A 72,089-nucleotide genomic window follows, 5' to 3' on the forward strand; every position below is an offset into this window, starting at 1 on the left:
AGATCCGGTAGTTCTATACCCTGCTGTGGTATGAATGCAGCTGGTCAGAATGCATCACCTGTTTGGCTCTGCGGATTTACAAAGTCACTGGTTGGAAATATTGATTGGGTCTGCAGGTGGAAATGTTGCCTGCTAAGATTTGAGTGTTGGTTGTTGGAAGCCCCTCTCCCCTTCTCCATCATAATGAGATTCCCACGATCCCCATGGAGAGAGATCAGAGTAGGTGCTTCTACCAAAAAACCCACTATCCTCCGGTGGTTGGGTGTCTCCCCTGGTACCTCTTTTTCCAGTGGAGGAACTATAGGTTTAGGGGGGACCTTTTGGCACAGTACTGCACTGGGTTGGGGGAGAAGCAATGCCATCAGTGTGTAGCTACTTCTCATACTCTTCCAGTCCATTTTGTCTTGGTCTTTGTGGCATGAGGGGCACTTCAGTCTCACCCCCATTTTCTAGGACTTTCTTAGTGGTGCCCTGTCCAAGCATAGTTGTTAGTCATTCTTGGGGGTGGGGGGAGCAAAGTCAGGAACAACTTATGTCACCATCTAGCATCACTCTCTATTGCTACATTCTCAGATTGTCCTCAGTGGTAGCAAACTCATGTTCTCTCAAGGTAAATCTGAGTTTTAAATATAAAGTCACTTGGAGTCAAATCTAAGAAGTTATGGGTCATATAGTGTAACTATAAAGCTGTGGGTCATAACCCTTTTGGCCACATTCCTTTTGAGAATCTGATTAAACTTATGAAACCTAGAAAACAAAAGGCAGATGAAAGAAATACTGCATTTGAGAGCACAGGCCCATTTCTGAGATGGGAACTTTTCAACAGTTTTGTCAAAAACTGGGGTTTCTATTCAGCACAGGAATTCTCAGTGCTATAAACACATGGAGGCTTGTGTTGAAGGGCAGGGACAGTCCATTGTCCAGTCCCTCCACCATTTTCCATTTTTCTTAAGGATTATTTTTTAGAGAGAGAGAGTGAGCAGTTGGGAGGGGAAAGTGGAGAGGGCTTGAGAAACCTAAGCAGAATCCACACTCCGCTCAGCACAGAGCCCAATTCAGGGTTCCATCCCATGATCCTGAGATCATGACCTGAGCTGAAACCAAGAGCTGGGCACTTAACCAACTATACCACCCAGGTGTCCCATACTGTTTTCATTGATGTTCCTAGAACAGGGCCTGGTACTTGCTAAGCCCTATGTATTTATAGAAAAATGAGCGAATGAATAACTTAATATTGGGTTTATAGGTAATACTTCAGTTATCTAAAGAACTGTTGTGCTAGAAACATTATTAAAGAACCCCTGGCACAGGTCATTCAAGTGGAGGTATTTCTGGAAGCATAAATAAGTGGAAGGTTAGCATTTCCTTGAGATTTAACAAATCTCAGGATTGGCAATATATTAATTCCATTTGAAGATGAGTTCAGATAAAATCTCAGCACAAGGCACAGTGAGGGTTCGGTGTGCAGTGTGGCAGCACGACAGTCCGTCTCTGAAACAGGAACGTGGGTCAGGCAGCCCAGCATAACTTTAGGCAAGAGCTCCTCTGCTGATGGATGAGGTTGTCAAAGTGGTCATACATTTGATTCTTTATAAAAGAAAGAAAGAGCAAGAATAAAATGTGTAATCTTACTCTTTTGGTATATACCTATGGGTGGCCAGAGAAACAATGATTGATTACTGGTCCTGAGCTCACTGGCTAAAATAAAGTGCCTCAGCTTCTGGATGAAAATGAGGATGGCCAATGCAAAACAACAGAAGAGAGAATGCACACTCGATGCTACTACAGAGACATCTTCCAATTCTGCTGAAAAAGGCAAAAAAAATTTAAAAAGACACATTTCATCTAGCAAGGGCAATACAAAGGGGTTATATAAATTTATTTTTCATATAACACTTGATTAGTTTAGAAAAATTCCCATTTTCAATGCTTAATTCCATCTCTCATTTAAAAAAAAAATCACTAGAAGGACAAAAAAACCCCCACAAAAATACAACCTGTATCTGTTCTCTATTTACAGATAACCGGTCACTATTAAGGCACAGACTGATTAAAAGCTAACATTTATTCAAATAATCCAAACATTTTGTGCATCATATAACACTGACAACACCATATACTGTAGTGTCATATTCCCTTCATTGCATCTAGAGAAAGTGAGAAAAGTAATTTCCAGTGTTTTTTTTTGTTTTTTTTTTTTTAATTTTTAGCCACCCTATTTAATCTAGTTTAACTGGGACAGTTTTCTCTTTGGCATAGTATCAAAGCACTGTTCATAAAACCTGTTATCAACTTAATACTGTGAATTCATCCCATCTTCCTCCTATTACAACTGCATGGTAGAGCTGGGGAAAGGGCTCTAAATGATGTTATTGTTTTTTCTAATTTAGGAAGGTCTTATCAAAGAAATGAAATTTACAGCACTGGGTGGAACAGGAAACGAATCCAAATTCATACCCTGTGCTGAATGTGTAGCATGATGTGTCCAAATAGCCATGTAAAGCAGGGAACTCCATCATACATGTGACTTGTGCACAGGATGATTCTGTTGTACTTGCAAAAGAAGCAATTTAGTTCTCACACCTAAGCATGCAAGATTTAGTTTAGGAATGGGCATCCCCTTCATGCTGTCATTACAGATACAATTTTATGACAGGGCCATTACTTATGCCTTCCAGGTTACCAATATTATTTTTTAAGATGAAATTTTTTTCTGTGTGCAAAATTTCAATTCTTTTTCTTACTTTAATGGAAAGACTTAGTCAAGGAAAAATGTCTGGTGACTCTTTCTGATCTCACATTTGTATGAAAGTCCCCAATTGTTATGTAGGCTTATGTAATACCTTCTGATAAGAATGTGTGACAGTGGTTTATGTCCATGTAGAAAGTCTTGAATACTGAACATAAATAAGTCATTACAGTACAGGTAATTCACAACATTTCCTATGGGAAAGTTTTCCAACAAATCAATACACTTGGAAATAATATTGCCTTGAAGAAAGAGAGGCACTTAGTGATTTTCTTCATGGATTGAAAACCCTTCATAAATCCATAGTAAGATGTCCGAAAAGACCTAGGAAACAATGTTGCCTGATTTCTTGGACTTTCACAGTATAAGATAGTAACAATGAGTCTAGCCACTTAGAAAACAGTCTTTTTTGGGGGGGCGGGGGTCTTCCTTTGGAACTCAGCTGTTTTTATAAACTGTCACCCTGGAAACTTAAATAAAGCCTTTCTGTTCTCAACAAACACAAGTCTACTTCAAGCAGACAGATATGGTTTCTGAAAGTCCTGTGACCATATGGAGCACAGCTAGAGTGTACATGATAAGGATAGTAATCTATTTCAACCCTTAATGGCAACAGTGCTGTCTTGTCAGATGATTATTTGTCTTTTTTTTAAATAAAGTGACAATCTAGGGCTCCAGTTATTGAATGTCATCCATTCTCTACCATAAATCTCTAGTAGATATCAATTTAATCAGTTATGTACTGTATGCTTATAATATCTAAAAATAAAAGTTTGATATAAATAAGTGTCCTTTAGTGGCAGTATACTAAAGAATAGCCCTTTGCCTCCAGACAACCATTAAAATCATTTTAGCAATACAGGCAGCGGCTAAATATGATGACTGCAAAGGGTTAATATTGCAAAGTCCATCTGGTCTTTCTTTGTACCTGTTATGTGAAATAGGTTAACTGCTAATTATTTCTAGGATGTTGACATAAATGAACAGAACTGGTCCAGAACCAAGGTGAGTCATTTACATTTCCCAAAGTCAGAATATTTGGCACAAAACTAATAATCCAGTACCATTTCAAATAAAAATATGATTGTCAGAAAAGTATGCCTAAATCTGATTTGTACCAATACATCAGGTGACATGAAAGTTGAGAGAAAGAGGCACGATTTCCACAGGACAAGAAATCAGAAAGTGTAAAGTGCTGAAAGACCTCAATAATTATTTTAAAGCAGTACCAGAAAATTCTATTTTGATTATTTTTTAAAAAATCCCCAAATCCCTAAACAAAACAAGCAAACAAAAAGAACCTCTAAGTTTTCTGGCATCCCAGATGTCAATTAATCCTTCATTTTAAGTAAAAAATCAGTGCATACATCACTTAGGTAAATAAAAACAGGAAATAAAGCCCTACCCTCAAATTGCAAGTTCTGTCGGATTGCCGTTTAAAAAAAGTCATCCAAATGTGGCATTTCTGTGTGATGACATAAGTTCACCTTCTCTCTTTTCTTCCTTTTTGGCACAAAGTTCACGTTTGAGTAAGATGCGTTGGTCCTGATACCAGACGCCCAGAGTACTGAGGACGGTGTGCAGTGAAGGCTGTTCACAGATCTCCTGTGTCCAACTTGACAGATTTGGCGGGTGCATGCCTTGAGGATATTGCTACCAGCGGCCACTGACACTAGCAATGTCTGAGTGATACTGACGGGGTAGCCTTCCACTCGCTCCGCCTTCCAGAAAAGAGGTGCGTGCACTTGGTGGTTCAAAAAGCTTTCTTCGATTTTTATTTAGTTCTAGAGAGAAAAAAGAGAGAATTGTTAGAAGCTCAATGGAAAAGTTCTATAATCTACGGGACAGGGCAGTAGAGCCCAGAAAATGGTGACATAGAAGGGTTTTGGAGGGAAAGTCAATCTGGTAGCAAAAGGAAAAGTTTTAGTTGCCGGTCAAGACATTTCTGAAATGCTAGAAAGTCTGATATTAAATGGAGCATGTTGGTAGTGAGAGAACCAAGGACAGTAAGTCATTTTTATTGCAGTTTGTAGACTATCCAGCAGATAGGTCATGTTCTCAGAACCCTCTATATTCCTGATAGACAAATTAACCAGTTTGAACTATCCCAAATGTCACTGCAGAGGCAAGGAAAGGGGATCCATCAGAGGTGGTGAAAGGCCTATGAGAGGATGTATTACCAAGGACACAGAAAATTATTACAGCTACTGAACTCATCCATGTCAAACACAGCATTCATTAAATTACTGAAGTCAGACATGAAAAGAAGACTCCACACAGAAATGCGAGAATAACGGAGGAGCACGATGAAGTGTTAAGCCACAGCCCAATGGCTCCACTGACTCATGATGCCTCTGCTCCTTGAGTCAGAAAGAGTTATGTGAGGAACTGTATCAGCAGGAGTTTCCTTTGAATAAAAAAATCAACTTAGTAAAAATACCAACGGTTTATGAAATTATTATAACTGAAAACAACTAATACTTGAACTCAAGTTCTCAGGGAAAAACTAAGATGTTTTAATTTCATTTTAAAGAAACTAGAGTCCTGAGAAAAACACAGTTTACTTTTGCCTTTCATCAACTAGAAATTATTAACCAGAAAGGAAAAAATTAATTGAAGCAGTCCACCTTGTTTATCACTATGCAACAATCCCCTTTCCCCCAACACATGTATTTACAAATCCTCAAACCAAATGATGTAACTCTTGCTAATGAACTCATACCAGTAAAGAGAATTGTCATACTCTGGAAATTAGAGTTCCGATAGCCATCAAACTGAAGTATCAAATAATGGGATTATATAGTTGATGTGATTAAGGTTGTGTTGTCTTTTCCTTTCTTTTTCTTTCCTCCCTCCCTCCTTCTCTCCCTCCCTCCCTCCCTCCCTCCCTCCTTCCCTTCCTTCTTTTTTGACAGGAGTAGAGCCAGTGATCCAGGACGTGCATTTGCACGGTACTCAAAACATTCTCACCACCACACAGGTACAGTCCCCTTTCCAATTCTGAAGTCGCACTGCAAGCTATGGCTATACCAGTGCTAGGGTTCAGAACAAGAGACTCAGGTTGCAGTGGGTTGGTCACAGGTGGCTAGGGACAGCCATACGGCTGGATGTGCACTTATCTCCCAAGTTCTGGAAGATGAACCAGCACCCTTAACATTTCACTCCACTACCTTCCAAAATGTAAATGTCTGCCCCACAGGGGTGATGCAAGAGTGGAGACATCTCTCTTTTGGTCACAGTGAGGTCTTAGGGCAGAACAAAAATAACGGAAATCTAGTAGTGCTTATTATAAGATAAGTGCTTTATGATTTGGTTTGTCCTATTTAAGTCCTTCTTAAGGAGTAAGTGATATTACTATTCTCCATTTTATTTATTTATATATTTTTTAAAGATTTTATTTATTTGAGAGAGAGAGAGAGAGAGTGAGTGAGAGAGAGAGAGAAACTATGAGCCAGGGGAGGGGCAGAGAAGCAGATCCTCGCTGAGCAAGGAGCTGGACATGGGACTCGATCCCAGGACGCCAGGATCATGACCTGAGCTGAAGGCAGATGCTCAACCGACTTGAGCTACCAGGTACCCACTATTCTCCATTTTAGATAAGAAAATTGAGTTTTAAACGTAACTTTTAAGTGATAGGCTGAAACTCTATCTGCCTACATAGAGGTCCATGTCCTGGGCTCTGGGCTCCAGTGGTCCATCCAAGTAGAGAAGACCAACTGAGGCATTGGAATACAAATTTAAAAAATCAGTAGTTTCAGGTATGCCAGATAATACAGCTATACTTCAGATTTCATAATACCAAATTTATTTTTTAAACAGAAAAACACATCTTTAAAACTCTGGAGAAACAAGCAAGATATATGCAGGCTCCTTTATAGATGGCTACCTTCAAACTCCTGCAGAAACACTGTAACAATGACATTCCTACTAAAAGTTGAACACATGTATCTTGTTTAAAAAACAGAGATTCAGACATCAAGACTGAATTTCATGTATTTAAAGGCAACTGTAAGAGAGTTAAGAATGAATCCCCTTAAAAGTACATGGCTTGGGAAAGTTTTATCACCTTCTAGTTAGAGGACTGTCTTTGGTCTCCATTTTCTCATGAGAGAATAACCCATGAATCAGGACAACATTGTCATACTATCGAGAAGGAAGAGGGATGGACAGGTGAAACACCAGTCTCCCCTAGCACACGTAACGTGTACAATTGAGCTCATGAAGAAATTGGGCCACTGAAGACAAACACATTTTTAAAAGAGACATTGAAAACTTTATTCTGGAAAGTCACATCAACTAGATTTTTGAGAACATAAAATGATCATGAAGGAATTCATCCATTCCCTAAAGAAATAATTTCTAAATAATTTCTAAGGTATATATTTCTAAATGTGAAACAGATAAATCTTCCAGAGATTATTAAAGATCAAGTACTACTGAAGAGACTTTAATTTTTCCTGTCCTTTTTTATATTAAAAAGCAAACTCCCTCCTGATTTTTTTCAAGTAAACCTAAGAGATAGTTTGGGAAAATACCAACCTTTTTCTTTGAAATTCCAAGGTTCACACAATCCTGGCAGCTCTCAGGATCTTGTTGCGGGTCTGAACAGAGTCACAAACTAAAAGAATAGGTCAGGAAATGTTAGATCTACCTGAGGCCGATGTGGGAAGCCCGTCAACAGGATGTTAAAGTTCCTTTTACCTTGTTCCTGTACATTTAGTCAATCACTCACTAAAATATTCTGAGAGAAATCAAAGAATTTTCAAAAAATCATAGATTTGAAAAAAGACCATTTTCCCCCCCTCTGATCTGTCTCTACTAGAGATACATCTCCTCTCCTTCTATGACATTAAAAGAAATGTCCTCGGGCCCAAGATTAAAAACAAAATAAAACCTTACACTGAAAGAACGACCCTGATTACAAATTAAAAATCTATAAAATTTTAGAAAGGAATTTTGAGCAAACTCTGTATCTAACCAAACTATATAACCACAAGACAAACATGAGTAAAAGCTACCCAGCTATCCTGCATTCTATCCCTGGAAATGGAATGTTCTGAGACTAGGAATGGATGTCTTTGTTATCAGATGAGCTGAATTGGAAAAAGAAGTTTTTTGACAAAGGGTTTCTCAATAAAAACTTATTACTTGCAGAGAAAACAATTTACCAGGTTCAAACAAATACACTCAACAAAGTAAGGCAAAATCATACTTAAAATAATCGAATACTTCATACTGTGCCGAACATTCATAAGGCATCTATTCAAAGCCTCTAATTTCCTTTAAAAGCAAGAAGACCTGTGAGCCCCATTGAGAGAGGTGGTTTACAGAAGTAGTATATAACCACAACAGAACCACACTGAGGATGAATGAAGAAAAAAAAATTTTAAAGAAGCTTAAAAACCCCTCCTGTTTCCACTCTACTCCCCCAAACCCATCTGGAATACATCACAAATGTCTTCCAGAATAAAGGTCCCAATGATTTAGAGATATCTGCTTGTTGCTGGAAGCTTTACACAGTTTGGATGCACGAAGAAAGAACTTAACTTTCATTATACGGTCCCTGACATTCCATGATTTTCTAGTGAATAATTATCAAATTCCAGGACATAAACTTCTCTGGTATAAAGGTGCCTGCCCACAAGTATATATTTACACTACAGGCTCAGTTATTATGTGAGTTAATCAAATTTCAAGTAGTATATTAATTTCTTTTTTAAATTAATAAAAGAATATGAACATATATAAGGTTAATTTGAGTCTAGAAATAGCATTTAGGGCTAAGCTTCAGAGTAAGCAAATTGCAAATTATCCTCTTGCCACAGGTAGTAAAAAGAGAAAGAACAAAAGAGCGTACTGCTAATCACATACACTGCTAAAACTGTCGGTTATTTTCACTACCCTTGATGACAAAGCGCATGGAAGGACAGACCTTAGAAAAGGAAGGTGATCTTACACAATCATCTATTCCAACCCACCTTCATGGTTAAGAAACAAACCAAATGAGGTTTGGAAACTCACCCAAGGACTAATGCTTCGGCAGAGGCAAAGCCCAGATCTCCTTATGTGAAAACAGTGCTCTTTCTACTATACAAAGCTGATCTTACGAATGAAACAAGAAAAAGCATCTGCCCTGTGGAGTTTCATTAATGTAACTACGTGGGTGCGCAGGAGGGAAAAAGACTTCTCCAACAGACGCCTGCAGAACCCTATCCACGGAGAACCCTAACAGGCTGCTCAGTGGTTGAATTTCCACCCTTCTTTCAGAGCTGCTCTGCTTATACGTGCTTCAGGTATTAGGTCTATATATAAAATTTCCTGATGGGGTTGGGAGAGGGATGTAATCTCAGGCTAAAATTAAATGGAAAATGACTGAGGTTTTTATTTTATTTGCTGATCTGATAAGTGAATGCTGTTTGGAAAGGACTTGCGCTGGTTGGATGGCACCGCTGGCCTCATAAAGGCAGAGTCTGCAAAAATCAATGTTTTGAAAAGGCAAAGTCATTTTCCCACCACACCTGACACTTGGCTTCTGCCCTTGGTGTCTCTTTCTGAGAAACTGGCACACATATAATATTGATATTAATGAACTTCATCAGAACTTCAAAAAGTAACCTCATTTTTTTTGCCCTTTATGTTTCTTTTTGCTGTTACATTTCTCCAAACAACTTTTTGAGGTACATGGTTATATATCTGCAGATTCCTGACTCACCACCCAGCTTAATTCCTCTTAAATGGCAGGTACTCAGGAAATACACATAAGAATGTTTTCTAATACATAGAATATGCAACAGGTGCACAAAAAAGATGGTCTGGGAGACAGACAACATTATCTTCCTTCATCCTGTAACTACATTCAGGATACTACACCCTTCTTTGACTCACGAATTCTATTAAGAGTTTGGGGAATGGGCGCCTGGGTGGCTCAGTGGGTTAAAGCCTCTGCCTTCAGCTCGGGTCATGATCCCAGGGTCCTGGGATCGAGCCCCGCATCGGGCTCTCTGCTCGGCAGGGAGCCTGCTTCCCTTCCTCTCTGTCTGCCTGCCTCTCTGCCTACCTGTGATCTCTGTCTGTCAAGTAAATAAATGGAATCTTTAAAAAAAAAAAAAAAAGAGTTTGGGGAAAATTTTAAAGCAGGACAATATTGCCAGATTCCAGTTACAGCAAGGATCATTCTCTTCTTCTCTAGTACAGTTATCTCAGCTGGCAGACAAGGATACATGCAGTTGGAACATGACAGCCAAACCAGAGTAATTATTCCCAATGATTATTGCTTAACACAACCATGAAAAGGAGAATTCCACCTCTCCCCCATTCTTAAGTTCTGCAAAGGGCAATTTTGGTTAGATCTTGCTGAAGAGATCTGTTTTAAAGAACAACATTGTCAAGGCAGGTCTTCAGGCCAACGCCTTGATGAAGGAGTAGTAGGGATGTTCTCAGCATTTGTCACACTGTTATTGGGAAAACACTCTAGAACCACAACCACAAGGTGTCAGCGTGTAAGCAAGTGGTTGATGGACAGAACCAGCCCCACTGGCTGGGGCCACGGGCAGAAGTTATTCAGATTTTAAAATGTGAGTATGAGGATTTATATTCACCTGAGATAGCAAGCAGCATTTTCCTTCTGGCACCAAAAGTCGTAATTCCCAGCTCCTTCAGATCCTGATCTGTGAGAGTGAGGAATGTTTGAAGATCGATCTGTAGGTGAAAAAGTAATATAAATAACCAATACATTAAGCACTTATTTTCCTGCTTACTAAAAGTTCAACTCATTATTGCACATACTGCATTTACTAATATGCCTACTTCCAAAAAGGAACAGTGGTGTCACAAACTGAGAGGACAAGGGCTAAGTAATAAAGGTGGTGAAATGGAAGTGATGATTCTAGCATAAAACTTAGGCTAAGCCAGTAATTTAATGCAATTGAGATTAAATATTTAGGTCTTAGCATTCTGGCAGCCAGAGCAAAAAGGGAAGTGCAAATCCTATAGTTTTGGGGAACTCATAAGAAGGATACATACCTATCTAGAAGGGAGAAACTATTTCTTAGTTTTGGATTCTGAATTGGTTAAGCATAGCACTATAAAAAGAAACTGAATAATACCATCTCTGGTATCTTCCACTGTGTTCTACATAAGAATGAGAGAAGAATTCCTAAACTACATCAGACACATGGTTCACTTGGCTCAGCCTGGCAAATTATCTCCAATAGTGGCATACAAGAGTTATTTCCAGGGACCATGTAATTGCCCTCTCTGGCATTAGCAACAAAGTAGCTCAAGAATATGACCCCTCAAGACACTGTGGAGTAACAGAAAGGTAATGGGCTCTGAAGCCAGAGAGAGCTGGCTTTCTATTCTGCCTCTTCAATTACCAGTTGTGGGCACCTAGGGTTGACAATACTGTACCCTATGGGGCTCCAGTGGGCATTAAGTATGATTGGAGATATAAAGCAATGGGCTCCCCAAAAGTGTAAAATAACTGACAGCTATGGCTAGTAATTATGTATTTAGACATATCAACTGTGAAAGTGGCTAAATGAATATTCAACTTGCTTACAATAAACTAAATCCCACAAGGTCACTTAATGGGAAATCCTTATTAAGTGATATCTGAGTATTAGAAAATATCCTACATGAAAGAAACAACCAAATTTATATTTCTCATTCAAATTATATAGAAATTAATTTGAGATATTCTGTTTTCATTTTGAAGGTATATCCAGATCTTAGAAAACCTTTTCATCTATCATGTCTAAAGGTATGTATTTAGAAATTCAATTAAATAGAGATTCTCTATTTTAGGGATCCTCTCTTTCTAAAGGGCAAGAGAGTAAATATTTTAGGCTTAGTGGGAAAAATGATCTCCTTTGCAACTCTTCGACTCTCCTATTTGAGCTTGAAAGCAGCCACAGATAATATGTAAATGAATGAGTGTGGCTGTGTTTCAATAAAACTTTATTTACGAAATCAGGCAGGTTTGCAGGCTACAGTTTGCTGACCCCTGCTCTAGTTAATAAATATTCAATAAAGGCAGTCTGGCTTTTATTTTATCTTGTTTTCTTCGTTCTTGGAGTAAATGGATAAGAAGTACCTTTGCTGACCTCTGGTCTAGTTAATAAATATTTGATAAAAGCAGTCTGGCTTTATATTGTCCTGTTTTCTTCCTTCTTGGAGTAAATAGATAAGAAGTGCCTTTAATAAATTTATTTCTATGCTTCTTTAAATATTAAATACACATAGACAAAACAAATCCAAATATTATTGAGTAACAACCAATCTTTTACTTCAAAACCTTCTTTGTCTGGACAAGTTAAAATACTCTACCCTTCAACTTCTCAATCAGCTACCTTTGTCTAACCAGCAAAACTAAATCAGTAAATGCAGTTTTTTAATGCATTTGATGAGGAAAAGTGTTATTCAACTTAGTTCATTTAACTCAGTTAAATGAACACTAATTTAGATTCAGGGAAAAGAAAACAAAATCAATACCCTGAAATCCAATACACACAACATTTTTTTGGTGTTAAAAAACAAAAAAGTTCACCAATTAAACTTAATTACTTAATGAACCATGGGCATAAATTTATGATATAAACTGTATAATAAAAAAATCTTAGATTCTTTTTGATGCATATGTGCTTGGGAATTACTGACTTAATCAGATGTTCTCTAGTATCAACTAAGTCAAACTAGCATAAAACTTAAACCACGTCTGGATTTGAAAAATACATACGTTTACTGAAATATTCTAGCTTTTTATTGCACTGGGTTAGCTGTGCCCTAGTAACATGACAGTATTAGTGGAAAGAATCATGTTCAGGAGCTCTTCTCTTTAAGTCAGTGCATAAATAGCCATTGCTTATTGGTTTGACCAAAATCCATGGTGGTGATGTTTCAGAAGACACCGCATTTCTGTCTTAGCTCAGGCAAAAGCCAAGCAGTAGATCAACGAATAAATTAACATATATAAAAAGCACATTCCATCTTGTGAGAACAGATTCAGTAACATGACGAAGATGGGGTCAAAAATGACCACAGATTTTACTTCAGATGCGGTCTTTTAAGAGCCATGAATGAAGGCAACAAAGATTAAGGGCTGAAATGATCTTAAATACAGACTGTGCGAAGGGAGCTGTGAGTCAAAAGTTCCTATGAATCAATACACTGGTTAGGTCTTTTAGCTCACACTGGGAAAGGTGTGTTTCTGGAAACCAAATTTTCTCTATTTTTGCTATCCGGTGTTTACTAGTTGCACTAAATAAATAAGAAATGAGATGACATTTTTCTTAGCAGCAAAAACAAGTTATGAGACTTTAGTAAATGCTCAGTGAAAGCACAGGCATAGGTCAATGAGTGATTTCATTCTAGAAGTCATCATACATACAACCAAAACGAAGGTGCCCAGGAAAATAAACAGTGACTGACCTCTTGTTGCTGGAAGACGTCTGTGTATTTGCCCAGGCCCAGTTTGCTAAAGAGCTCAGGGAGGTCAGAGCCTTTGAAAGAGCTGTTCAAGTTACAGCCATTGCTTCCCGTCAGCGAAGAAATGCAGTCCATGTAATTGCTACTGCTGAGATAGTGTTCCGCTGGAAGGCAAAGCAGAGACAAGCTTGAAGTGTAAATGCCCAGAGACAACATGGTTTAATTAAAAATTTTAATCACTCAAATATTTTAGATTTCATTGTGGGGCTGAACAGAGCAGTAGCTGCCGAAATACAGCAATTCTTTACTGAAACATTGGCTTTTCATTAATGAAATGCTGGTTATTGCTTTCAGGGAGGCTCTTGCCATTAAAAAGCTACACTTGGGAGGCAGCAACTCAGCAGCAGTGCCTCTGTAGTTAATAATCATTAATCATATTCTCCCTGAGCATTCAGAAACATTTGCTCTTTGTAATTGATTTGATGTGAATTAAATGAGAATTTGGAAGAAAGATCCCTGGGATATAATAAAGGTATGGAAAGTTACTGTAAGTCCAGACTCCTTTTGGAAAGCAGGATGGCCTTCTGTATCCACACTTGTGCTTTCCTATGGTCAAAGGAATTGTAGGATATTGCAACACATAAACCTCATCCCTTACAAAAATATCATTGGGCAGTTAGTTTACAAAACAGAGCACTTTTAAAATTAAGAGAAAATATGAAGTGTAAGAATGGTAGTGGAGTTTCTGGATTTAACTTATGAATATTAGTTAACTTAGAAAATTTCGAAGACATCAATGCTGAACTTGCCTTGACACTGTGGCTGATTTGGTGGGCAAAGATTTCTCCAGATTGTCTGTGGTTCTCAGACCCAATAACATGCACTGCTGGGTAATGGACTAGGGAGCCATACTAAGCACTTGGCCAAATACTCAAACACTCTTTCAGAGATGCTTCGGAGAACCTAGCAGAGCTGTGTAACCATCCCTATCTCCCTGACCAACAACTGGCTCTCAATCACGTGGGGATTCTTCCTCTTATACCAAAGTTGCAGCTCCAGGAAGGACTGCCAGACTGGTAAGGGTGGAGGGCACTCACCTAGCTAATTAGATCGAATCTCCTTTGGTCAATGCATTCTCCAAATCTAAGAATCTGGTTCCACACCTTTTTATGTGCCACTGATCACTTTCTCTGGCCATTTTAATCTCCCAACTAAGAGTATATATACTTCCTATATCTCAAGTGGAAGGAATTTCCTGATCAACTTTCTCTTTCTCTTAAAAATAGATGTTTTAGGGGTGCCTGGCTGGCTTAGTTGATGGAACATGTGACTCTTGATCTTGGGGTCATGAGTTCAAGCCCCACAATGGGTATGGAGCCTACTTAAAACTTTTAAAAAACACATATTAAAAAACAGATTTTTTTTCTTTTCTTTTTTTTTTTTTTAGATTTTTTATTTTTTTATTTGACAGAGATCACAAGCAGGCAGAGAGGCAGGCACAGAGAGAGAGAGAGAGGAGGAAGCAAGGCTCCTCACTGAGCAGAGAGCCTGATGCGGGGCTCGATCCTAGGACCCTGGGATCATGACCTGAGCCGAAAGCAGAGGCTTAACCCACTGAGTTCCCAGGCACCCCTGAAAAATAGATGTTTTATGTCTTGTGGGGAGAAAGTGTAGAGACAAGGACCCAGGATCAAACCCTGAGGACCCCCCAACACTTAAAGGTAAGGACCCAAAGTCATCAATCCAGTGAGGCGCTGGTTTGAGGTTGACACAAAGCAGAGTTTGAAGAACACATGGGAGTAACCACCAGAGTTGACAATAGGGAGGTTACTGGCAGGATGACCATATAATTTACTGTCCAAATGATATACACTGACTTTCTCTGAGAATAAAAGAGGGAGTTTACTGAGAATCACATTGGAACAACTGGTATAAACAGGGATGTCTGAAGAAAACCTGGACATTGGTGATTTTGAAAAGAGTGTCAAGAAAAATTATCTAAAACTGTGTTGTTGAATACAGTAACCCATGGCCACATGTGGCTACTGAGTGCCTGAAATGTGTGTGGTGGGAATGAAAATGTTCTGTAAGATTATGAAATCCTGTAATACCAGGTTTTGAAGACTAAGCACAAAAAAAATGTAAAATATCTCATAAAAATGTCTTTATATTGATTACATATTTAAACGATAATATGTTACATATCATTGGCTTAAGCAAAACATTAGTAAAATGTGAAAAAACATGTTTCAAAATAAAATGTTCTTAGTGATATTATGGCACATAATTTCTTTTATATTTTTTTATTTTGACTACTTGTAGTTTCTATATTGTTTTAAACTCCCTCTGCTCTTAAAACATCTAACAAAAGACAACTACTTCCTTAATCATTCCTTTTTATTAATGAGTTTCCTATCTTAACCCAAATCCTGAACTTCAATTCAGCTAAGTTGTACAATCAATTTTAATTATCCAGTGTTAAGCGAAGGGAAAGGAGACAAAGACAGAAAAAGAAAGGCACAAAGGGAATTTACATTGAGATACAGAGCAGAGATCATTTCCAGCCCTAGATCCGCATCCAGCACCAGCCCGCCTCTCAGCTGCTGAGGGGGCACCGTGCCCGTGCGAGTCTCCAGGCTACTTCTGTCAGTGTACTTGGAATGTGTTTTCTTATTTCGACCTAGCTGACACGATGACCAGCCTTTTCAAATCTGAGACCCTGGACAACATGGCCCACCTGATTGAAGGTCACAACTGACGGTAGACCATGTCTACTACACTCATTCAGACTGCCTTTCTTGAAGTATTCTTCAAATACGTCACGCTATGTGTTCCATGATTCCAAATTCATCGAATACTGTGAAAAAGGCCATCAGGGGCCTATCTTGTGATTACTATCATCAATTCTCATCTGCTTACCTATTTATACAGCTCACAGGTGTGGGTACTGTTACAGACAAAACCCACTGGACTCATTCTGAGTCTCAACCACATTTGCTCAAAGCCAGAGCCTCTGTACTTTAAACTCTTTTTTCTATTTGTGCCAATTCAGCTTTAACTTGCCAGTTTAAAAAATCAGATCTTGCTCTTCACCTTCCGTAGCTCTCCACGGGGCAAGTCTGCCCAGTTACCCTCTGTTTTCCACGATGCTAATGCGACGGCAATCAGCTGGCTCCTTTACATCCCTGTGTTTTCCTCATCATTTGAATGTTTTGCGTGAGCATGGCCATACGTTCATTCAACAAACATCTACTGAGTGTCTAGTAAGTGTCGGAACTGCTAGACACTTGGGAAGAAACAACAAATAAGGCGCAGCCTAACAGAACACTCAGCACCCGGGCAATGAATGAGCGCTTGCCGAATGAATAGATGTGTTTCCTAGCTGGCGAAGCTCAAATTCTCCGCAAGTATAAAAATGCAAGTATAATCAGTGCTAAGTGAAAGCACAGACAAAAGGCCATGGAAGCAGAGAACTACGCCCTTCTCTTCACCTGGGAAAATGGGGAAGGCTTCACAGAGGAGGTGGCATAGGATTATGCCAAATACTTGAAGGCAGGGGGTCCAGAGTTTATATTTGAGCATCACCCTAAACCAAATGGACAAATTTCAGGCTGATTACATCTAAAAGTATGATGAAAAGTCAAAGCTCACTCGATTTGTTTTGTTTACGTTTGGGGCTGCCAACAGAAGCTGCAAATTCACTAGGACTTGGGGGTCCTATTCCATTTCGGTCCCTCCAGTTATCAGATTCACTTCCACTTCCCAAGTGTTCACGACTGCTGGACCTCGAGAGGGACATTGATGAGCCCTGTAAATAATCAAAGTCAGATGCGGACATATTAAGGTAGGTTTCCCAAGATTTGAGGAGAAGAGAATCTACATTAGACCATCACCAATTGCTTCTCTGTTTAACCACTGCAGTTTCCCCACACATGCTGGTTCTCAGGAGTCTGTGGTACCTGCCTATATGGCCTCAGCCCTCCAGCCACCAAGGACACCTGGTAATACACACAGTGAAGTCTTTCCCCTTCATTACCAGAGTGCCCAACAGAGTTCTGAGAGCCCTCAGGATAAAGCCTTGCTCCTCTAAGTTTTGGAGCAGTAGATACTGAGAGTCCTCCCTATTTTGGGGAACTACAAAACAAATCTTCCAGCTGGTACAGCAGAGATTCTCTGCCTTGGATCACCTATGAAGGACAAACAGGAAGATGTGTGCCTCCACCCAATCTTTTGATAGGAATAGAGGTCCTAGGCTAAGTGAATCAGAGTGGAGAGGGCTGCCATCTCTTCCATGTAACCCTCATCCCAACAATGATAGGGTCTTTCCAATAAATTACAAATACCTGAAAAAATTTACCTTTTTAAATTCCTCCCCCCAAAATAAAAATGTAAAAGATCTCAACATTTGCACTGAATTTGCATTTATTCATTCATTTATTTAATCACTGGCATTTTACTTTGTACTGTGTCTACAGTATTCAAGTTAGGATTCTCTGGTTTTCAAAGTAGTATGCTGGAGAATTCTAAGAGAATCTTTCACTATTCTGTAAACTCACTTAATTCAATCTCACAGCATCATAACCATGTCTTGCCTTTTTAGCACTTTTTTCTTCGAGGCATCATAAAATCACACTCCCCATGTCTTCAGCCTGTTCCCTGTGGCTTTGTAGGATCTTCCTCCCCTTTCCCACTCCAAACGTCACATTACCCTGGGCTTGGCCCTAGCATTCCTTCTTGTCTCTCTCTATACTTTCTCATTAAGTTATCTCAACCTCTTTCAGAGCTTAACAACAACCATGACTTCTAACCTTCTACCTTCAGATTTGACTTCCCTATTGAAATTTATAATAATTAAATTGCCAATCTGACACTCCATTTTACTGTCCCATAGGCATTTTAAACTTAGAATGCTTGGAATTGAATTGTTGATTACCCATCCCCACTACCTACACTCATACACACTCCTCCCCCAGAATTCCTACATCTCATCCAGTTGCTAAAGCTGAGCTTCTAAGTTGTCCTCATATCGCCTTCCCCCACTACATCAAATCCATCAACAAATTCTATTGATGTCATCTCTAAACATACCCCAAATCTACCTACTTCTCTCCATCTCCACAACTGTAACCCGTAGCCACCTCACGAATATTTTATTCTACTCTTGCCTCCCACTCCAATATCCATTTTTCATAAAGCAACTAGGTTGGTTTAAAAAAAGAGCAAATTAGAACAAATGATACCTTCTGTATGAAGTCTTATAATGCTTTCTGGTACTTTTCCATGGGCTGAGGTGCTCCCTAACTGATCCTCTGCCTCTCTCTCGAACTCTCAGTCTTCAACACTATACCACCCTACCCAACTTCTCCTCCATGAATGTATCTGCTGGTTCCGTCTTCATTTGATCAAGGCCTATTACTATTTCCCTAGATCTTCACAAGGCTGGCCCTTTCTTGTCATCTAGAACTTAGCTTAAATGTCATCTGCTTATAAAGGTCTGCTATAACCACCTAATATAAAGCATCTCTGTCTTATATTTACCAGGGATTTTTTTTAATCACCTAAAGACTTCTTGTTTGTTTGTTTTGTATCTCTCTGTACCCACCAAAAAGAAAGTTGAACCTGTGTTCAAGCACTGTATCCCTAAAATTGTCTCCAGAAACAAAAAAGATGTTTAATAAATATTTGTGGAATTACTGAATCTATAAATATCTTTTCCCACTTCTATGGGATGCACTTTGCTGATTTTTGGGAAGGGGCAGAGGAAAGAAAGGCTCCTGAGACCAAAGAACTAGTGTTTTCAGTTAAAATCATCTTTAATATTATACTTCAACCAAGATAAACCCAGTGTAACAGGGAAATAAGAATATGCTCAAAACTGGCAATAACCAGAAACGTCAATGAGATCATTACTGTAGTATTTATATGTATATTTAAAATTCTGCATCTAAACTCTTTTTTAGCATAAAAACACATTCATCTAAGATCTAAGCAGACTTAATACACACGGCTATATCAGACCTGGCTAAACATGGTGGTTTCTAAAAACATTAAGTAAAACATATCTTGTGATATCTACTAGTTCACTATCTACTCACTAATTTAAAGTACCATAAAGAGCAGCTCATCTCCATTCTTGGATTTGTAAGACTTAAAATAATCAGACAACCTCATTACTCTTAGTGGTAGGGAAATTAAAAACCATCTTTTAGTCCCAAAGCATGTTTTCATTTGCTTCAGGGAATATGCGGCAGAGAGGGGTAGAAAACAGAAAAGGAAAATCCTAGACCTTTCATATTTCTGTTGATGTGGCAGAGATACTGCAGGTCAACGCAGCCTTTTGTTCAACCTTTTGTGTCTCAGTATTTGATCAAGTGGATGGGGTCATATTTTTGAGTCTTGGAGAAAACAAAAAATGCCTCAAGCTGCCGGCGTCTTATCTGAAGGAGCTCTTTGGAACAGGCTCATTTCTCAAAGCTGCCCTAAAACTGGAAACAACTGCTCAAGTCTAGCTTCTCAGAAATCTGACTTAAGAAGCTCAAAGCATCCACTTCTTGCCTCAAGCAAGCTTCCTAGAGCAGGAAATTCTGTGAGCCTTGATCCCTGGCATGTGGAGTGAGCAGCATATTCCCATCAGAACCTATTGGGCTAAACATGCTTCTTCTCATAGATCAGCATTCCACTTGTCCATTTGGTTTGGTTTGGCTTGGTTTGTTAAAGAATAAGGGAAAACGAGTGTTTCTTGCCACCTTCTAATTTCAAAATATTAGTGCTGTAGGCAGAGATGTGGTTAATTCTTTAATAAAAATGTTTAAGTTCTCCCTACTTTTCCCCAGGTCCTTCTCCATCACACCCTGTCCCCATGTGCTAACCCTAAGACGCAATCCTCACTGCTCAGTTTTTAAGCCCTCTGAGCTATGGCAGAATAAAGGAAAAGGCACGCATGTGCAGATAACAACTGCACAAATTTAGATCTTGTTATTGGAAGGGACCCTTCCATCCCTTTTCAATGGATTTGGGATGTATGAAGAAAAGTTCAAGTCCTACACAGCAGGGAAAATCTAGAACACCATTACCAAAGAAAGTGTGGTTATATCTTTTCATCAGCATTGTTGAAGGGCCTGTAAATAAACAGTTTACATGGTGAGAGCCCATGCACTGATCTAGCTGCTCACACCCTCTCCCCCACCTTCCAGTGTAAACAGGTTGCTAGACATTAACCACAAAGGGGGAACAGGCTAGCCCAAGATAGCCAAAGCAAGAAAAGCCACACGAGGGAGTTCAGGCACTCAGTAAGACCCTGCACATCCCTGCCTCCAAGAAGTGGTCTATCCATCCTTGGACAGGGGCTGGAGCAAAGAGTCTTTTAGGTTCTAAAATAATTTCAGCATCCTCCTCCTAGGGTTACCCCCCTTTAGAGCAGTGTTTTTAGAAGGGTGTCTGCATCAGAATCATACTAGGCTTTTGCTGAAAATGTGGAGTCTTGATTCTTGCTCCTTATTTGATGAATGAGATCCTGGAGGAAGCATGTGCATTTCTACCAAGCTCTCCAAAGCGAATCTTATATATGTTAAGCAATGGCAACATGGTTCTAGATCACTTACTTACCGCCTTTGCTATGTACTCTCTTGGGTTAAACTATTAATAAGAGAAATATAAGGAAATTTTGAAAAATAAACTCAACTCCTTTCTGTGACACCTACTGCCATGACCTCAAGTAGGACACTTAACTGATCAGGGTCTCTCTTTCCTCGCTGGAAGCTTGTAGCTTTGAATAAGCTTATGGATGAAAATGCACTGTATAAATCACAAAGAAATAAACTATGTGATTTAAGATAATTGTTCTTAGCACAGTATGTGTTCACATAATACTCTGAGGTATTCCTTTGGATATAAAAAGCAAATCTAGTTTGAATATGCAATAATATTTCCAGCAAAAAGCTTTCCTATACATAATCTCAGCTTTCAGCCAGTGTTTGGTTTCCTTCAGGGTAAAATTCTCCATTTCAAAGAACAGTAGCTGCTCATTATTATGAGAACTTACCACATGGCATGCTACATACTGGATGCCTTCTTCCAGGTAATTCTCAGAACAACTCAAATTAGAAAACAGGTTCAGAGGGGAGAAGTCATTCCTCAGAGCTGTCCATGTATCAGTAGTGGCTGTCAGACCCCACAGCCCCTTCACTTGACCACTACGTTATCAGAATGATCATCATTTCAACCGGCAATCCTTCTGGTCTTTGAGGACACAACTCAAATGGCATTTCTAGGGTAATTTCATCTCTGAAACTACAGAAACATGATCAACCACCTAACACTACACTCTGCCAAAGCCAAGTGAGTGAAACTGATGACCATAGGTGCATCAGCTAAAACCCTCAGAATTAGCACAGCAGTTTTAAGGTCTCTGCCAACAAAAGGAAAGCTTATCTTCTCTCAGAGCTATAATGGCAGAAAGAGGAGTGTGCCTCCTAGAGCCTCGAAATTTTTCATAACGGTTCCTACATTCTAGCTGCTGACAGTAACTTCAGTCCTTAAATACAGGCTTCCAGGCTGCTACTGTAAGTCTGACAATGAAATTTGTAAGAGACTGTTCTTTTAGTATTTTCTTTTACACTTAAAAGCAATGGAAAAAAAATTGCATGTTTGCTTTTGCCTTTCTTCAACAGTCTAATTTATTATAAGGAAAATTGGTGGAGAAAAGAAGGTCAATCTACAATTGCTAGTTATTAGACTAACAATTATGAAACTCTTAACCAGTATTTGTTTTTCAGCCTACAAGCATTCTGGTTGAACACTGTGATTCTTGGATTCATGATTTTTATCCACGTTTGGGTGTGTATACTCTCCCCAGTACTGAGTGTGCATATGTGTGCTCTAATTCCACCCCAACTCCCAAAAGGCTTACAGCCAAAAATCTGATACTGTCAGATTGAAAAGGCTTTGCTTAGCAAGTCACGTGCAGCTTGGCTGAGAAGTACAGAACGTTGGATCCTTTCCCCATGCGGCAAGGATGCCAGCTTCCCAGTCTCACCCTGAGCCATGCAGCCAACATCTGGGAAACATAAAATTTTGGAGCTCTTGTTTATGATACTTCCTGCTGTGTTCCTGGCACATCTGAACATGCTAAATTTTAACTCATATCTGAAAACTTATTTTTGTTGAGTGTTTGCCTTTGCCCCCCCATAGTGGGTCAGCTGGTGAGTGATAACCTTAAATAAAGGGAGTCTTTATAACTTTTATGGAATATTACATCTGTCCTTTGCTTAATCTCAGCCCTGCTCTATCATTTGTGATACTCTCCCCCTAACAAAATCACATTTATCCAAATTTACATCTCTTTAATAGCTGATCAAAAACTTTGAAAGAAGGTAAAGACCATAATATATTACACTATATCAATCTGATAGCAATATGTTTACAGGAACAGAAATTAGAACAAATCACCATTAACAACTTTTCCTTATGTAAATAAAGAATGATACCGCTCCTTTGCTAAAAGAACAGACAGGAAGAGTGGGTAAGTCATGACTCTACGAACCTCAAAAGTCGTTGTCATTGTGGGCTTATAGGACACATGGTTGGCCCTTCTCAGCTCCTTTATGGTTTCAGCTGGCATGGATTTAGAAAACCCCAGGCCACTCCAGGTATTTGTGGGTGTTCTGACTTCTGTCACCACTGGTTTCTTTAACATAGCTTTGGGAGACAGCATATAAAACAAATGTTTGGTATTTTTCATGTTTTTTTATAAAATAAAATACTGATGAATATTGTTTCTTTGATATATGTAAAGAAATTATCACTGAATTATTATTTCTTAACATGAAATGACTTAAAGTACCTTCATAAAATACCTTATACAAAGTAACAGTAAATTGAAAAATGTTACATTATTTCTTAATTGATCTAATGCTAATCTATTCAACAAAACACATTCATCTCCAACGAAATTTGTGTAACTTGAACCTAAACATTCTAGGTTTCTTTCCATGAAGGTCCAATTTCTCAATTCAACATGACTACTAGGAAACTTTCTATGGTCTCCTAGAAAAAAAAAAAAAATCAAAGTATTGATCATTAACACCGCACATACCTTTGGTTGCTAATAGTTTCTTTTGTTCATAGTCAAATGCCTGAAAATAAAAGAGAAAAAATATCTTTATTGCCAGTCTGTCCAAATGTCTTGCCAATACCCCATAATTAGAGAACAAAGGTTTTGACTACAGCCCATGAATCTGCCTGGGACACATGCTAAGCTCTGTACCATTAATATGATAGTAATGTAGCACAAGTCTGATAAATTTAAACATGTTTTCAAACTAATTAATTAGAATAAATTAACTACATCTAATATGAAAGTGATAAGAATTAGAAATTTTCCTTCAAAAGGGAAAAAATCCTATTTATTGTGAGCATTTAACACACCAGGGCCAACAGATACTAAAGTATAGTGAATAAGCCAATAATAGGCTAAGTTTCCCAAAATAAGGCATTACCAAAATGCTTTCTGGTTATATACTGGTCTCTGTTTGTCCACATCCCCTCCTCACTTAAGTAAATCATGGCCTGAAATGGGATGATGTTAAGACAATTTAAATTATTTAGCCTAATTGGCACAGTCTTTGCTTTTAAAGTGAGATAAATGACAAATGCCTAGCTTTGATCTGTAACGACATTAAAGCCATGCAATAAAATTAAACCTAGCTACCTCTTCTTCTACTGGTCTAGGATGTCACCATTCATTCTTTCCATTCACAATGAATAAGTGACTTCAGTCATACGTCGACCGAGGACCAAGGTAGGTCATTTTGAAGAAAGCAGTCCAGACACAGCTATAGCTCAAATGCAAACCCAGTGTTCTCAGCTCTCCAATTTAGGGACTATTTAAGATTTGATTTAAGAATGTCTTAAAGGCCTACTAAGAGGGCCAAGAACCAGTTGGTGAGAGCTCTTTTGACCCTTCCTCTAGGAGGACTACACCATTAGATCTAGCGTGCCTGTATAATGTATTGTCTGAAACACGGTATTTCTGAGAGAGCAATGTGCTACAAATAAAAATTAGGCCAGAATTATAAAAGTAAATGGGCTGACCCAGACAAACTAGGATGTGTGATTAACTCTAAGAAAATGACAGTAAATCAGGAGAGCCAGATTTTCAGATAACATAGTTTGGTGTTTTTGAAATCCTAGGTCTAAAATGGCATTGGGAATTAAAATCAACTTTTAATGATTAGATCTTAAATTCACTTGTTCAATAAATATTTACTGAGTGTCTTCTGGTTAAAGAGATTATGTTGCTCTTTGTAGAATACAACAATGAATCAACAAGGGTCTAGAGCCTCAAAACACATAGAATCTTAGCAGGGATGTGTTTAAAAAAAAATAAGTGACTACAAAATAAATTAGGAAGTGAGGTAAGTGTGAAGAGGGAGCTAGAGATGCAGCGTTCCAAGAAGGGTCAGGAGACAGAGATCATTTTTAGGTGCAGGAATCAGTGAAATCTTCAGTCTTTCTCTGTCAATACTTGGTGACTACTACCATTGAGTTTTTAGCAATTTTAAAAGTTAGCTCTTCATTAATAGCATAAATACATCTAAGTTAAAACTCTTTCACCAAGAACATTCTCATCCATCCTAAAAGAAAAGAATGTGAAAATGATTCACTAGGTATAAATCTGATGGAAAAGAAGAGAACTACAAGAGGGACAAAAACCAAAAGGAATCATACAGGGGATGGGGTACTTAGTATAATGAAAGTTTTAATTTATATTAACTGAAAATAAATCCATCAGAAAAAATGTAACAAATGCTTTTTTTTTTTTTTACCTTTGACACTTTAAAAAAGACAGAGGTTTTGTAAAAACATTCATCTAATAACTCATGAAAATGTTCAAATGTGAAGGATTAAAAAAACAGACAAGCAGGATTGAACTGCAGTTTTCACTAAAATTATAGAGGTATCATTTAGTGACATAAATTACTTTCTTTGACATAGCAGTGACAGCTTATTTTTAAGATTCTGTGAAAAGCTTTCCCCTTTGCTGGGGAGGTGGGGGAGGCTGGAGATAATAAATCTTCTACTATAAAGTAGGAAAGTTTACCCAGTAATTCTGACACTGAAATCAAATGTTTATAAGAGCACAAAGTACGAAATCCTTCTTTCTCATATTGTCGTTTATATGGAAATCAAATTTCTGAATTTTATGATCAATAGTCTATTTTGATTTATTAGCCTAAAACTTTAAAAATGGATACAGAGAAGATCCCTGCTGAAGAAATTGTTTAATATGATCATACATCTCTCAACTAACATAGTCTTCAATAATACTTGGCATCTACTTTCAAAAACCTAAGCTTCACTTTAATTATTTTTATAACTATCTAAATGACACCAAATTTATCATCTCCATTAAACAGATAGAGAGATATATTTATCCAAGACTATGTTATGTGGCAGTGATACTTAAAAATAACAGTTTTTACATTTATCTAAACTTTAAGTAACAGAGAAATAACATCATCTACATAAGACATAGCGACACAGACCATCTTATTGTGAATTTAAAGAATTCTTCTTACTCAAGCTTTTTATTTTTAATGTTTATTGCAAAACCAATTCCTAACTACTACATATATATTTAAATTTAATTTTGACTGGAGCGCTGAAGGAAAACCAAATTTCTGCTCTATTGTTAAACATTTGCTGAATTCCCCATTCCCTAAGTTACCACCCCACATCTAGATAACTCTCCCATTTCTCCTCATTACCTGCATGTTGACATAGGATGGCCGCGGGGCCAGACGAGCCCTTTCGGAGTTTTGCTGGGCAGCTGCAGCCCTCTCCGCGGCACGCTCACTTCCAGGAGCCTTCTTGTCAGCCAAAGGGCTTTCTGCAGCACTCAGCTCAGAGTCCGAGAGCAACCTGTCAGTGCTGCTGTGAAACAGTTTGGAATTTAACAGTCCGTGTTTATATACAAATGTACTGATGTTTCCTATGTGCACATTTACTCTACGTTTACCATTGTTAACTATTTACATGTATTATTTCATTTCATCTTCACAAGGCCGCTCGGAGGTAGGCAGTAGTATTATTCCCATTTTACAGATAACCATGTACCTCACCCAAGGTCACACCTCTAGTAAATGGTAGTGCTGGAATTTTAACCCAAGCATATGACTCTAGAGCTGGAGTTGAAAGTATTTCATGACACATTTTCACAAACATTATATGTAGTATGTATGGCATATGTCTGTGATACATACAGAACAGACACAGACAAGATTTCTAATTTGGATACATCAAAGAGATAGCAATGGCTCATGCATACGCAGTCTAAGCAGAAACAAGTCAACCTGAAGGCATGCAGAGGGTCCAGTTCCTGTGTATGAAATGCATATGGTATTGCGAACAAATCTACTAGGACACAGGTTTCAGATAAATAAGTATTTCCCAACACCTGTTCAGGGTGCATGGATGAACATAAAAATGTTCCTTAAAATAGGAAAAATTATCTGAATTGCAAGATTGGTAATGCCCTATTAATGCACCTCAAGTTCAAATCCAAGTGCACGTTAAGCTCAAGTAAAAGAGAAATAAGGAACAGTATTAGGAAAAGAGCTGATCTGATTGGTTCATTCTTTCTTTTGTCATTCACTGTTCCATTGTGCCAGGAGAACTGGGAGCAGGCTGCTGGAATATAAGAGGAGGAGCAATGCACTTTGTTTGCTTGACAAAAGTTCCCAGTGGCTTCACACAGGACATCAGAACTGAAAGCAAAGGGCCTCTGCAGGTTGGGCAGGCAGCATCAGTGTGAAGGCCCAGAGAACAGCGTAAGCAAAGCCAAGGAAGCAAGCGATGTGGACGACTGGGGCCGTTAAAGCCAGAGTGTGACAAGATCAGACTTCCGTGTTCAAAAAAATTGCTGGAACAAAATAAAGGACCGACTGAGCTGCTGAAAGGGTAGCGACAGAGAGACCATTCTGGAGGTTGCAGCTTAACTTAGATGAGAGGTAAGTTCAGAACTTATTTAATGATGAAAGGAACAGGCATACCCTTCAAATGCTTCCACACAGGGAAGAAAGCAAATTTACTTCTCTAACATACGCTGAATAATGTTCACCGTGGCTACTAGTACCACGTAAGGAAAAACACAGATAAAGCAGATTTGGACAAAATGGGAACGAGAGTAGTTAACTGATCAAAGAGTTTATAAAAGCAAAACAGATTTCAGTAAGAAACACAGGAAATAAAAATATAAAGGCTATATTTATCTTAAGATAGTCTCCCCTGTAAGGATATACAAGAAAACTACTAAGACAGTAGAGGAAATTGGGTAGATGGAGATGGAGAGGAACAAAATCTTTCAACATAGAGGCATGCCACTGTATTGCCTTTTTTAAAAAGTGTGAATAGACTATCTATTTGAAAAAAAAAATAGAAAAAGAAGATAGAGTAAGGATAACACATTTGTAACTGTGCTATTATGGTAAGGGAGAGTTATAGTTACTGCAATATATGTATTTATACTCATGGTGGTTTGTAATACATAAAATCATAAAACTGTCAAGTATTTATTACCATAGTCAGCAATTAACTACCTTGGAACAAGGAAGCATAGTTTAAGTTAGAAATTCAAAGCAAAACAAAGGAGAATTCATAGGAGGAAAATTTCCAACAGAAAAATCAGAGTAAATATTGCCCTGTTGAAGAGCAGGGAGGATGTTAAAGTGTCAGAGCACAGAGATGGTTTAGAGAACCCAGATACAAATTCAATCACTATAGAGAAGACAGAAGAGTGAAAATTACCAGATAGTATTCCTTAGTAGAAATTTTAAAAGGAAAAAGAATATTATAAAGAAAAATAAAAAAACACTCTTGGAATAGATCAAACTCACTTGAACCAAAGAACACCAACTACTGAGTTTAAAACAAATCCAGCGTGTTAGACATTTTCTTTCAAAGGATCAAGGACTTTTAAAGATTAAAATACATACTGTAAGTGTGAGTTTTTTGTGCCCTGCAACAGTTCTACTGTCTGCCTCTTGGCACAGGAAACTTTGGAAGGACCCATCATCTGTTTCAAGTCACCAGCATTCCCAGAATGGGAAGGACTTCGAGGCATGCCTACTTCAACAAAAGCATCGTTACAACCTGCAGAAGGGATAAAGTGAAAATCCAAATGTCACCTTATCATCAACCACCACCTGCGATGGAAACAAATCAGAACCCAACTCAAGGGAGACCCAGGTAAAACAGCTTTCAGCTGCAAAGAAGACACTTTAAATTCAGGCTGTCCCAAATTCATTCAAGATGAAATTTAAAGAGAAGACCTTCACATTTTCAAAAGATTTATTAGGGGTGGAAGCGTTTTAAAAAAAGAAATACTCTACTTGGAAAAAAATTACATGTATATATTTACTAAATTGATGCTTTCCTCTTACACAATTACAACCACTTTAATTTAGGAAGTTCCAATGTAATGGGAAGTGATTCTTCCTGTGGGAAGTGTTTTTCAGTTTATTTTGCCCTGTGTTCTTTGGAATTTCACTCAAGATGTCTTTCTGCATACTTGAGGTAGGATGAGTCATAAATGGTTAGCAAAACCAACTTGAAATCACCACAGAGATTTTACGAACCCCTTTATCTGGGTAACAGACCAGGCTGACGTTCAGAAGGAAAGTTACCTTCCACAGGGTTTGATTTGGGAGACGGCTGCTCAGGTCCAGTTGTCTGTCTAGATGGATCACTGTGATTCCCACTCAGTACTTTTTCTCCAAGTGATGAAGTGGCTATTGCACCATATTTTATATTCGGAGACTAAAATGATAACAGAAAATAACATACAGATATGGCCACAATTCTAAAATTCATTTCAGGTGGAAGTTTAAACATATTACCAGTGGCTTATCTCTTAGAAACAGCATAGATCACACTGCTCTAGCAAAGGACGTTACCTGTGCATGTCCATTTAAAGAAGCAGAGATTTTTTTGCCTTCTGTCTGGATACTGTTGATATGGACATCGACGGGAGTCAAGCCAGGAGGGGGAGATGGAGCTGTGTGCCCGTAGGTGGGTACACCAGACAACAAAATATTAGTTAATGTGGCTTGGGCAGTAGATGGAATCATAAGGTGTGGTATAGCAGAAAAACCTACAATGACATTTCATGCAGACGGATATTAGGAAAAAACTCATATTCGACAAATACTACTTTATTATTTTCAGTAAAACCAAAAAACTTCATTTTTGTTACTACAAATTCAGAAGAGTTCAGTTTTGATACCTCTCTGTAAATAGGTTTACCATTACTATAAAAACACAAAACAATGTTAAACAAAACAATGTTAAAATTGAACAAGACTTGAGAGAATACTTAACCTAAGCTCTTCACTGTACGGAGGAGGAAACTAGCTAGATTTAGCATGTCCATATAACTACCAGGCTCATCTGTCCAACTGGAACCGACATTTCCTAATTATGAGGTCAGTGAGTTTCATGTGTTTTTGCCACTGCTTCCCGCTCATCACACTCTTTTTCCTGATCTGTTTGTCATGTCGGAAGATTATATTCTACTTTTATTAAAAACTCACTGCTTTGTCATGCTTCATTTTAACTAATTTACACACTGGGGAGTTTCTCTTTAGCCGCAGTATGCTTTGAACCATAATTTTTCCCTAAGGAAACGGGACCACTGGTACATTTTATTTAAAAACTGATACCTAAAACCACACTAACATGCCTTTGATTGCACTTAAATGATACTCACCTGTGGCACTTGAAGTGTTAGCAAGCGGGGGTGCCCATAACGTGGGGCTGGGGGTGCCAGAACTTGGACTTTGCAAAGGACTGACTGAGCTATTAAGAGCATTCAGGAGTGAGTTTGGGGTTGTTGATGTGTTTAGAGATAAGGTGGTAGGCCCCAAAAGACCTGTAATAAATGAATGCCAAGTCAATATGCATATATTCAATATTAAAAATACAGATGGGCACCAATATTGCCATTCGGAATGCACAATGAGAGAGTCTGATATTTTCCAAATATAATATGAGTGACAGATTACCTTCTTTTGAATATTCCCAAGAGATACTACATGATACAACTCCAACACAGAACCCAGACTATCTACAAACAGATGCTGATCAGAACCAGAAGTCAGGTGTATGTAAACCAGGGACGCAGTCAGGGTCACTGAGCAATGCCAGCTGCTTTGCATTCATTTCAACTGGCCAGGATGAACACACTTCTGCTCTAGTGGAAACTCATCTTTTTTTTTTTTTTAAGATTTTATTTATTTATTTGACAGACAGAGATCACAAGTAGGCAGAGAGTCAAGCAGAGAGAGAGGAGGAAGTAGGTTCCCTGCCGGGCAGAGAGCCCGATGTGGGGCTCGATCCCAGGACCCTGGGATCATGACCTGAGCAGAAGGCAGAGGCTTTAACCCACTGAGCCACCCAGGTGCCCCTGGAAACTCATCTTTATTTCTCTCTATAACTCACTTGTTTTCTGTTTCCAAACAAATTCTTTTCAAACCACTTACAACTAGCAGAGAATAGGGGAAGGTTCTCCTGCAGTAGAATGACCACGTTTGAGAAGAGGCCGAGTTACTTGGAACGGTTTGCTTTTATTTTGTCAAAACACATGACCATCCCTGTGGTCCATGGTCCATCTCAGTAAGTACAAAAACTTTTCTCAGAAACCATTTTTTTTTGTTTTTTGCTTGTTTTAAGGATTTAATGTTTAAGTAATGAAACTTCTCTTCAGGCATTTAAATGTATTCTAAAGTAAAATATGAAGTTGTATATAACTTTTCTGGAATATTTAAAGTATTAAGTATTACAGGATAGGAATAGACATGAAAACATTTTAGAAATGGAGTAACTGAATCTTTGCTCTGGTGCAGGAAGAACTTGGTTCCTGCCAGATTATCTCGCTGGCACTTCCTCACTGACATGCGTGTGTTGTTATGACTGTTTAGTGGAAGGGACGATTTGGGGAGAGTAGAGGCCAAGGGGGAAAGAGTCTGTCTTTACTGTAATGGTGTCTAGACAGGGCTACCTGGAATCCTAATCATATTATAACCATATAATTTTTAAAAGCAAGAAATAGCTGTTAGAAAAAAGAAATGACAGAAGGCGGAGAGTGTTTTTTCTGTCTCAGATCAATACTGAATGAGGCAAGGGGATTTTGTAGGGTTATTACCTTCACTTTTCATATTAAGGCTACGGAAACATGTGCAAGAAAGTAGTGAGCCTGGCCTAACAGCAGTACGGCAATGAAACCCTGCCTGTAAGCCAGGACTCCACAAATGAGGCGGTACAGGGCACAAGTACAAAGCCCCCCCCCACCTTCTCAAAGAGCTACAGCACCGAGGGATGATGCTCTTCCACCTTCTACTCTGTGCTGTGGGTATAAACACAGGTCACCGCTCCTCTTGGTAGCTGCAGCTAGATTCCCTGTGTCTGGATGACGCCGTGCTGACCACCGGGAGGGGGGGTTCTGCTTGCTCCCACCTCCCCCTCTCTCTACCCCTCATACAGATTTGCAATTACTTTTTGAAAAGCAAACTGGATAATCTTTACCTCTAGGGATGGATGGCAATATTGCAAATGCAAGAGAGAACAAACACATAAATTATAGTCAGCCTGCTCACTTCACTCTCAATGGCATTCTTAATTTAGAAGAACAAACACAGCCACTGAAAATAAAACAGTCAGACCTTGGTTATTTACGCCAAAATAAAAAGAATCTAGGTACAAAATCTTTGGAGTTTAACAAAAAACCCAAAATGGATTGATGTGAGTTTTGTTGCTTTTTCACCTACTCTTTGGGCCTGACAAGGGAAAAAAAATAGCCTTTAAAAACTGTAGCCCCAGATGGCAGAAAGAAAGGGAACGGGCTAAGCAATCCCCCAGTGACTGAGAAGCGCTGTAATAATAAATTTTATACCTAGTCCAGTGAGTCCGAGGCCTGCCGAAGCTAAGATGTCCAGGCTGGGACATGCCAGGCCGGCAGGGCACGATGCTGGGGACGGGCTGGTTGCTATGGTAACCCCACTGCTTTCAAGTCCGAGGAGACATTTCCTTGCTTCATACATATTTAAGGCATTTCTCTCAACACTTTTCACAATCACAGACTATGAAAACACATAATGGGAAAGAAAAAGGTGACATGCAAGTAGTCTACAATGAACTGGGTATGTGGGTGAGAAATGAATATGGTAATAAGGATTCCGGGAAGGAATATATCGATGCGGTTTTAAATCAACTTAAAAATTCTAACCACTTATTTCTTAAGTCTGCTCCTTGTGGTCAAACCATAAAGGGTTAGTTATAATTTTCTGGGTGTGTCCTGTGTTCCGGGCACTGGGATAGAAGCTGTACATAAATCTTGATGCTTGCCAGAAACCTTCTGGGTGGGAATTGTGATTCACATTCAGGGAGGATAAGCGTCCTACCCATGGTCACAGCCTTGCTGGGCAGAGGCAGCAAGAAGACCGGACCTCAGGTGGTCCTGCCTGTATAGCCCATTCCCTTGGCACCCTCTCGCTGTTACATTAAAGCTTTTTCCCCTTGATCTCATTTTTACAAAACAACTCAAACTTGTCACCATATATAGACTGCATAGTAACAGTCACTTACGTTTGACATTTATAGCCTACTAGTTAACTAATAGACCTTGAAGTACCCCTGTTCCTCACGGATGGCATATCAATGGCAAAGTTTATGGTAAAACAAACTTCTAAACAGTAATTTTTTTTTTTTCTCAATGGACTCCTCTAGAAAATTGGAAGTGTGAACTCAAGAGGAGAGCCTCCAATGGGCAATAAAGAAAATTTGTGACTGAAAAAGCAGTTAAAGCAGTGCTCAGCATCCGGGTCAGGCAGACAGAACTAAATGGCCCTGGGATGCGACGAGGCTCTAGAATTCTCACTTATCATCTATAGTCCCCTGACTTGGTTCATTGATTACTGAACTCCAGGAGATCCTGTTGTGCCTGACACTCTTCACGTGCACGAAGTCTCTTCTGGCTTTATCTTCCAGTCTTGGAAGTCACTACGTCTGCAGTGACTCCAGTCAACTCGAATTAGTTAAGCATGACGCTTCAGGATACATAAAATTAATGTTCTGTTCTCTAACTTTAAACTCATTTTATCACTTAGAAACAAACCTCTCTTTTTCTTTTAAAGTTTTCTTTTGATGAAGGCGCGATTGTTTTTCTTAAGTTGGACACTGAACACCATGTTATTTACATATATAAAAATCGTCTATGATATACCTTATACCATGATACATATATAATAAAATTTATAGAAATTAAAAAATGGAAAGCACAACTGTTCGGGGTTTTACCTACTAGAATAAAAAGATACATTAATGTTATCACTCAATACATGTTATTATGCGACTTGCTTCTTTTATTCCACACCATTCTTGTCCTTTGACTCTGGTACATAGGTCTCTTCAGGGTGTCTAACTGGGTGTACAATGCCGGCGGGCAGGAGGATATCAGTATTTTCAGTGTGATTAGAAGGTCCCAAATTGCTCCTCAGAGTGGCTATGCCAATTTGCCTCTTCCCTCACATTCTCATTAGCATTTAATATCATCAGGTTTATCCCATCAAATTTTGACTATACATGGAATTATTGAAATTTTATAACATCTTAGAGAAGTTCCAAGAAGACTGAATGGGGGACACATCATTATTTACTTTTGATTATCATTATTAGTTTATTATTTTATTAAAGAGAATGAACACCTATTCTTTAAATCTCCAGGGCAAGCAGAGTGGCTCGCAAAGAGTATGTAAATTAAATATTTTAAAAATTACATTGGATATGTACACATACACATTTAAGACAATGTTTAGCCTTATCAACTCTCTTATAACTTAATAAAGCTGAAAGCTACCAGGTTGCAAACTAATAAAAACACGTCTTTTCTTTCTTACTCATATGTTTGTAAGAAATAATGGTCATTAAAAATGAACTCCAAAACCAACACATAAAGAAAATGATCAAAAATGAATGTTTTTACTAACTTATATATTTAAATAACAAAGTATAATATATAATGACATATATATTATATAGAATATTTAATTCCATGTATATGAAAATACACATGTATATGAAAATAAGAAACTAATCTGGAATGAATGGGATAGGATATGTGGTCCTCTGGGTCCAAATCTGAACCAACCTTGCTTGGTTGTTTCGGCTTTGGTTTAATACTGATGAAGACATCGAGCTGTTCCATCAACTGAGCAATGAACTGTGGATCAACTTCAATTTCTTCCTTCATATCAAACATCAACACAAGGGGAAGACAACCCTAAGAAATGTCAAAGTAGAAAGTGTATGAGGTAAAACATTACTCATTTAAGCATCTGATAATTTAACATGCCTACAAATAATGCAATATTCTATGGGCTGAAAGAGTAAACCAAAGTATTAAAGCTCAATCACATGCTTTCACAAAGCTTAGGGAATTCATGTGGAAATAATGCTGAGGGCACAAACTATTTTTGAATGACAAAATTATATGTGTCTGAAGTTTCTGTTGTTGGCCCTGAATTTTTTACCCACTTTCCACCTTGGAAAATTCATCCATTCTCTGACTTCCATTTTGTTAGTGATGCCAGAAACTAGACACTGAACCACATCAAGGGGACTAATCCTGTGCTCTTGCTCAAAGACTTACAGTACTGGTTTTTATTGTCTCCTGAATGAAATCTAACCATGTCTCAGCATTTCAAGATCTCCACATTTTGACACAGCTTTGCCTGTAAAATCATCGGCCTGTATGTCCACGCGTCTGCCCCTTCCTCCAGGCTAGAATAGCCTCCTATTTTTCAAACGGATTCTGTGCTTTGGTCTCAATTCACCCAAAGGCTTCTTCACCAACTGAAGACCTCCCTCTCTTCTGGTACAGCTCCAACCTTACCTCCTTCCTGGAGTAAACTGCTACTACTGTTTCTTCTTTTAGCTTTCTCACTTTTTAGCTCTGCTGAGGTCCGCACTTGATTTTTTCTCTGATGCTTTCTTCCTGGCCCCGAGTCTACTAACTATAGGAATCTCATACTTGATTCCCAAGACACTCAGTACTAGCCCGACTGCTGGGCTCTGTACATAAGTATCAGGAGAAGTAATAGTCAAATACACTGGAATTAAAAGAAATCACTGTGTTCCACTTTCCTTATGGATAAAAAGTGATTTCTGTATTTAAAATATATGTTAAGGCCTTTCATTTCCTTTAGATATTTATTTATTTATTTGAGAGAGAGACAGTACACATGCATGACTTGGGGGAAGGGTAGAGGGAGAAAACTCAAGCAGACTCTGTGTTGAGTGTGGAGCCCAATGTGGGGCTTGAGATCATGACCCAGAGATCATGACCTGACCGAAATCAAAAGTCAGATGCTTAACCAACTGAGCCACCCAGATGCCTCTAGGTTAAAGCCTATTAATTTATCCCTCTCTTCCTCCCTTCTTTTATTTATTATTTTAAAGATTTATTTATTTATTTATCTGACAGACAGATCACAAGTAGGCAGAGAGGCAGGCAGAGGTGGGGGGGGGGAAGCAGGCTCCCTGCTGAGCAGAGAGCCCGACGCGGGGCTTGATCTCAGGACCCTGAGATCATGACCTGAGCTGAAGGCAGAGGCTTTAACCCACTGAGCCACCTAGGCTTTTTTCTTATATTTAGGCCTTCTTTTAATATTGTACAAAACTGTTATCTCATTGCATACTTATATTTTTGATAGGTATGATCAAAGTATGAATATGAATTCCTAACTATACAGAATGCCTGAAAAAGTTCACTTAAGATAATACCTAAAGAAAAAAAGCAGAAAAAAAGAAAATTATGAAGAGCAATCATAATCATCTTTGGACACAAATATACTACCTAATTAGTGGTATATTAAAAGTATCCTTATGTGATGCCTGGGTGGCACAGTCAGTTAAGCCGCTGCCCTCGGTTAAGGTCATAACCCCAGGATCCTGGGATCCAGCCCCACATCTGGGTCTCTGCTCAGTGGCGAGCCTGCTTCTCCCTCTGCCTGCTGCTCTGCCTGCTTGTGTGCTCTCTCTCTCTCCATCAAATAAATAAGTAAAACCTTAAAAAAAAAATTAAAAAAAATGAAATATCCTTATAAACTAAGCTTGGCTAAAAAAAACCATTCACAACAAAATAATTATGTATTATAATCCTTAATGATTATAACAAGTTCTTATCTCTCAGATTTTCAGTAAACCTACCATGAGATATTGCCTTGCAAGACAGACAGACTCAATGGTGCCCTGGAGGTAGACGGTGGATTTCTTCTGTGGATTACTGGGGTCAGGAAAGTGGATCTGAGCACCTGTTCTTTGCATGATATGTTTGATGTTGCTTCCATTTCGACCCATCATAAAGAGATGATGTTGAGCTGCAATGTCTAGTTGTGTGCTCACGGGAATAGCTGATGCCAAGCTCCCAGCGAGATGTTCCAACAGCATGGCAGTACCTTCCTACGAGAGAAGAGTAGGAAAGAAATAATCCTATAGAATAACTGTCCACATACAAGGAAAGATTCTAGTGCACTTCTAATAACTATGGAGAAACTCAACACATTCTATAAACCAAAATGCAATTCGAAGGAAAATTCTGGAAAATGAATTAACTTAAAATCCTTTAAAAAATAAAATTTGCTTTGGGGCACTGGGTGGCTCAGATGGTTAAGTGTCTGCCTTTGGCTCAGGTCGTGACCCCAGGGTCCTGGGATGGAGCCCTGCATCAGGCTCCCTGCTCTGTAGGGAGTCTGTTTCTCCCTCTGCCCTTCCCACTCGCCGCTTGTGGTCACTTTATCTCTCACTCTCTCTCTCAAATGAATAAAATATTAAAAAAATAAAAATAAAACTTGCATAATCTGTACACTTAGGATGTTATAATTATCTCAATTACTTACCTTCACAGCACTGGTGTTATTCTGAGACCCTCGTACTATCACAGTAGCACCATACATTCGAGAACGCTGCTTAAACGACACCGAAATGTTGTATGTTTGTGATATGTGCTGAATCGAGGGGGAGTTAGGATCGGGAACTGGCTGAAGAATCCCAGCGATTGGCAGCTCAAACATCAGCACCAAAGGAAGCAGCTCCTAAACGAAAGAATGAGAGCCCAAGCAGACGGCTGAATCACCACACATTTAGACATGTGCATAACTCATTCCTTCCTTTCTGAGGATGGAATTCTAAAATGTAAATTGTTTTTATTACATACATAAGCTTGGGTAGAGTTTGTAAAGTTTCTCAAATGAAAGGAGTCTTTTGTGAAACCTGAGAGTTTATAACTTAAACTGCCTGTGGAATTCTTCCTTGGGCCTCTTTTTCATCATTTTAAAATCATCAGAGAAACTGAGTCAGGTATAATCTGGAATCTCTCTAAGAAATATCTTCAACACATTCAAACAACTTTTGTCACTATTTCCAAACTACTGAACATACGATCTGGTTATAAACTGATACATGAAGATATTTTTATTGCCTCATGATGGAACCATTGCTGACACTGATTTACAGTATTAAGTAATAAATAGTTACCCGAATTCTAACTCGGGCAGATTCTACTCCTGCTGGTTGTCCTGCTATAGATACCTGCAAAAGTAGAAAATACAAAGTTAGGTTTTAATCGAGCCCACATCTGCTTCTCCAGTCCATCCACACCCTTGCCATTCAAAATGTCATCCAGGAAAAAACAGCATTGCCCTTCACTGGGAGCTTGTTAAAAATGAAGGATCTCAGGCACCAACCCAGTCCTACTTAATCGTAATTTGCATTTTAATGAGCTCCTTTGCTGATTGGTGTCATTTGATTTACATCAACCCCTGGACTTAGCTAAAACTTCACAGTCCCCATAATGCCAACCTGTCCACTTTATCATTTCTCTGGTTCACTGTATTTTTTACCTTTTATTTAAACTTCTGCATACTGTATATCAGGTCTGTACTGTACATCACTGTACAATGTTATTGCTGCCGTAAGTACTCAAAATATTGAACTACTTCATGCTAGGTGGTAAAAAATAATTATTGCTCCAACACTACCTCCAGCTCTCTCCCGGGATCCCCTGAACTTTCCCATGATCCATCAACTAAAGAATTCATCTTGCATGAGGGTAAAGGCATGGGGCTCTAGGGCACTGTTCCTAATAGAACCATGCCCCATGCCATACCAATTGTCAAATATTTTGAATACTGCCATTGCTTTCTATCTTCCTTATTTATGTCACTGTCACATTTGTCCCCACAGAGAAAAGACTGTCACCTTATTCATCTTTGTGGCTGACAGTTTCTAGAATTGTGATTAGAGAGGAAACTTCCAAATAACACAAATAATACTATCCAATCTTCACATACTGAAAGTGTATGGACAGGTGAGTTTCATTTGTTTTCAAACACAAAAACTAGAAAGAATGTGTATAAACGAAAGACATACATAATTCAGTCAATGTGAGGAAGACGGGCACCCGGGCACTGCCTCTGAGAAGGTGATGTGGTGCACCCTGGAGAACCATGTGTGTGAGGCTACAGACAGAATCCCCACAGTGGACGAATGCCTGGAGTAGGCAGAGTTCCAGGTCCTTTCCTCACATTATGCTCTCTGGGCCTTGTCTCAGAGACTTCACTTTATGTTGCCATCACATTTACGCTGCTCCCGCCCTTCTACAACCACTTAGAGATGAAAAGTTTATAGCTTACTTATGCATCATCTCTTAAGAAAAAAAAGTAGAGCACCTTCAGTCTCCTTGAAAAGGGGCCATATATTTTTTTTAATTTTTATTTTTTGAGTATAGTTGACACATAATGTTACATCAGTTTCAAGTGATTTTAGTGATTTGACAAGTTTAGAAGTTATGCTATGTTCACCATAGCTATTATAATACCACTGGCTATATTCTCTATGCTGTGCCTTTTATTCCCATGACTTATTCATTCCATAACTGGGAGCCTGTACCTCTTACTTCCCTTCACCCATTGTTGCCCGTCTCCCCACTACCCTCTCCTCTGGAACCATCAGTTTGTTCTCTACATTTACAGGTCTGTTTCTGCCTTTTGTTTATTCATTTGTTTTGTTTTTTAGATTCCACATATTAGCAAGATCATATGGTATGTCTGTGGTTATTTTTGTGCTTCTGTCTCCCAAAAAAGATATGCATATGGAAAATTAAAGCTTTAATTCATGCAAAAAGTTCATGCAGAAAGGCAAAGCACCTGGTTGCTTTTTTCTGCTTGGTTATTCCTGTTGGAATCTGGAAAGTGGATGTGGCATCCTGTTTCTTCCATCACTTTTTTAATATTGTTGCCACCTTTGCCGATTACATGGGAATGTTCTGTATGTGAAACATCCATCTTCAAGGTGACTCGATTACTCTATACGGAAATAATGTATTAATTCTTGATGCATGAAAAAAGAACAACTCCTTAAAACACTTTTTCTCCAAGGGAAGAGTACTAAGAAAAAATGACCCGACGGGAAGCCCTATAGATTTCTTGGTAGTATCATCTTAATCTATAAATATATATTTTCTATTTCTCTTTGGCTATAAAAAAGAAATTCTCACTTTAAGACAGATCTGTCAGAATAAATAGAAAGATACACCCTTTACCAAGATAACTTTTTGGAAAGCAGCATTTAAATAAAGTCAGGCATAATTACAAATAAATTATTCAGTTTTTTCTTTAACAGACATTATTCATGAAACATTTAATTCAAATAACAAAAAAAATGAAAATAATTACAAGACTGGATATATATAGGTTAGTAGGAGTGTTGAACTATGACAGAAACAATAAAAATAAAACTCAAAACTGAATAGGAAAGCATTTGTAAATGTTGTTTTCACAATTTGTCTATTACTGTAGGTCAAACTTTACAGAGCAGACCTGTTATTCTCAGTGACAGGAAGAATGAGGAAGGGCCAACAAAGCACAGAGCTCCAGAAGTAACATGGTTTACTTAAACCAATACAAAGTATAACATTAGTTATAATAAAGTAAAACATAACATTCTAAGACATAATGAATAACTGTGATCATATTAGAATCTGTGTACTTAATTTTGGGAAATTCGGTATTATAAAATTAGAAAGACATGAAATCTTTTCTCATTTGTAAGACTGATATAAAAACTCTTCAGTCCTCAGAAACTAAAATTAGAAAGTCAAAATACAACAAGATGTTAAAAATATCAATGGTTTTTACATAGCCTTAATTCTTAAATTTTAAACATATTCATTAAACACTTTGATTTTTAAATTTAGTTCTTCTTTTAGTTTAACATTTGAAGTTCAGGAAATCAATATTCTTCCTGGGAAAAGATTCTAGAATATTTAATAATTGTAAGGCGAATAAGTCTTAAAAATAAAAAAAGAGTAAGAAAAGAAGAAAAAAAAAAAAGAAGAGATCAGAAACCATTTCAGTGAAATACCAAGGGGCAAAACATAGTGGTTAAGAACCAGACAGCCTGGATTTATATCCCAACTCTTTGTTTATTAGCTACTGGATTCTGGGCAAATTCCCTAATATCTCCGTGCTGAGTTGGTTTTGAACATTAAACAAGTTAATATTTGTAAGATGCTTATTAGTAAAGTGCCTGCCATATAGTATATGATTTAGAAGAGTTTACTAGAATAAATTCTCACAAATCAGTATACATTTTTACACAATTAAATTTCCCTATTATCTAGCTTATACCTGCAGAGAGAGAAAGAACTTATAAGACAAAGTTGTCTAGTTTCACACACATACAACTATATAGGAGATCATTCTGGCATCATAGAGGCAAATATGATAATTCTTCCAAACTTCATCACTTGCCCTATACTAATCAGCATCAATGTCTATTTCTGAAGATGGCATATACATACAAACAAATATATATGTACTTATACGTACATACTCACACACACACGTGTGTGTGTGGGTACATATATATAATATTATTCATTTACCTAGCTTGAGAACCTATTCAAATTTTAAGCAGAACTTCACATCACACATGTTTATTTTAAAACCCACCATTACTTTCTCCTGGTTTTTCTTCTCCAAATGGTTCTTTTCATAACAGCATGAAGTAGCCCTTGCAGAGACAAGGTTCTGACATCTGAGTGTCCTTAACATTCACTTACTTTTGTGTCTAAGACAGACATGATCATTTCCTTGGCCTCCTTAACATCTTCTTTCTTTCCAGAAACCTTAATATGGGGATCTATAAGAAACCAAAAACAAAGGGCTCATATAAAACCCCAAACTCTTTGTTTTAAAATTGATGTTACAATGTAAGAAAAGAGATTCCATAGGAAATTCAGTATTTAATTCATTCTAGGTATGTTAACATTGTAATTAAAACAAGAATATGGAAAATCCCCAAGTTGTACATTTTTCTATGTGGCCTTTTTTCCTTCTGAAAGCTGGCTAAACTGTTGAACTGCAAAGTAAGTTTATCACATAATTATTTTTTAAACAAGAAAAGAATCTATAAATTCAAGTTATTACTTACTACATTCTTGCTACATTCCAAGCCCTGATCTAAGGCTTTAAATGTATTAACTCATTTAATCTACCCCACAGCTTTGTAAGGTTCTTTTCCTGAGGAAATTAAGGCACAGAGCAGTTTAGTAAATTGCCCCAGCCACCAAGAGACTCATTCATTATAATCCAATGTTTTCCAACTCTGGATCCACACTTTTACACTATGTGATAACCTAATTCAGAAGTTATCTTTACATGTCAAGATTAATAGAATAAAACATTATCATTCAGCAGTATTTATTCAGAGTTAGTGTTAAATGACTAATACATGTATTAGTATATATTATTGATTACGGCCATAGAATGTTATAAAGGAAAACATTCATTCATTCATTCATTCATCCAGCAAGTATTTTCTGAACCTCTACTATGTACCAGGCAATATTCCAGGGGCTGGAGGATATATCAGTAAAGAAAAAGATACTTGTCCACATGCAGCTTACAGTCTTATATACAGGGAGACAAAAATGAATCAAATAAATTATCTAATGTATTAGAATATAACTTATGAGAAGGAGAACAAGAGAGAAGGGTGAAGAGGACTAGCTGTGGAAAGGGGGTCAGGGCATTAGGCCTCACTGAGAAAGTGAGGTCTGAGTAAAAGCTTGAAGGAGGTGAGGCAGTTCGCCAAGCTGGAATCTTCACAAGGAGGGAAACATCAGAGCCAAAACTCCGGGTAGATGTGTCTCTTCAGCTCTCTCTTTTGTCAGGTTTCCAAGTCTCCCCTGCAACGTGTTCTGTTACCCCATGGGTCGGCATGACAGAGACCAAGATCATTTGGGGGAAGCCAGAAGTTCTATACCATTAGACTAAAGTGATAAAGCTGAAGAGCAGAGAGAGCTTCATCACCATCACTAGTGATGTCAACCTCACTGACCCCCCTACAGCACACCTTCTCTGCTGAGTCCTTCCTACACGGAACTACACTTCAGATCAGCAACGGGGTCCGGAAATGTTTGCTGAGCATTTTCTACAATTAACAAGCAGTTCCAACTGAGTCCTTCCAAACCATCACTTCTCTAGGATAAGAAAAGAGAATCACCTGGTGGGAATTTTATCAAATTCCACATACTTCCCTGATATTGTGACTGACCTATCCCCATCCAACAGTCCACTTGAAAATCAATGCCATGATGAGCATGTCATATTCATAAGGTAAAAATGAGCAACTGAATAGAGAGAGGAAGGAAGGGAGGGAAAGATGGAGGGAAGGAGGGAGGGAGGGAGGGAGGAAGGGAGGGAAGAAACCCTGTACTAAAGCTACAGGCTCTTAACCCCAGGACAGAGCAATCACAGTCAACAACAGTGCACCACCAAGCTTCAGAGTTCAGGAATGCCTCTGGCCTCCTGGGGGGACATCCCAACAGCTGTGCTTAATTTGAGTCAGCTGTCACCTCCAGCCACCCGCGCCACCCCCTTCCCAGACGATCTCCTGGGAGCCGCCCTAGCTGCCCTTAGACTCTTCTCCTTACACAGTTCTTTAATCCTTCCTCTGATGCTTGTCACAGGGACACTATGAAGATCAAAGATCTTAAGATTCGTTTAAAACGTTTAAGTGTCAGGTATTATAAGGTCACGGGCCTAAAAGTAGGGCAAAACGGATGTCAAACAACCTGAAGTCACTATGGCATCACGTTCACATCGCTTACTCTAGTGTATCTTAACAGGAACCACGTTTTCTCTGTAAGATTCTCACCAACTTTAACATACTTATGTAAACAAAGCATTTTCTTCAGTAATTCTTATTATATCCATTATAGCTCCTCTAGGAAATATTCACATTCGAGCCATCTACATTCAAAATTTTGATCCCAGCTATCTTTGACTTTGATTTTAATTACTGTCGGCTGACTCTGATGTTTATCTCCACTGAAAATGCTTACTACTGGGGGATAAGAACCTGGCATTTCTCAAAATACACCTGATTGCATTCAATTGTAGCATTTGTTAAAATGTACATTCCTGGGTCTCCAGGATCCAGTAAATTGGCATTTTGTTTGTTTCCCAAGTTATTTTTCAATCATGTGTAGGACAGAACAGATAAAACCACATAAAAATATAACTGTAGTGTCTTATGTATCAGCCAAGTATATATAACATAAAATGGTTCTACAGGAGAAAAATGTATTTTCTTACAAAATAAATTAACAGTTAAGTATTGAGCGGTATGCTAATATGAAAACCTATTAGTTGTACGGGTTGGATAATCACATTAAAATTCCCATGCACCTGTAGAGGGACAGGAAGCCTCAGATACAATTTATGAGAGAATTTGATTTTCTACCATCTCTGTATCAACAGAACAATAAAATGAAAAGCAAACGACTCAAGGGAAAATACATTTTGTTTCAAAGTGAAAGAGCGCCATCTAGTGACCTAAAATTATAAATTATCAATGGACACAGAGATGTACACACAACACAGTCTCCAGGACCCAAATCAGCACTTGTTTGGAAAACGGTTCTTTAAATAATCAAGTCTCATAAACAATCATGAGAAAATCAATCAAGAGAAAAACAATCATGACAATATTCTGGTTTAGATTGCTAACGGGGCCAATAATAGTGCCTTTCTCATGCCCTCCTTTGCCCTTGCTTAGCAGATATCTACAGGATGTGAGCCCTTATTCCAGACTGGACTTGTGCTTATTTCAAATCCTGAAATTCAGTTCTCTGTATTCAATGAATGTTCTATTTCACAGTTTAAATGTATCCTTGCAAGGGGCTGAGGTTTTACTCAGACCTATTCTGGAACTACTTGATGGAGAAAAGTTACAGGATTAAGCTCTATGAACGAACATAAAAGAATGGGCCAGCTATGAAGATTGCTGGAAGACGGCAGAGTAATAGGGAATGAGTGTAAAATCTCCCCTGACTCAAAATAATTGCTTTGAAGGACAACTCCAATTTGGGCATGAAAGTTTTGAGATATTTGCTCTGAAAATAATATCCATTGCTTTATACTCAACCTTCAAGCTCTCTAAATACAAGGATTGTCTTAATTGGTTTTATAACCTCATGGTGCCAGACAAGTAACAGATACTCATTAAACAGTAGGCGAATGGACTGAAGGAGCCCCTATTTTTGGAAATGGCTTCCTAGACGGAGGAGATAGAAATTCATGGGAATAGACTAAACTTCATATCTAAGGTGATCATAGGTCCTGCGCATCCCAGAACCATTTTGACTTCAAATATTTTTATCTCAGTACCTCTATAAAAATAGAACTCTCAGATGTCCATCCAGAATTTTGGTTTTTAGATTCCTGCCCCCATCAATCTGTTTACACTTCTGTGGTGTAATCCTATGGAAGAGAGGAAGACCAGATGGTGTTCCAACCTTCAATAAGTTATAGGAAGCTGTATGGACACGGGTAAAAAATGGGTATTTTTTGTGTGTATACTGCAAAAGAGCTAAACCTTTGAGCAAAAAAGGTTTTTATGACTTCCATACGGAAATTCATAAGGAGTTGATAAGGCAACAACTGTTTTTATAAGAATACATGCTAAAAACCATATTTTCAGTAAATACATATATTTAAAAGAGTTGGGATGTTTATATGAGCTTAAGTGAAGTTTAGTTATGATTTTTAAAAGATTAGCTCTTGGTACTCTGATTGCACTCTCTGGTTTCCCATACTTAGACACATTCCCATTCCTGGAAACATTAGTAAAAATTTTTATTGCATTTTCTTTCTCTCCTCAAGCTTAAACCTCCTTTCATTTCATTCTTATTCCAGAGCAAAATGTATAGGATTTATGTCAGCTTTATCATTGTATTTATTATGCTACAGAAAGTAATGGATTATTGACATATGATAAATTCAAGTCATCACTGTTTCACCAATGATCTGTTGATGGCTACTTTCCTGTCTCCAGACTGAGTATTGTTGCGAAAAGATTCAACACCAAAAAATCAAAGCAATGCTTTCATTCTCAGCAGGTTCTCTTGGAGAGAGAAAACAACAGAAAATCCCTTGTTTAACTAACCTGACTCCTCCCACCCACAACACCCAAAATAAAAGACATAATATTAGCGCTGCACTTCTGTTTACAGGGAAAAAGTTCCATGTCATGGCCTGAAATCAAGATGGCTTTGGTATCTTTTATGAATGTCTATAAAACTGTCAAACTGGCCTCATATCCACAAGAAGACAGCAGTGGACAGAATTCACTTTCTTTTGGCATGGAGCTCTCTTCACTTTTATTTCAAGTTCTTCCTAAAAAGTCTTAGCATTTAAAACTGTCTAATAAGAAGGGCATTGGCTGGGGCTGGGTCCGTCACCACTGTTAGAAGTGGTCAGGGTTGATAGAGAGGCCTCTCCAACTTCCTCTGAAATTCCTGCAACCACTGGGAATGTATCCACAGCCAGCAAGTAGTTAGTTCCAAAGTAGTAATGGGAATTTTTTTTTTTTTTTAAATGAGAAAGACTGTGCTGTAGGGTAAGGATTTTATGAAACACAAAATATAAACCAAGACTCAGAAAAAGGCCTGGACATCCCACAGGTACTGGATGACTGGAATCATATAGGGAAATGCTGTGAAAAGCCAGCAGATATCAAGCAGAATGTATTAAAAGTTTCAATGACTGACTCCGCAATAGATTCCTTTCACACTGTGGGGAAAATATATAAATTCCACAATAATGGTAATAAGTTCTGAATCACAAGTAAGTCATAAACAAGATGTTACCTTGAAAAAGTCACTGAATCTCTGGAGGAGAGTTTCTTCAATGAGGGGGTTTGGTCAGAACATCATTATACTTTCAAATAAATCCAAATGCCTTTGTTGTGAAGCAATACTATAACATTCTTAAAACTAACCTCATAAATAACTTTATTTTCCAAGTTCTTGGTATTTCAAGAGCTACTTACCGAAGATATCACAATCTAAATGTTTCCAAGAGCCTCAAAGTGTGGGCAGTAAACACAAAGGTGTGAAACGGTGATCTGCCATGATCCACGACTGGCTTCAGAGACCGCAGCTTGGGCTTTCCTCTTGTTTTGCACACTCTAGGAATGTGCAATTCTGCATCAACATAGATGAAATTTGGTATTCACCCTACTGGCATTTCCTGAATAATGTGTTTGTAGGCACCAAACAAATGCAGGGAAAACCGCATATGGAGATGGGAGTGTCCTTTAAACCCTATCTGAGCCACGCTGTGGTTCAAAATTAGATACCACTCAATCCATGTGCTATTTTGATCACTGTTCCTTTACATTAGCAAGTCACTGCTGATCAACAAAAGTGAATTTGACTCTTGGTCATGGGGCCATGGCCCATATGTTCTTGTGAAACAAAAGTTTCCTTCTGACCTCTTGAGAAACTGACTCTCCTTTTTAAACAAAAATGTTATATCCAAGTCAAGTAACATACTGATATCACATTTTTTTTCCGATATCAGATTTTTAAGTGAACATATGTGCTTTAGCAAGAGATGGAGGAAACCTGAACTGACTCATTAAATCTTACTGGAAATTATTTTAAAGAAATGAAAGAGAACGACTGTAGTCAATGCACTTTAAGCTGATTTTATAGCCAGTAATATAGACTCCCAGATTCTTTCAAGGATGACAAGCATTTTAATAAACTGAATTAGAATAAGAAGGTAAAAAGTGTATTTGGAGAGTAGGTAGAAGAACCAAGCTATAAATATTTAAGATAAAATGCTGGTGAGCAGCTGTAACACATCAGATATTACAACTGGATTAAGAAAAAACCAAATCTACCTGTTGCAGGCATTCCCTTACCTAAATATGTTGCTTTAGAATAAGGTATAAAATAATCCTTAACTTATCTTAAAAGAGAAAAAATTCACTTCCTAATTAATTAGACAAGCAGGGGATGAGAAGAGAGAGAAATGCAAAAGCAAATTTGTTTTAAAATTTAAAAAACCTGGTTTTCATAAGAAAAAGATGTTTCCATTGGTACACATAATCAGTTTAAACACCACGATGCCCCAGGATAACTTTCTATCAAAACTCCATTTGGCAGAGTGAAACTTAATACTCAACAGAGGAAGTGTGTTCTTGACAGGATATTGGCATAAGTGACATTAGCAAATCAAAAGATAGAAAGTACAACACCTTCTTCAAGACGTTTCTCAGTTCAACTATTTGGCAGTAACTGGAGGTGAGGTGCCCTCATCACTACAGTAATGAGCACTTTTAGGCAGGTTTTGCTAAATGAAAGGGTACGTTCAGATCCCAAAATGGAGCCAGTGGAAAAGAAATTACCTTTTTTATTACCCTTTGAAAATTCACAGCTATCTAGAAGATACGCAAGAACTTTGACTGATAGAATGCCAGTATCTCCAAAATAAACAGCAGTAAAAGCATTCAAAATACAGTGACAATATGCTCTTCTAGTTGTTCTGTGTTGTTTCAACTTTAGGAGAAAAGAAGCATGAGAGAGGGAAGGGGTAAACAGGGCACATGCCTCTTCTCTGTTAAGATCCTATGTACCATATCAAAGCTGTTTATGTAGTCAGAAACAAGTCCTATGGACTCAGCAAAAACCTAGAAAAAAATTACAGAGAAGAACAATGAAATGCAAACAAAGTACTAAGCAAAATCAAGGCATAGCAGGTGAAATAACCAAGAACAGATGTATTTAAGAAGTGTGAGAATTAGAAAAGAGTAAACGACCTTATCTTACAAACCACCTTATCTTACGCAGTATAAACTGAACTACAAGCATAACTGCAGAGTGCTGTTCATGCAAAAAGAGGGCGAGAAAAATCCAAAGCACAAGAGAAAGTTAGCTCTGGAATATGGAGTGTGAAAAAAGAAAGCTAAAAACACAAAGCCTTACTCAAATAGTTTCTGAAGCCTTTTGGTATCCAAGCTTTATATTCCAGAGATAGTAAGGACAAGGATTCTGACAAGAGGGAAGAAAGGAAACTTAAGTTCCAGGAGGAAATCTGGAATCATCTGAATGATTTCTATGTAACAGTTCTACAGAAAGCATTGGCAGTGCTAGGCTGCTACAAAGGAGGACGGGCACATATGTATGAGCTAGAGATGGACAACTCTTGTCGCAGTGGGAACAAAGCCCAAGACACAAGGCATGACAAAAACAATAATGCAAGGACCCAGGATAAGGAAGGAGAACCCACACTGAATGGAACAGGAGTCCCAGGGCCAATACTCAGTGGTCCGTCTGACGAAGGAGGGAGCACTGCAGTGGGGATAGAGGCCTGTGCCAAGATAAAGCCTCCCCTGGCCTGTGCTGAGATAACAGCAAGTTATGTAAGAATTTCGAGGAGCCAGAAATGACTAATCGTCATTCTCTCTCCAAGGAATACTGATGTTCACAGTGTACATGGAAGGTCCCAGTGGTATTGCCTGTGGTCTAAACCCAAAGTGCTGTTATCTATGGCCAGGGCAGACTGTTCCTTTTTACAACAGCTGGGACTATTCGTGAAAAATCCTAACACAAAACTGCTGGCTGCCATTCCCAAAAGGCAACCATGCGTTTAAGGGTTCACGCACTTTAGACAAGGAAAGTACCGTAAGTGAAGACTTGACCACATCATACCACATAAAAAATCTGTTTGTTTTATGTCCAGCTTACTAAGAGAAGAAACTTAAAAGCCAGAAATTCTGTCTTCTCAAGATATTTGAGGCACAATTAAGGATGTATGTAAAAGCAAAACTCTTAGGAATTCAGTTCTAAAAGTAACTTGCCAGCCTGAGACTGGCATAAAAATTCTCCACCTTTCTCATCCTTACTTTAAGATCTAGTGAGAAAGTTTCACAGATCGCACTGTAGAGCAGTTAATTAAAAGTTCATGTGACTCTGGGTATTAAAAACTGTTTAAAGCTTGTTCATGATATCAGGAAAGTAATTTTCACGAAAACTGGAAGTACCTAATGTTAAATAAATGAGCCTTCAATTATTGGGGAAAATGTCTATCTGCCAATCCCTTCTTCCTACTCCAGCTTTCTACAGACTAGCTGAAAAGCCGTTAATAGATTTTTTATGCATCACACATAGTGAAAACAACTGTCATGTCCCTGTCTTCCACTGTAACATTTTTCTGTATATTATTTGTTTCTTTCATACTTTTTTGAGAACCCTTTTGAGTAAACTGGAATCAAGGGTCTTAATCTCTCAGTCCTAAGAGATTTGTATCTTCTGGGGCACAAAATCATAAATTAAATTATCAAATAACTTCAAGATGGTCCTTTATTTTTCTTAATTAAAATGTCTAAAGTTACCTTGAAGTCCAATAGTTTATAAATCAGGATTTACCAAACGTTTATCCAAAGGTAATATTCCTTTGCCCCCAGCCTATATCAACCACCATTCTTTTCTCTTTAAGATTCTAAATACTAATCTAAGCAGAATCATACAGTATTTGCAAAATTGATCTTATTAAATAAAGTTTTTTTCTCTAGAAAGAGCTCCTACAAATTAAAAACAAAAAGCAAACATACACTAATTGTCCCAAATGATTCAATAGAAAAATGGTCAAGAAATATACTAACTTGAATTAAGTTCAACCTTACTAAATAATTTTTTATTTACAAAATTGGGGGGGGGTTAAATTACAAGGCTAACAAAGATATAGTTAGGCAAACTAATTACTTTGGATGGAAATAAAAAATGGTGCAAAATGCCTGGAGAGTAATGAAGTACTGGAAATATTCATAAGGAATCACAGTGTTGGGGCGCCTGGGTGGCTCAGTTTTTAACTGTCTGCCTTCGGCTCAGGTCATGATCCCGGGGTCCTGGGGTCGAGCCCCAGGTCGGGTTCCCTGCTTGGCAGGAAGCCTGCTTCTCCCTCTCCCACTGTCCCTGCTCGTGTTCCCACTCTCATTGTGTCTCTGTCAAATAAATAAATAAAATCTTAAAAAAAAATCACAGTTATCATCATTTTATTTTAAGGATACATATATATTGAGCAGAATAAAAAGGAAAACAACCACTAGTGATTACTTTTAAGTAATAAGGTCTCAGGTAGTTTTTATTTTATTTTATGCTTCAAGCTCTTCTGTATTTTCTACCATGAAAAAGTACACTTTTACAATGTGGAAAAAGAAGATCATCTGTATCAGTAAAGTCCCGAGATCAAGTTAAATTCTTGTACTTTAAATCTTGTCAAAACCCCTTGTTTTCCAAGCAAAATGTTTTTAAGAATTCCCTTAAAAATTTAGACCTTTAAAAATGTTAATGATAATGACAAATGTTTTCTCAATTTGAAAAGTTCCTTCTTTCTCATCTACAGTTCTGTGAAGGCTTTTTGCCATGCAGTTTCTGAACTTTACCTCTCTTTATTTGTTGGGCCATACCCTTAAAATTTTATCAATGTACTTTGGCTCTGAACACGGACTTCCCCAGTGAAAATGGAGCAGGAATACATAATGACAGGGTTAACAGCAGTTGAAAGACACGGTTGGAACAGAGGCCAACAGCTGGTGAAGACCATATGTTTATGGCCACCACTAACTATACATGGAATTCTTTTAAACATTTATGGCCACATCTCTTTCTTTCTTCCGCAACTATTTCCAACATAAATGGAAACAAGAACAATCCTGGTAATGGGAGTTCAGTTCTCTTTCTTGAAAGAATTCTCCAATGTCCCCACAAGCAAGGACATTTAGGAAAAAATATCACTTTCAGGGTATGATTAAACTACCCATTAATATAAGTAAATAATAACCTCGAAGGTAGTGCCCTCATAACAAACAGTTTCACCAGGATTTCTCTGTCTTCTCAGCAGGAAAATCCAAGAGTTGAGAATGTACCTGGTTATGCTCCATTAGCCACTGCCCCAGGGCCATTCTCCACGGTTGGCTCTGCCCTGCTCTGTACCCAGGAAGCCAAACCAGCATCTCTGGCAGCAGCTGTGCAGCCCCGTGAGCTCAACTCCACTGGGCAATCCCTTGCCACAGTCCCTTTCCATAGGGGTCCCATAATACTCTGTCCTCCCTGTGCCCCACAGCCCATGGGGGATCACGGTTCTGGTTCTTGCCAGCTTTTGTGCCTCATCGCCTGTTAATAAATATTTGCTTGTCCTTTTACTCGGTCCTTCATTCAAGCTTATTTAAATCTTTTGGAGTTAATTCTGCTTTCTGTCAGACTGAGACTGCTAACACGTTTTCCACCAATTCCTTTTTTTCTCTTGATGAGAAAATGTACAGGAGGTTGGGGGTGGTGAAGTAGAGAAGCTCATTCAACATTTGTGCTTGTCTTTCTTTGTAAGGCACTAAATTTTACAGGGTAGAGTCCATGCCTTATATAGGTTAAGAATAAAATTCCTTAGGTCTCAGCAGATATTTTTTTGAAAATATTGATTTCTTCTTGTTCAACACAACTCAAGAATAGTCAAGAATTGTGACACAGTTTTTGCTCCCTTCCTCCCCTCCCCCACTTTCATGTCTCTGTCCTTCTCCCTGACCCCAGAGGCTGTTAAAGCAAATGTATTTTTATCATACAGTCATGTTTATTCTGGTTCATTACTGGAAGTATCTTGGCACCTTCAGATATTCCTTGATAAATGTGTTGTAATGTTTATAGGACCTTTGAGAAATATGTGTGGATTCAGCAGCATTTAAAAACTTCTTTAATATTTTCTTGGCTTCCATACAATTTCTTACCTCTAAAGGCATTTGTTTGTATGTTCCACTCCCAAAAAACACAGTTTTAACTATATACATACATTTTTTGTGCCAACTTCAAATCTCTAGAAGTAGGATTTCTGCAAACCACTAGTCATCCTAAAGTCAGAGTTTCTTACTGAAGCAGGGGAGGTCTATGGATCATCTTTGTGGGGCTGGTGAACCTGCCTCTAATTGCATTCAAAGACTGTGTGCATATGCACTGGTAAGTTTTTCTGAATGGATCTGCAGATTCTCAAAGAGGCTGAAACAGTTGAGAAGTCTTCATCTAAGCAGAAGGAGTTTTATAAAGACATTAAGAGAGCATATTTTAAAATACTTTAAGGATTCAATTTTGGTTTGGCATTACTGCAAGCTGATATTTGCCTTCTATTCAGAAATGTTCAACAATTACGTTTTGGAGCATAATTTCTGCAGTTATATTTAAAACATGAAAGCTAACCAAAAAGATGACACCAAATTTGTGTTCATCATCACTTTCTTTCAGTTATTCTAAAAGACACAGGAGAAAGTAGTACAGAAAGAATGGAAGGTCTGTGAGAGAAGGCATAATTGAATCAAGTCAACTCCTTAAAAAAAAAAATCCTACATATTGTATTAGAGTAAAAATCCTAGAACCTTTATCATTCTGCTACAGAAATAGATCTTTATTCAGCTGATGATGTAAAAATCTTGATTCAGTACATCCCCTACATATACCAAAGAACTTCAGAGCTGGAATGGAACAACGTTCTAGTCTTCCTTCCCTTCCTTCATCAAAGTTCACGAGTGTTCACCAGAATGGGCCAGGCACATCTCACAAAGTCCGGTCACTGTGGTGAGGACTCCTCAGTCAGGGCCATGTAGGTGACCACAGTTATTAAAACCTCCTTACTCCCAGCATGCCTTCCTCCAAATGTCATCTAGACTTGCTGCATTTTTAGTCATAGAAAGTGTGCCGTTTCACAAAAAGCAAAAGTTAGCTGTTAACAATAACTTCCAAAAACCATCTTTCTCATCATAAACCTTCCAAGATTTCCCAACCTTATAGAATTAAAAGTTTGAATTGTTTGTTGTGTTCTCAAAGCCCTCATGATCAGGACTGCACCCAGCAATCCAGCTTTCACTTCCCTTGACTCCCTTCAGATAAGCTGCACTACAACCAAACATAAACACTCCCCATAATGTCTTACAGCTTCTCATCTCCATATTCTCATTTGTGGCTCCATCCATCCAACCCTCAACGCCTTAAGGTCAACCCAAATGCTACATTTCACCAGGTCCCTCCAGAGCAATGTAGATCTCTGCGGGCTTCTCTTTCACTGCCCAGTCCTCAGACAGAAGTCATGTATGAGGTCAGTCCTTAGTCCCCTATCACATGCTACCGTACTGTCCACGCACCCACCATTCTTAAGTCTGCAGCCTTCTTCATCTCACGGAAGCCACCATGTCCAGCTTTTGTATCTTTCACAGAACATACTATTTATTGTATCTTCAAATTAGATAAGTACCTGGATTTCTCCAGAGTAACCTGTATCTGCTTCCTGGTCTTTTTATGCATTTATCACCGCCTCTTCTGTACTCAAGAGCGCACTCCCCCAGCACACCCATACTGCCCTTCTGACTCTGGCATGGCCATCTGCTAGGCTCATTCCGTCTTTGGGCAATCACCCCTTCTTTCCTCAGCTCCTCCTTCCATGAACTGATTTTAAGTGAAGCGACTTTAGTTTTCTGAATCTTCAATCTCTGGCACAGGTTATGGAGTAAAGTAGGTGTCCATACACACAGATGGTTGTGAGAAGTAAATAATAGTAAATGGGATAACATAAGGGGCTTAGCGCAGTGTCCTTATTATAGTCAGTACTCCATAAGTGTTAGCTATTATTAATGAATGATTACCATTCTAGCTCTTCTCCAGACATATTCTTATTTGCTCTTACCTCTTTCAGAGATGTGGTCTGATTTAGCAGAGTCCAGCAAGTCTATATAACCTCTAGATCCCCCTGATAAAGCTGCCTTAGACAGCATTTGTGACAGCATCACAGACACTCACAGCTGGTGACAGTGGCTCTGAATGACCAAACCCCCACAGCCTTCTCACATCATCTGGTGTTTAGCCCTGCTTTTTCCCTCCCCAGATGGTCCCATCAAGAGCAAACAATGTCTCTTCTTTTTAACTACGGTTTTAGTATTAATTATATTAAAATGTCTCAGATTAGCTTTATTCTGTTAGTGTCTGTGTTTTTTGTTTTGTTTGATTTTTAATGAGAAACTCCTGTCAGCCTTTGGTATCATCCTCACAGAGAGACACAGGATGAGTGAGAGCATGATAAACTGTTATTCCTGTTTTTTAGAGAAATTTTTATATGCAATTTGACATTTGATATGTTTGTTTTCCCTCACTTTTTAAGGAGTATTAGGAATGTTCAACATATCAGCATGGTAACTCCTTGATGAAGATAGGTTTTCTTCATAGCTTGTGAGAGGAAAATATTTGAAAAGAGAAAAGAAAGAATTAAAATGGAATGTATTTACTTTCTCACTTTGCCATCACCTCAATGTTTCTCTCAAACAAAAAAAGAAAAAAAGAAAGAAAACTATTTGATTAAGGCCACACTAAGTTCTAAAATCTGAAAATCAAAACTAATTTGGCATAAATCTGTAACATCGCTACAATACATATTTTCACAGTGCAACATACCAATGATACTTACATATTAGAAACTACAGTAAAGGCATTTTAAGCAAAATTTCTAAAAAAATTAAATTAGGTTATATCTGCTAAATATTGTAAGAAATTTCTCAGAAAACTTTAAGAAATTTTCACTTTGCAATTTTAATTTAAAACCTAAGAACTGATTTAGATAGCTTTGGATGGACATTAATAAAGACATGCAAACTTGAAACACTCTGTAGTCCAGCTTTCAAACTTTTTTTCAAAAGTTCACTCAATTCAGTATGCAAGTCCTTGGCCCTGCTACTTGAATACCTCCTGTTTTACTGCCCATGTTTAGGAATTGAGGCCCCAAATATTGAATATTTTGGGATATTCTTTAGCTTTCTCGCTGTTAAGATATAAACACAGTATAGTTAGTGAAGTACAGTGTATGATGGGAGAACCTCAAACTAAATTGCCACCAACATTCCCAAAAATGTTTTCCAAAGAAAGGGAGCAAATACTGAGTCCTCGAGTTCAGGACTGATCATGTGAACACAGATGGGTCAATAGCAATTCAGAGAATTCAGAGAATCAAAGAATATACATACAGGACATGATACTTATATTTGTAATGGTATAAAATCCTTCCCTAATGAAATATGGGTGTGAAAAGTGGGGTTGCTTTGAAAATGATATGCTTTCATTGTTGAAAACATATCTTACCAGTCCTTCAGTTGATAATTCTGGAATGATCCAAATTTTACTATGATTTACATCATTAAAGAAATGAAAATGTGTATGCTAAGACAGTGAAACATTTTCTTGCCCTCTTGCCCACTTACTCTCCCCACTCCATTTTCAAGGGAACAATAAATCAAAACACTATGCACATGGGGTCTGTCTTCTACTGCATTATTCTGGCAAGCTCCAGCCTTCCCACCAGGCAGTGCCCCCTGCCATCGCCCTCGACTCCCACCCAGTGGCGCTGTCGCTTGGGTCTTGGCGGTCCGAGACTGGGTTTGGCCTTAATCTGGTTCACAGATTGATTTTTCTTGGAACAGAATGCAGCATGAGCCACTTCTGCAACTACCAGACACTAAGTAGTAATATAATTGGAGAGAAGTACCACTATCCTGCCAGCAATGATCGAGATTTTCAAACCAGCAGGAGGCAGCTTTTGGGGGTGAGGCTGGAGGAGTGACTAAGAACTGAACTGAGTCAAATGGGAATATTTCTGTGCTGCATCCAATAACAGAATGTATATGCTAATGTTATTATAGACTGGAAAGATTTCATGTGCTCTGTGGACTAACTTTATCATAGGCCTGGAAAAGAGAGGGTATTTGGACTCACTGGCAGATTTCAACAGACCTACCCTTCCCTATAACACTGGCTTTTGTTGATTAAATTTTAATAAGACTTTTTTTCTTAATAGGGTCAGTTCTTAATAGGGTGAGAGGAGAAATACAATTGGCATCAGCTACTCTGACATGATTATTAGTAAGTACAAAAACATCAGAGAAGTCGCCTTCTAGAGCAGGAGAAAAAGTATTTTCCCCCTCTGGTTCCTTATCTTAGAATCCAAAATTGAAGTTGGAGAAAAGTCAAAATGCTTCATTTGTGTTCTGACTTATCTGAATTGTTGCTTAGGTAAGCGTTCACATTTTTGTTATTAATGGGACTCCCATGTCCTCGGTGGAGAACATGTTTTAGGATTCACATTGGCATTTATTATGTGCAACCTCATTAACACGAATGCCACAAATCCACAACATGAAAGTTTTGAGTTAGGCTGGGATTTACCTTCTCTTTGGAAATGAAGAAAGTGCTTGATAAGTAAATGAATGTAAATAAAAACGTCTGGACTAAAGAAGTGCTGTTTGAACACCATCAGGTCCTTCAGAAGCTGAATTTTTATATTTTAAGCCACACAGTACCTATGAAATCATAACTAATCACAAATTGGTCTCCCCAGGAATGTTAGGCCATAATTTAGCTATGTAATCCATGGGAGGGAAAGAAAACTTTCTTCTAATAACAGTTTTTGCATCAGATTCAGTGACATAGGTATCACCTGGATTATTTGAGAGTAGTAATGACTGACTGAAATGTTTGTCCTCATATAATCTGTTGGTTTTTCTGAGTCAGACTGTCGAACTTGCCCAAGTTTAGTGCTCAATTTTCATTTCCTCAGCATTCCTGAATTTCATTCCACTGATTTTATGCTTTTATCTCCATCAGGCAAGGATTAGAGAAAATTAAAGGCATAAAATTTAAAACCAACTCTTTTTCCTGTTTTAAAAGGAAAAAAGTGGGAAATGCCTAACCTGGAACAGAAAATGGAAATTACTGATCAATTTCAAGGCTGTATGTTTCTCTCATAAAAACCAAGGGTGGGTTTTATGCTTACTCAGATTTTCTGCCCTTCTGCTGCATCAGCATATATGCACATATCACCTTCTTTGCTTTCTATATGCTTTTACAGCCTTAAGCATTTATTTCTTTCCCTTTTTAACCACGAGTGAATTCCACGTCCCTTCCAAGTTAATGGATCTCTTTGCCAATAAGGTGTCCGGAAAGGATACAGCATTCCACGTGTAGAGAATTTTCTCCATAGTCATATAAACCAGATTTTTCCCACTTCTGCTGCTCAGTCTAAAGTGTCAGGGTATATAAACGGAATTATTACGGATCCTTGATGGAACTGTGCTTCTGGCAATTTTCAGTAATTTCTAGCTCTCTTTGTTTGATCATTTGTCTACTTAAACATTCAAAAGCCTAATGTAAGCAACCGGTTATTATCAGGTATGAGTCCCAGTTCTGCTGATGTGAACTCGGTTTCCTCACTCATAAAATGGTTTTAGTAATACTATTTCATAGTAAGTGCTTAGTAAACATTAGTAAATATTAATGTACCTGTATCATCTGGGGGTCCCAAAACAGCACTACACTTAGACTCTTGAGTCTTCTTTTGGTATTCCTTCCAGTCTCTTCTTCTGCTTCTCTTCCTCTGTTCCCAGGGTACCCCTTTGGCACTCTTGTATGTCATTCACCTGGATAATCTATCAACTCATGTAGCTTTAACTCCCATCCAATACTCTGATGTTTCCCAATTCCAATTTCCCAACCTTGATCTCTCTATAGTTTCAGCCACCCAGTAAATTTCTCATTATCCTCATACTCTTCAATTTCAACATGGCAGGCTCAAAATCTGTTACTGTCTTCTATCCTTTTGGCAGAAATGGGGATCTCCACAGTTTAGATAGGAAAAAGTGTGATCTTATCTTACTTTAATGCAAACATTGGTCTGTGCTCAGAGCTAAACCCCTCCTGAATCTCTCCCATGTAAGTAATTCACTTCAGCAGTACTGGCCAGGGAGGCACCAGCCATTATTAGGAATCATCATGCTTTTTTTTCTTTGAAAATTCCAAAATTTATTGGGTTCATTTATACGTGAAAACATTTTCTTCCTCCATCTAACCCCTGATTTAATTTGTCATTTGGGATAACTTGTCGTCAGAAAAGCTCAAGGCTACACTCTCATAATTGCTAAATCACCTTTGAAAGTTAACTAGTCCAAGCTATCAGCTACATTGGCTGGTGCCTAAATAATATGAGAAAGGAAAAAGAAAGAAAACGGAAGGAAAGAAAAAAGAAAAAGTAACATATATTTTGAGCAATAACTTTTCCCAAAGTCTCCAATATTTTAAAATAACTATATGTTTTCAGGGTTTATTCATTATTGACTCTATTATTTTTATCCCTGATAGAGATGGTCAAGATTGTAAAAGTTTGAGGATTTGACAGAACTACATCTGGGTAGAAAGAAAATCATGTCACATTAACAATTCAACACTCAGTGGCTTCCCATATCTTTCCCTGATTCACAAAGGTTAAAGATCACAGGGTCTTGAAACAAACATAATACAGCTGTCTGTATGTATCTAAATGCCTTTACATTTAGAACCTATGAAATTCTAATAGACTCTCTATTCCAACTGAGCCTGACCAATACATTGCTGTAGCAATGAAGAATGTGCTGAGTGTCCTTTGTTTAGGAAGAAATTGCTCAAGCACTATAACGTACCTTTAAGGCTAATCTGGAAAGAGATTAAAACTGTTTTTGAAGGTTTCCAAAGTACACCTGCAAGTTTGACCAATGCCTATTAAGTTCCATCTCATAATAAAAGCTATGTCAATTGCCATGTACAGAAAATTTTGAGAGAATGTACAGAAGTTTAATGTCACGCATATCACCGGGCACTGAAATAGCCTATTACAACAACCAAGGCACTCATTTAACTGGGCCTCTCCTGCAGTAGGGCTGACTCAGACCCCAGAGTTTATAAAGAGAGATGCTGGACATTTTATAATCTATTCCTCTTTCTTTTACCACATAATGTAGAAAAAGAAAACAAAGTTGACTGCATTTTTGGCCAGATACTACTATATAATGTATCATGTAAAAACCTTATGGATCTTGATTTTGGCACTTCCACTGCATGTTTTAAACATTTTTTTTTTTTTTCTGTATTCAGCAAACCTGACAACTACATTCTCTAATATGCCACAGACATTCCCATCAAGCTTGGCTGCAGATCAAGTCTCAATGTCTGACCATATTTCCTCAAATCCGTGGCACCTCTTATAGTTTCTTGTTTTGTTCTCTTCAAGTTTCCATGATTTTTGTTTTTCTATGTTTGTACATTCCTCAGCTTTCACTTTGTTGGCCTTGAATTTGATCAGCTCTGTGAGTCTCCAGGCCACAGATCTCTATTAGTGGGGAGGAACTGGCCCATACAAGGTTGGGTGTGTAGCATGTGCAGGCTCCTTCCGACGTAAATCAACGACAAAGACATGTTGGGAAACTAGTGCCATGAGGGAAAGTGGTGCCAAGTTAAAATGATCATTTGAAAGGGAGTTTGGTTCCAAACTGAAACCCAGACCCCACACCTACAAAACAAAGTTAACTGCTACAACTTGATCTATTCTCATCTGATTTAAGGCTCCCATTTCCTTTTTGATAGAAATGTTTCATAAGAATTTTTTTGTACAAAAGTCAGTATGGAAGTGGTTGCTTTTATTAGTGACCGATAAGAACTTTAAACCCATCAGTTCTTGAACTATATTCATGAGAAAGATTATACAGATACAGGCTTTCAGTTATGGATTAAGTCACGTCACAGAAATTAAAGTACAGCAAAGAGAATACAGTCAATGATATTTTAATAGCGATGTATGGGGGCAGATGGTAGCTGTCACCACACTTGTGGTGAACACAGCATAATGGATAAAGTTGTCAAATCACTGTTATACACCTGATACTAATGTAACATTGTGTCTCACCTGTACTCAAAAAAAGAAGAAGAAAAAAAAAAAACAAAACAAAACACAGATTATATAGGCACTTACTCTAGACTCCTAGAAGATGATGGCACACTCCCAAAAATCAAAGATTCCCCAGCCAATGCTTGCTTTGCAACCTCCAGAAAAGAAGCCCAAATCACCTCCTTCCTTTATTTTTTTCTTTTTTACACAGACTTAAGGAATCAGTAGCCTGAACTGTTCATTAGCTGCCCACTCTCAACAACCCTTATCTAGAGGAGCACATCTCCTTTTTCCGGCTGTATTATAATACTGAATTACAAATACTTCTACATTTTTCTAAAAACTTTATCAAAATAAATAGAGACAGATAGAACTAATTAACACACAAGGGAAATCACAATAAACAATCTGTAAAATTCAATATTGATTGGTATCTTTGCCAGCTCCTTTAAATGAAAATTGATTTAGGCCTCAAGGAGCTCAGTCTTTCACTGACACATTTCTTAGTGTTTCTCTTGTCTCAGTTTTAAATCTTGTCACTAGCCCCTGCCCCTAGTATTGGTATATTTCCTCTTTCAGTTAGAAAGTAATCAACTTTCTTCCCAACCCCATCCTTCTCTGTAGACAGCTACTACAAAGATAGAGGGACCTCATCTGTATCTTAGCATTATCTAGTTTCCCACAAACTCATTATCCCTTCATAAATTTTTCATCTCTTATCTTACAAAATCTTAAATCATACCCTTAAAGAACAAACTTTACATTTTTATAAAGTAAATGAAGAAGTCTTTGTCTGAAAGGAATTAAAATAAACTTTGTCTTTCAGGAAATCAATAAGAAAAAAAGCTAATGTGTTGTTTTTCCATCAGTTCTTCTGGTACCATCAAATGTTCATTTCTATCATTCATAGTTAATATATAAAAATAAGCGACAGATTACTGAATATCTATAAGTGAAAACTACACATCATTTGGAAAACATCTTTCCAAGTTCTCTGATTCTACCCTTCCATTGCCTTTTAACTATTTTATAACACTTTAAATTTTATGTAGCTGGGAGCAAAGCAAAATAAGTGTAGCAAACAGACATGCAAATAAATTCTCTCCCTTGATAGTTCAATTGGCTTCCATTCCTCCTTCCATTAGAAGAAGCCAAAATCATTTGACATTCCTTTATTCCATATAAATGTGTGCTTCTCCTCTGATTGGTTATAGTATCATCTGCCTGGTTCTCTCATTAATAATGAGATAAATAAAATCCTTAACATGTGTTCTTTTTTTATCTGTGCAAGAGTCATGATTTTCCTTTTTTTTGAAAAATCATTTATTAGAACAATTTCGAAAGCCATTAATAAAGACAGTTTAATCTCATTGTTACAGATTCCAAAAAGCCTTTTTTGGTTAAACAAATTTCTCTGCATTGAATATTAGTTTAAGTAAATGGCTTAGAAAATCTATTCTCTGGTGTTTGGCAGTGGTGATGTATTTACTGTGGTGAGATCTCACCTGCAGTGAACATGGGAACTTCTCTGTGGAAGAGAAAATATGAGTTCTACAGTTTAATAAGAAGCAAAACTATTAGGTATAGATACACAAAGGAGCTGGGAAAGAGTAGAAACTGTCATTTGGGGACTCAGCAATCTGTTGCATGAATGTAATTTACAGTAATTTAACACCCTTGATGGAATAAGGGTTTCTCAAGAAAACCATTCCCATTCTCAGACCTGGCAACAACCACGCTCCTTTTAACACCATTTGCTCTTTCCACAATATACAAATTCACAGTGGACTAATTACTAAAACCAAAAGCAGAACTAAGAATACGTTTGCTTCAAACGTGTTTATGGAAAGCAGCTAACACAACGTCATTTTTCAAATGACCACAACTCCCTCCAAAAGTGACCAATTTTTCTCACTCCTTTGTCCTTCTTCTTAATGTAATTCTACTTTTAGCTTTCACAAAGCAGAAGGTCGACACTGAGTTTCTTTTACATCACAGAAAAAGAGTAAGCATAAATTATTGTCTTAATAAAAGAACAATTTAGCAGTTTTCATTTCTTCCCTACTTTGATTTGTAATTTAGTGAAGAATGCTTTATGGTACTATATAAATATGATGGTAAGAACCCAAAGCAGTTCATATCAATTAATTCTTCCAATATATTAGCAAAAGGCTTAAAATGCCTATATTCTAGATATTTAGACTGATGCTCTTTCTCTAGGAAAGTCTGCAAAGATTTTAGGTTTTACAGATTTGTTTTTGTTTTTACTGAAATATGTTGACAGATCTTAAGATATTTTAATGACTGAAGCTGTTGTCCTTAGAATCTAAAATGGGCTTTCACCAAGTGGCCAGCTTTAAAAAAAAAAAAAAAATCACTGGAACGAAAGCCCAATTTTTATTTTAATTTCAGTTTCCTGTCTCTGATCACAATTTACAGAAGAGCAATAGAAATTTTTCACAAGAAATAAGCTTGTGTCATTTGTTCCATTATCTTGGACCTACAGATGGTGAGAAGAAATGGCTGATAAAATATTTCTGACACTTGATAATTTTTGCTAATGCTCTATAGGGTCCAAATGGACCTACTTATCTAGTCTGGCAGTTTGGTTATTAGAACTAACCTCGTCTTTGTTAGATGGGGGACAAGAATGAATAACGGGCTTCTTTTTTTGTCATAGCCCCAATAGAAGAGGGGAGAAAAACTAGACAAACTATGTTCCATGAATTGCTTTGCTGCTAAATATCATACTCATGGTAGCAATATAATTGCCTCTACCAGGATCCACCACAAATACCATTTTTATTCAGTAGAATAAACAGAACTGTCAGTTTTGGTAGAGGAAGTGGGCATTAGAAATCATCTAGCAACCATTCAGCTCTACGGTGATAGCTTCTATCGGTGAGTTCACGTGCACATATTCAACACATATTTGGGAACCACAGATTTATGAACAGGTTACACACTATAGGTGTTTTTGTGAAATGGTTGTATGAAATACACAATTTTTTTCCCAGATCAAAAAAACCCAAAATATTTGCATGACTGCTCTGATCCTAGGTGTAGCTCCCAAAGGCCTAATAATCCAGAGTGACTAAAAAACTAGATACGTTTTTTTTAAGACAGTAGAGAAAACATACTGCAAGTGCATGTCAGTACATTTTGTGTTCTTCACAATAAGTTTAGAAACCAACCACCATTTCTAATGTTGTTTGCTATATGTATTTTCTGAGGTAAGAGGGCAGCTTCTCAGTGCTGCCAACCTCCAAGAACTTCAGACATTTCGTTATGATAAGGAAAAGAGAAGCCTTTGATGTGAAGGCCAATTGCACACACCTGATCTGAACTGGAGGTTTCAGGCTTAAAGAGACAGTCATTATAGTTATCAATGTAAATACTGATATTTATAACATCTCTTGTTCTAAAAAACTTTAGCAACGTAAACATACAAATAATCACTGATAGAAATCTTATCTTGGTCCCGGTCTTCCCACGTCCTTTATTCTTTATTTATTTTTATTTTTTTTAAAGATTTTATTTATTTATTTGACAGACTGAGATCACAGGTAGGCAGAGAGGCAGCCAGAGAGAGAGGAGGAAGCAGGCTCCCTGCTGAGCAGAGAGCCCGATGCAGGGGCTCGATCCCAGGACCCTGGAATCATGACCCAAGCCGAAGGCAGAGGCTTAACCCACTGAGTCACCCATGCGCCCCTGTCCTTTATTCTTTAACTCGGAATACCTGGAGTGACTGATGTGGGTGAAGTCCTAGCCATACTCACAGGGCTAGAGGTTACACAGGTACCGGCAGTTAAAAAAAGGCCTGTGCCCTTCTTACTCCTCTTTATGGACAAGACCCCTTGAAGCAACAGAAACACGAGTCATAGACCCAGAATGTAAACATCCTCCATAACACCTATTTATTGATCATAAGCTATTCTTTGGCATAGACTCTCTCATACTTACTTTTGCCTCTTTAATGCATAACATGATGCTTAGACAAGGCACTTTACTATTTGTTGTACTTGTGACTTCTCACATCTCACGTTTGTTTTGCAGGAGAAACAGCAATGCAATAGCTGGACAGATGAACTGGTAGTACACTTACTGGTAATGTCACATACTCTTCCTACAGAAATTGTGCTAGGATTTCAAAGTACTTATTGAAATCTATGTTTCTGCATGGAGAAATGTCCACTTACTCATGAACAAATATAAATCCACAAGACATACATGTAGTAGTAACATCCAACAAGGAGGCTGATTTTGTGCCAGTGCCACAGAATTAAGCTCGTTATTTTGTATGTATTCCTTATATATTCTAAAGCAATATATCTAATGACACACATAAATTATGTTCAGCACTGTGTATTTCCATGACATAGTTATTTCTATGCATACTAAAAGAGTTTTCTTATAAAAGCAATTAAAAATTAAAGCAGCAAAAAAATAAGTTAGAAATTTAATGTTAGCACCTATGAAAATTCTTTACAAATATAAGCATTCCTCACTATCAAAGTCTATGATGTTGCTGAAATCCAACTGCAAAGGGTATCTTATTATCTGAATCTATTAGGTCCCTGAGTTTCAGACACTGTAAGTTTTGATAGCACGGTTTACATAACACAGTACAAAGGTTAGAAAGTTATTTTTCTTTTGTTTGTGAGATGGATCCATTTTAAAGGCACCTCAATGTTGTTAAAATGCTAAATCAGAAGTAACTGTTCAAATATAATTTTACATATAAAATTGTCCTCACAAACGAATTAACTGCTAACTTAATATGCCATGACAGTTACTATGGAGAACATTCTGGCCAAAAAAGTGCTAATAGGTGGTAAAGAGTCCTGAAGACCAAGAACCTCTGTGCAAAGGGGTATGATCACATGGAAAACCTCTGGGGTGGGACCAGAACAAGAGGAAGCAAGCAAGCAGGTCCCTTGGGTCTCCTGCCAGAAAGGGAATGAGAGTTGAACTGAGTAAACTGGTCCTAAATGTAGGAACAGTTTAAAATCAACAAAACATTAACGGAAAGCCTGTGGGAGGCAAAGGCCAGTGGCTCTAAATATTACCATGCCCCCCACATCCACCCACACACACAGAATCACAAAAAGAGAATTTAATTCCACACAGGAATGCTTGTGGTTTCTCATATAAGTGGCAATCCAGTCTACTTAGGAAAAGCAAAAAGCAAAAAGCAGCCTTTCCAGCTGGTCTTAAAGGAAGAAAAGCTATTGGTTTCTAAGATATGAAAGGGAATAGAAAAAAAGGTCTTCATCTTGATGATGCTGGAATAGGTCACATAAGAAAAAAACGAACATCTTTCAGAGGAAAACACGCAAAACTTCAAGACTCAAGTGAAAATGGAACAGGCAAAAGCGTGACGTTCAAAGGGTAGGAAAAGGCAAAGGTACAAAGAAATGTGAAAGGAACAACCTGGAGGAAAATGAAAAAGCAAAGAAAGGCAAAGCAGACACAGAGGACTCGGGTGCACCAAAAGGCAATGTGAAATTATCTCATGGTGAAAAAAGCAGAGCTGAGGGGTGACTAATCACCAAGTAGTGAAAAATATCCACAAGAATCATCTCTGGGGTGGCTCAAGAGAGCAGGTGCGGCCCGTGTAGAGAAGCTTCCACTTCCACTGTTCACTGTGGAATCTAACCCAGACTCAGCCACCGCTGGAAAGATTTTCCCAAAGGCCAATTTAAATCACCTTCCAGAATGTCACTTAATACACCAAAAAAAAAAAAAAAAAGAAAGAAAGAAAGAAAGAAGAATACAAGCATATATATAAAATGCAGAAGGGGTGCCTGTGTGCTCAGTGGGTTAAGCTGCTGCCTTCGGCTCAGGTCATGATCTCAGGGTCCTGGGATCGAGTCCTACATCTGATGCTCAGCAGGGAGCCTGCTTCCCTCTCTCTCTCTCTCTCTGCCTGCCTCTGTCTACTGTGATCTCTGTCAAATAAATAAAAAAATTAAAAAAAATCTTTAAAATGCAGGAATGTAATTTTAAAAAATGCCTTTTCAAACCTGAGGTGTTTCTTCATTTGTCCATTTAGAATTTTGGGGTTTCCACAAACTTTTAGCAATTTTTCCTCAAGACCTAAGACGGAAAATCCCTAACATAGAGAAAGTGGTACAGCATTGCCTGACCCTAAGAAATAATTAACCAAATGTACTGTAATGTGAAAACCAACCAAATATAAACCAAAATCACATGAAGAGAGTCTCAGCAGTCCACCAAGGAACCAGCTATTTTCAGCTTTTAAATTTAACAGCCCCACTGACTTTGGGACCCTGGTGTGTGGAAACTGTAAGGCTGAGTACAATTTGAAGACAAAGGCTCCAACTTTCTCCAAGATGACCAAAAGCAAAACATTAGAGTTGGAGAAGAAAGCAGGGTAGACACAAAAATGTGTGCCCTGGCAGTTGAGGGGGCAGGGGGAAAGAAAAAGGAATCAAACCAAAGTTCATAAGGCTAAAATGAGGGTGTCTATTACTCCCTGCATTTGTACTTGGTTTAAATAAAACAGTCATCAAACGCAGAACAACTCCTCCATGAAAACAAAACAAAGAAAAATCCTGTGATCTGGACACAGTTGCTTTTCAAAATTTTCAGAGTCAGGCTTCCACTCACTAACCGTTTCGGTTTACCAAGGCACTTTAAGAGAAAGCAGATGTAACCGAAAATACAATGACTGCAATACATACTGTAATTCGTCTGGTATTGCAAGCAATAAACCTCAGGTCTGTAGGGGACCCATTTGCAGTTTTGATCTGCTAAAAGAGAAACATTTTCAAGTTTGGAGTCCTTTTTCTGGCTTCCTTTTTTCTCTCCAAGTATTTGGAAGGTAAACAGTTTCAGCTTGGAAATCAGAGCTCAAGTAGTATGGAGTTTGTGCACACGTGCGTGCGCACATACACATACACTCAGAAGTCTGTCCCTAAAGCTGGTACAATGAGGCCGCTACAGGAAGAAAACTGCCCGGGCACACACGTGTGAGGCACCCCTCGGCTCCCCCGGGGGGGACCACCCCCTCCAGACACAGATGAGACATTCCTCTGCTCCCTACAGTGTGGGACAGCAATTGACTAGCAGTGGTGTCCAAACTCTGGCAAGCTATGAAGAAATCAGAATGGAAGTGCAAGAGACTTTGGACCTCTCCCCAAGAGGAAATGCCCACTTTAAAACAGCTGCAGGCTCTTTTTTTTTTTTTTTTTCCTCCACCAACAACTTGAGACCAAAGGTGCTTTAAATCCTCTGTAACCAGTTTTTGCAGACCTCCACATTTTTGGCTTCAGGATTATCCAGTTTGTTGATGGAGTTTTCTAGATTTATTTAGTCTTTCAAGTACTATTCACCTGAACAAAAAAGTTACTTTCTACTTGGAATAAAAGAAAATAAGCTCTTCAGCTCAAAGGTACTCACTGTGAATGCCCAACAGACCACTTTTCAATGGGGTGGCCTGTGGGGGTGGGGGACAAGGGCAGAAAGCAGCCACGTTGTAGGGAGCTCTGTTGCAGCTGCAGGGGTGCACTCTGCTCCATCTGGCAATCAGGCAAAACCAACCCAAACCCAAAAGCTCATAGTGTGGCCAGTACACTGTGATTTTCATACTGCTGTGGTTGGGGCATTATTGTTGAATCTAGGCTTCTTACACACCTGATATGCCAATTAAAAACACCATTGTTTTTTAAGCTGCTGAGCAATCAGAGAGAAACCGGACTAAAGTCAAGCCCTATCCAAACTGAATGCACAGAGATACCATCTATGACCTGCCCTGTCAATGTTAAGATGGGAAAGAGAAGGAAAGAAGGGAAAGAGATGGAAAAGAAAAAATGAGGAGAGAATAGAATAGAAATGGAATGGAAAGAACTGACCAGAACAGAAAAGGAAAGAAAGGTCTTTGCTTACCATATACAAAGATATATTACAAAGTCTAAGGCACAAAAAGAACAGATATTCCACGAAAATATGAGGGAGGGTGGAGAAGTGAGTGAGAGAGAGTGTGTATACCAACTTTGTTAACAAGAGAAACGGCATCACAAATTACTGCGAAAACATCATCTAGAAATTGGTGCTGAGAACACTTTCTCCTTTCACTTAAATAAAATTGGATCCCGAACTCACATCATCTACACACCACACTGCAGACAGAGCAAAGATCAACTTGTGAAAAGTAAAGCAAAAAGAAACGACAACCAAGGGAGCCATGAGGCTGGCAGGAGACCACCAGAGGAAGTCTCAATTTCCATCAGGAGAGGAAGGAGTGATGGGGCACCAAGCAGCCCTTCACTCTCCCCACAGCTTCAAGTGGCAGCTCTCATCCTGCGACCACATACTACCAGCATAATGAAAACGAGAACATTAAAGAGAAAATGCAAGCACCTGGGTTGCTGGCCACCGACATCTCTCATAGTGGAACCAGCTATGGGCTGCTGACCTCCAGATTTCTTGTGATGTGATGAAAAAGTAACCTCTGCATTTGGAAACTCCTGCAGCCTAAGCTGTCCGTCCTTTGCAGCCATGAGCGGAAGGAAGTGCAGGATCACGTAAATGCTGCATACTCACGGTAAATAAGACAATGCCTACCGCTATGTTTTTGGAAATGTTTCCTAATATACAGAACAGATGTGCTCTTGATTATAGAATAATCAAAACTTATTCTATAATCAACAGTACCCATAAAATATTTAACAGAGGATCTGACTGTCCGAGGAAGGGACACGAGAGAGAGGGGTCTAGCAGCCAAATAGGATACGGGGAGTTAGAGGCAACCTGTTCCTTCATCACCCCTTGCCAAGGCCTGATTCAACTGCTGCTAACCCCGGGTGTGATGGCATTCCGGGTGGGATCAGGTCTGGAAGGACAGGAGGACAGTTGAGGAGGGTCTAGATCTCCCACTTGTGTGACAGAATCAGGCCCTCCTATCTATCTACTGAGATATTCAAACTCTGCCCCTAGGCACATCGGATATCAGAAAACTACATATCTATACACTGCAAATGCCAACAATACAATGCTAATAACAAAAACTTTGGTTTTTAGGTTTTACTCAACAACTCCACAATGGCCCAAATGCCACAGAGTGGGCCCACCCATGCCTCAGATAAGCTCTTTCAGACTTTTTTGTGCAGTTGAGAAATGCCTTAGATTCAGAACTACATACCAAATTGGTTTTTGTTTTTGCCATCTTCCCTTCTTGAAGAGGTATAAAAAGAAAAAAATATGCACACAACATTCAATTATATGTCTAAAAATAAGCAAAATTGAAAAAGTTCAATTGCTCATGCTAAATTACTGTAAGGTATACTGCAGAGAAAGTTGTAACAGCAAAGGTACTTGTTTCCATTTTAACACCTTTTTACTTGATTTTCAGGAAAAAATAAATGCACCCTGTAGGCATGTTACATGTATAGTCTTAATTCCCAAATGATCACCTAAAAATATTGAGCCTGTGGATTTTTGGTTCCAAACCTACATGTGAATGAGTAAATGCTTCAGGTACTTTAAAAATAAAACTGAATCTCAGTTGCCTCTTAGAAACAAAATTCGAAATTATTCATGGTTCAAAAAAGGAAAATTAAAACATAGGAATGTGCAGCCTGACTAGCGGTAAACCCTAGTTATATTTTGGGCTATATTATTTCCTGGTCCTTGAATTATTCTTCTACAGCATTACTGATCTGCTTGCTCTAATAATGAAATATTTTGCATCTTAACTGGTAAGTACTGCATCCCATACACACAGAGAGAAAAAGATGAAACAGTTCTTACTATTTCGTTGTTACTTCCTAAATACAAATACACACCAGGTATTACTAATGAAAGACTTAGCCAAACGAGCCAAACGTTAAGGAAATCTATAGTTGACATAGTTTCTTTATATCTATATTTTTATTACAAATATTATAGTAACACCTTAAAGCTGACAGCACATTAGGCTAACACCCGGCAAGATTACCATAGTGGAGACAGTAAGAAATGGCTGTGATCAATGTTTCAGTGATTGTTCCATTTATGTCAGAATCACTTTACTAATACAGAAATAAGGAGATTTCAGATAAGTTACAGGAATGGTGATTAAAAAAATAATAATAATAATAGAGAAAATAACAACCTTAATCGTTGGGAACCTGTGGCCCTTCCTGGTTTTCCTGAGTTAAGAATGGTTTCTGGAAGACCACAGCCCTGTACACTGTCATTGTTGATTTGGGTATGTGCGTCTTCCGTTTCAAACCTCTTCAATCACCCCTACAATTAACAGTTTACTCTCTAGGGCTGTGTTTCTTTTTCATAAAATCTCAATATTTCTTTGGAGAGGGCGGGAGGGCGGGGAATGAGGAAGCAAAGACTTTTTTCAAGGAAGAACACAAACATGAAACAGGAATTAACAGTGTTCAACATGTAAGACAGTATTTGTGGCTTCAAAAGAGTAAAGACTGATTCCAACTAGGGACGCCTGGGTGGCTCAGTTGGTTAGGCGGCTGCCTTCAGCTCGGGTCATGATCCCAGGGTCCTGGGATGGAGTCCCACTTCCAGCTCCTTGCTCAGCAGGGAGCCTGCTTCTCCCTCTGCCTCTGCCTGCCTCTCTGTCTGCCTGGGCTCACTCTCTCTGACAAATAAATAAATAAATAAAATCTTTAAAAAAAAAAAAAAAAAGACTGATTCCAATTAAAAAGCTGATGCCCTTGGGGCGCCTAGGTGGCTCAGTGGCTTAAGGATCGCACTCCTGGTTTCTGCTCAGGTGGTGATCTCAAGGTCCTGGGATTGAGCCCCAGGTCAGGCTCTGCACTCACTGGGGAGTCTGGTTGTGGATTTCCTCTCTCCCTCTGCCTCTGCCCTCCCCCTACTCATGCTCTCAGTCTCTCTCAAATATAAATAAATAAATAAATCTTTTAAAAAAAATTTAAAAAGCTGATGCCCTTTGGATTTCTAGAACTTAGGTCTTAACAAAACTTCACTTGCAAGCGTTAACAGTTGGATGGAAATGGTAGTTATGACCTAGCAGTTTAGCTTCAAATATCTTCTACTCAATCCAGTTTATGGGCAGAAGCATAATATCCAGCATGTAGAATTTTTCACCTATTGTATTTTTATTGGTTCTAAGATGTACATTTCAACACCAATGAAGGAGTGATGCATCTTAAAATTGGCAGCTGTCATAGCTCTTGGTCCCACGGCAATCCTGACAGTTGCATGGTCTGTGCATACATAAACTAGGACACAAAGGTCCATATTTTCACATTTCTTGTGTCAAAATATATTTAAAAGAGCTCCTTTAAGTTTAAAATGATTCCAAATGATAATAAAGCACTGTGTCATAGCTTAAATGGCAGGGTTTCTTTTTTCTTTCTTAGTGCTATATGTTTTTAACACTCAACGGCACTGCAGATTAAGTGAAAATAGGGCATAAATACAATCCAGATACCTAACACTTGTCCATGACTGGTGTTTCAAGTCGCCTAAGTATAAAGCTTTCCTGCTAGTCATCATGGCCCCACACCACAGAATCCAGAATACACTTACTAGGCTTTTCTCTCAGAAGCTACTATTCTTGCTGTCCTGCTGGTTAAAAGAAACTGTTTATGATGCCCTAAATATCTGTTCCATCTAACTGCATTCAGTATTTTCTCGCGTTCTCTCTTGCTAGGACCCACTAACCCTAACACTGTTCTAGATTTTGAACATTTATTTATCTTCAAAGTCTGTATCAAATACCAACTTATATAAACAACTGTTTCTAA

The 72,089-nt window shown here is 38.2% G+C and overlaps 1 protein-coding gene across 1 annotated transcript; it reads right to left on the reverse strand.

The window, feature by feature from the left end:
* Positions 1 to 4,402: 4,402 nt before the first annotated feature.
* On the reverse strand, positions 4,403 to 42,851 carry BICC1 (BicC family RNA binding protein 1; the record flags this gene model as incomplete). Its single annotated transcript, XM_080822939.1, has 19 exons — positions 4,403 to 4,533; positions 10,348 to 10,447; positions 13,178 to 13,338; positions 16,826 to 16,982; positions 22,716 to 22,870; positions 23,268 to 23,307; positions 25,942 to 26,107; positions 28,168 to 28,324; positions 28,858 to 28,990; positions 29,128 to 29,324; positions 29,940 to 30,101; positions 32,121 to 32,307; positions 34,374 to 34,505; positions 36,434 to 36,685; positions 37,123 to 37,317; positions 37,760 to 37,813; positions 39,430 to 39,588; positions 41,346 to 41,425; positions 42,842 to 42,851. The coding sequence occupies 19 exons, from the start codon at positions 42,849 to 42,851 to the stop codon at positions 4,403 to 4,405; spliced, it is 2,628 nt and encodes an 875-aa protein (XP_080679065.1).
* Between the last annotated feature and the right edge of the window lie 29,238 nt (positions 42,852 to 72,089).

This window comes from Martes martes, assembly GCF_963455335.1.
Source record: "Martes martes genome assembly, chromosome: 14".
NCBI lineage: Eukaryota > Metazoa > Chordata > Mammalia > Carnivora > Mustelidae > Martes > Martes martes.